Here is a 72,089-nt window from a genome sequence, read left to right as displayed (position 1 = left end):
TTTTGGGTTCGGGGGAGAGGAAAGGAAATTACCATTGCACAAGTGGAAATGGCACACCAGCATTGGATACAACCCTTAGAAAATTGTTTTTAAAATTCATAAAGATTGATAAATAGTAGTGGGGTTTTTTTCCATTTCTTTGAGCTATTGATTTCATTTTATTTTTATGGTGATGACGACTTTCTGAAAGTCCACAGATTCCAAGGGGAAATATTGCAAATCTAATATTATCAGTGCCACTTTGATTAAAAAGTTCAAGAAATATGGAACTCCTAAAACTGGGGAGAAATTGGTGAGCATGTCTAGATGGGAGGAGTATAAAACCACCCAGTGAAGCTCCAGGACCTTTTTTTTTTTACAGTTAATATATTCTGAACTCAGGTATGACCTTTCCAATTACTATAAACGAATTTGAAACATACTTAGAAGGAAAATAATGAAGGCAGCTTTGAGTTAGTACTTGACCTCTGATCCAAGTTCAGTAGTTCATTTAACTGCGTTGAGAACAAAAATCTACATCATGTCTGGATCAGGAAAATATTCAAGGAGATAGTCAAAGCCCAGCATTAGAATAAATATAGTGGTTATGAAATGTCATATTTCTTATACTTATGATATTCTGTTATGGACAGGCAGAAATATTACATCAGAAGGAATAAGTTGTTCTAAAGGTAGATTAAAAAAAACCAAACCAACAGGTGATTGCAGTTGATAGGAACTGATAAGTTACATTTCTCCCTTTTAGATCCAAATGTACAATCTGGCTTGACACAGAAAATATGCTAGGAACAGGCAACAGCTGTGCCCAAATATCAGCAATTTGCTGTACCACTGAAGTGGAGGCTGGGCATTAAAATCTGCTCAGAAAACGTTCTCCATGATCTGAAGTCATTGTGTATCCCTACTGAGAACTAAGACCAACAGGGTTCACTTGGAGGCCAAGTACATAGGACTGTAGCTTCACACAACAATATAAAGCAGGTTTATTTGGAAATTAGTTCCACCAAGCCAAACTGGATATGATGTTAAATGTGTTTGGTGTGTGTGTTTGTAAATGCAAATAGCACCCACTGAAAGACCCCTGATAATTATTCAGATCTTAGCAGGTTGGTGTGGAAAACTTAACCTGTTCTGCCCAGGCTAAAGTCTTTGCATTGAGAAAATATTTAATTATTGAATGAATTTAAATGCCTCTGTATTTTCTTTCTGCAGTGACTTACAACAAATTAAACAACATACAAAATTTACAACCATATAAAATATACAATGCAGTCTGTTCTCCAAAAAGCGCTAGATTAGCTTCAAAGGATGGGAGTGAAATGATGTTAATGAAAATGAATATTAGGATATTGGCTACTACAATACCAGTCCAACACATTGGTCACAAGTTGATCTGGAGAGAGTGTGTAACCTATTAGAGGTGGAATAAACATTACTCATTAAAGATTTACCAGTGCTTTGGGTAAACCCTAAGCATATTTATTTGGAGGATGGATAGCGGATAACAGAACGAGGTTGAATTCTGACAAGACAGAAGTACTGTTTTGGGGGGACAGGGGGCAGGCAGGTGTGGGGAACTCCCTGGTCCTGAATGGGGTAACTGTGCCCCTGATGGACCAGATACGCAGCCTGGGAGTCATTTTGGACTCACAACTGTCCACGGAGGTGCAGGTCAATTGTGTGGATCTGGTTACTCCCAGTACTTTCCCAAGCACAATTCAAAGTGTTGCTGCTGACCTTTAAAGCCCTAAATGGCCTTGGCCCAGTATACCTGAAGGAGCGTCTCCACCCCCATCGCTCAGCCCAGACACTGAGGTCCAGCTCCGAGGGCCTTCTGGCAGTTCCCTCACTGCGAGAAGCAAAGTTACAGGGAACCAGGCAGAGGGCCTTCTTGGTAGTGGCGCCCGCCCTGTGAAACACCATCAGATGTCAAGGAAATAAACAACTATATGACTTTTAGAAGACATCTGAAGGCAACCCTGTATCGGGAAATTTTAAATGTTTAATGTTTTATATTTTTTATGCATTGTAAGCTGCCCAGAATGGCCGGGGAAACCCAGGCAGATGGGTGGGGTATAAATATTGTTGTTGTTGTTGTTATTATTATTATTATTATTATTATTATTATTATTATTATTATTATTAAAGTAGCCATTGAAATTAATGTGACAACTCTATTAAGTAAATGGGCTGAGGGTGAGGACATAAGTCTGGTTTTCTAGTAGTAAAAGGGCTGTCTTCCATGTACAGAATGCTGGGTTTTTGTCTTCTCTTACCATCTGGTATGAATCTCCTTCAGATGCAAAAGAGGTGGAGCAGATTCTGTGGTCTGAATGAGAGAATAACTTAATAGCTGCCAGCTCATTCCTAAATAAGCTTTTTTTCCTTTTTACCCATTTCTTCAAAGCGGGCGTTTCCCTTAGTGTGCAAGTAATTAACACAGAACCAGAAATACTTTTGTTTCTTGCTATGCCGTGGCATTAGAGTGACACAAAATGTATCAGAACACTTACAGTTAGGCAATAGATATTTCTCCCTGCTGACAGCACTTCAGCCCAAGGGCCTGCACACATGTTATACTTACAGTTGGAGTGACACTGAGAGCGGCCTCTCCATGGTGAATCATCCCTGACCCTTCAGAATGACTGCAAGTACTCACCAGGTGGACCACTGCCATCAAGTTACAAGTCTCTATGGGTGCCATTTCATCTGTCAATTAAAGGGGACAAAGAAAGATATTTCAGTGGGAGGCTGGGGTAGAGCTCTCAAGAAAATGCTATGGCCTACTCTTCGATCTTTGTAAAGCTAACAACAAGCCAGAAGGAGTGTGTATTTTTTAAAAAAAGAAAATGTGTTGTGGCTACTTTTCATAATAATAATAATAATACAGTGGTACCTCCGGTTATGAACTTAATCCATTCCAGAGGTCTGTTTGTAACCTGAAACTACTCATAACATGAGGCGCGCTTTCACTAATGGCTCCCCCCCCACAGCGGCGGAGGAACCCTCTCCGGCACGCAGGGCGAGGCAGCCAATATGGAGTGCGCAGGCAGCATGTGTGGCATCCCCCACGTGCACAATCCATACGGGCTCATGCCCTCAGCCACTCTACAGCTGGAAGAGGCAAGGGCCATCTTGTCACACACACACACACAGAGTGGCACCTGGGACGGCCTCCCCCCTCCGCCCCCCTTCCTACGCCCCTGCTCCCGCTGCTGCTGCTGCACCACCAGCGCACAACTTCCACTCGCATCCTGGGGCAAAGGTCGCAACCAGGAGCATCTACCTCTGGGTTAGCGGAGCTCATAACCCGAAGCATTCGTAAGGGGGACGGTACGTAACACGAGGTACCGCTGTAATAATAATAATAATAATAATAATAATAATAATAATAATAATGCCTCACCCATCTGCCTGGATTTCCCCAGCCACTCTGGGCAGCTCCCAATAGAATATTAAAAACACAATAAAACATCAAACATTAAAAACTTCCCTAAACAGGCTGCCTTCAGATGTCTTCATAACTATGGCAGTGCTATCAATACAAATCTAACATGTGCGCACACACCTTTTTTCTTTTTGAAGGGATTTGTGTCTTTGAATGGGTAAATGGAGCCAAGACTAATGTTTGAAAATACTAGTTATATGCCACAGATTTTTCTCCAATTTGCATTTGAAAATTATGAAATGGGGGTGGGGGGTGGAGAGAGAGAGAGAGGAAATAAAAAAATACAAAATTGCCCTTTAGCACCTTAGAGACCAACTAAGTTTGTTCTAGTATAAGCTTTCATGTGTTTGTGTGCTTTCATGTCTGGTGACTTCTGCTTCAGTATATCTGAAGAGGTGTGCATGCACATGAAAGCTTATCCCAGAACAAACTTAGTTGGTCTCTAAGGTGCTACTGGACAATTTTTTATTTTTTTATTTTTATTTCGACTGTGTCAGACCAACATAGCTACCTACCTGAAAAGAGGAAAAAAATGTCAGTGAAATTCTTACAGATGGGATGTCGGGTTTTTGCTGTACTGACTTTACTTTTGAGGTGGCTGAAGGGTGTTTGTGGGTGTTCTACAAATCGTCTAACCAGCCATTTGCCTTCCTGGGTGCCACTGATTCCATTAAAGCCAGGGGAAGGTGTCATGTGATAACTCCTCCTTTGGGGCTTTTTCAGATCAGGAAGTGTGGGCAGCCAGGGAGGCTGCAAAGTGATGGAGAAATATTTAGTATTTACTGAAAAGAAAAACACACTTCTCACCCTCAGCAACAGTAAGGTGAGCTCAAAACCCTGCAGCAACTGAAATTCTAAATCAATTCTCAAGTGCCCTGAACAGAAAAATGGAAGCATTTATTTATTTTTTACAAAAAAAGAAAACTTTGAGGAAATCTAAAGATGGATTTTGGCACAGAATGAGAAAATACACACTCAGTGTGTCAAACCTGTGAGTTGTTAGGAGCTATTTGTGCTCCTGGAAAATAATCAGATGTGGTCTGCAACATGTAGGAGCATATCTGTATGAAGATCCTGCTCAGAACATGGCATGGAGATGTGGACAGTCACAATATAATGGTGCAGATCTAATATGTAACCAGAAGTTGTAGAGATACTTGTAGATGCACTGCCAGATGGTCAGGATGGAAAGACATTTGGAAGGGGCTAGGTTTGTCGGCAATGGGACGCGGGTGGCACTGTGGGTAAAACCTCAGCGCCTAGAACTTGCCGATCGCATGGTCGGCGGTTCGAATCCCCGCGGCGGGGTGCGCTCCCGTCGTTTGGTCCCAGCGCCTGCCAACCTAGCAGTTCGAAAGCACCTCCAGGTGCAAGTAGATAAATAGGGACCGCTTACTAGCGGGAAGGTAAACGGCATTCCGTGTGCTGCGCTGGCTCGCCAGATGCAGCTTGTCACGCTGGCCACATGACCCGGAAGTGTCTGCGGACAGCGCTGGCTCCCGGCCTATAGAGTGAGATGAGTGCACAACCCTAGAGTCTGGCAAGACTGGCCCGTACGGGCAGGGGTACCTTTACCTTTAGGTAGCATGTGTACTCAGGCTCTAAGACTGTGTGCACACCATATATTTAAAGTACACTCCCCCCCAAAAAAATAATAATTCCTGGGAACTTAGTTTACCTGGTACACAGCTCACAGTCCCCAGTACCCTTAACAAACTAGAGTTTGCAGGATTCCTGCTGGGGGAGGGAAATGTACTTTAAATGTATGGAGTGCATGCAGTCTAAATCTCCCTGCCACATTGAGCTTCTTGTTAGCTAGCTATTCATACTTTCCCTTGGGGCTCAGCTGGCCAGTCTGGCTTAAGTTCCAAATATCTGAGGGGACGTTTTTCTCTCGAAACAATCTCTGGCTCAACAGTAGTGTTCCCATTCCTTAAGAAAGGACAACACAGCTGGACAAGTCCAGGATTCAGTGTCTTGGTGTTTAAAAACAAAGGGATGAGAGGCAAACACAGTCATACGTATCTATTTAGGTGAGGACATATTTTCATATGAATTCTGGAGCAGAATGTAGCTGTCTCACCTCAAACACACACCTCTTTTGTTAGGCTTTATCAAACAGTGTGAAGATTCTGAGTCAACTGTTTGTGGTGAACCATTCTGTAAAGTTAAAGCTGGTCCTTTAAAATGTAAGATACAGCTCTTATTTTCCCTCCTGTGCATTCCCCCCTCCCCGCCAAGCCCCCAAACCTTTTATGCAAATCAATCTCAGATTTATCTGAGACATATTGCAAAAACTACTCTCAGGAAATATTTGTTGATGATTAAAATTCTGTGATTGAATAAATATGTCAGATGGTATCTTTGTTATTCACTGGGCCTTTTCCCAGTATGAAAGCTGTGAGTTTCTGGAATGCCTCCAAAAAAGATTTCCAAAACATAAAAGTGGCCCTGTTTGCTTTCGCAGTGGTTTGAACAGTTTTGTGAAATAGTGATTGCAACTGCTAGATGTGGGGGTTGGGAGGAAATGGCAACACAGCATGTTTACTTACATGTGAAAACAACCTTCTCTACAGTCACTTCCTTTCCTCATCCAGCCTTATCTGGATGAATTCATTCAGACTTGATGACATCAGGAATTGATAGTGTGTATAACCAGCTGTCCACTTGTTTAAAGTTGACCAAGGCTCTGCTGATATTTTTGCTCCATTTTTATTGGACTGTGTGCTGCAGGAAGGGTTGAAAAGGCGTATTTCCACAGATAGGGGCATAGCCGGGCCACCAGCTGAAGAGGGTGGAAGGCACTCCATACCACCAAGACCACCTGGGCCTCAAGGGGCAACAATGGACCTAGGAGCCCCCCCCCCCAGCTATGTACCTGTTCCTTTAAAGAGAATGTAACACTATAAAGAACAGGCCACCTCCCATCTACCTGGTCTAGGGGACGATGCACTAACAGTGTGTCAGTCTTATCTGGACTGAGCTTCAGTTTGTTGGCTCTCCATTCCTGAGGCAAACCTCTGGTCCAACACACCTACTGCCACACCTGCAGATGCAAATGACAAATATAATTGTTTGTCATCAGAATATTTGGCCCACCGGGCCAAAGAGCACTCTCCAAGCATCACCCTCTGGAACCTTCTATCTAAGTAGGACCAGAACCCTCACAAAGCAGTGCTGCCTACCCCCAACTTGGAGAGCTGCTCCAGAACAATGCCATGGCTGATGGTATCGGAAGCCACTGAGAGGTCAAGCATAATTAACAGGGACACATTCTCCCTGTCTCTCTTCTGACAGAGGTCATCTGATGATACAGGGAGACTAAAGCAGTTTCTGTGCCAAAACTGGGCCTAAACCCTGATTGAAATGGATCTAGAAAATCAGTTTTCTTCAAGAGTGCCAGGATCTGGTCCACGACCACTCACTCAAGAACCTTGCCCAAGCAGGGAAGATTGGCAGCTGGCCAGTAATTACTTAGATATTCTGAATCCAGGGAGGGTTTCTTAAGGAATGGTCTTACCACTGGCTCCTTCAAGCAGGCAGGGACCACCCCGTCTCATAAGGAGACATTAATCACCCCCCTGGCCCAGCCAGCTTTCACTTCCCTGCTCGTTTTAATCAGCTAAGAGGGGCAAAGGTCCAGTGCACAAGCCCTGACTGATCCAAGCACTTTGTCCACATCCTCAAGCCTTACCAACTGAAGCCCGTCCAACACAGCAGGACTAGCCAGTGCTCTGGATACCCCTTGAGATTCAACTGCTGTAACAGTGGGGTCAAAGTCCTGAAGGATGCAAGCAATCATATCCTCAAAATGCTTTGCGAACAAATCAAGCCAGGCTACTGTGAGTTCTGCTACCTGTTCCAATCCATCCAGCCTCCAGTTCCGAGCCAAAGGTATGTGTTTGAAATCTTCAGACAAGAAGCTATGAAGCTTCTGGACAAAGTGCAACAGGAAAATAAGTCACTGTGGTCCTGGGGTGCAAATGCAGTGTGACTTTTGCTTCAGTAGGCTTTGCATCAGCAGACTATTTGGAATTGGGTAGCAAATGCCTTTCTCTATGAGAATATTATTCATGGGTTTCCTACGTTTCGTAGAGAGATGTTGTGTGCAAAATACTATCCAGCTGGCATAAAAATGCATCTTTGCACCCAGGGAAATGCAGTTTAAAGAAAGTCTTCTGAAGACAGCATCGAAAGAGCTTAAAATTAAAAAGGCTCGGAATCCAATGGAGGAGATGGATCTTTTTCCTGTAGGCAGTCAGGCTGCTTCAAAAAGAGTAAACAAAGAATATTTCTTACTGACGGGGTCAGTTACAGTTTTCTGTAGGCTGAGAAGGGGATTGCGAAGCCTGTGAAACTGCAGTAGACTTTTGTTCCTCTTCCCCCACCCCCAGCCCAGCAAACACACATGGCTTGACAAAATGCCACCAGAACATGCTTGAAAACAGTGAGCTCATTGTGAAAGCTCAAGCTTCAGCCGAGTTGGTTGATTGAGAAGCACAACATGCTCAACAGATGTAAAAAAGGAGGGGGTGGAGGGGAGGATATAATTCATGATTTTCTCAAGTGCAGAATGAGTTTCTACAGCCAGTTTCTAAGCCACAGCAAGAGGTGTAAAATATCTAGCGATTTCCTATATGAGTGCACCAGCTATTCCAGACATATGCTTGGGTAGTCTGGGCCACCAGGATTCATTTCCCCTGCTCTGCAGCTTACTTATAGTAAGCTATTTTAATGAGTGCATGGAGACTTCATTCACAATTTTAAGGCCCGTTCAAATGAAGACTTTGAATTATGGGCCCGCCACCTGCCTGTAGGTCTTGCACGTCAGCGGGAAGGTCTGGCTGGCCACACCAGCTCACTTTTTGGAGCTCAGTCTCAGACCTCCCTGAGAGAAACTGAAATTTCCACAGGCTGTGGGACCATTAACTCCATTAAGAAATGTGATAGCTAAAAAAGAAACCCTAAAAAGACACACACACACACCCGCAGTGTTATGATCTTCTAAATCTGAGAAAGAGAAACTCTTAAAAATGTTTCTGCTAATTGCAGAACTGAAACAATAATGTACAGTATTGTAGATCCTGTACAATACAGTATTTGGCAGATACTTTTGCAGTATCTGCAAAGGTCAGATATCAACAATATTATTATTATTTCTCTCCTAATGCTGAAACAACACTGTGGTTCCTTGCTCCAAACTTTCCAGCTGCCAGAGGTGAAGCAGGCAATGATGAGGAGCAGGGGCTTCTCAGTGGTGACACCCACCTTGTAGAATACAGTTTCACTTGAGATCCATATTGTCCCTTGACTTTTGCTTAAAACTTGTTTTTTTAAAAAAGAAGGCTTTTGATTAAGCACTGTATTTCCTGCTTCATCATATTTTGTCTGGTATGCAAAACAAATATTATAGAATATTTTCTACCCTCTTGCCTGCTGTTTCCTTTTCTGATCATTGTTTTATTAACAGCTGTTTTTGTTCTTGAATTGGTTTCTTGTTATCTTAGCTGCTCTTTGTTGACCATTTCTATGTGTTGTAAGCTGCCTCGGGTTCTTTTTTTGGAATGTGCAAGGTATGAGTTTTTAGAATTAGTAGTAGCAGTATTGGTAGTAATGGGGGTGGTAGTCATAAAACCGTATTGCAATCATGTCTTAAACATGCCAGTGCATCGGACCCATATATCAGTTGCTTAACTAGCTGTGTCCTGTAGATCACCAACAGTCTAATTTTTTTATTTTTACAAATCTAATAATTTCGGTGCGTTAGGGAACAATTAATTAACCAATGGGGGGAATGCTATTGTAGAAGAGCTAAGAAACAGTGACTTGACATTATTCAACATTCATTGTTCCCAGTATTGAAATGAGGCCACTTAAATGCAGCTGTTTGAATGTCTACGTATTCCCATGCTTCTCATCCAGTAAGTACCATAACAGGAATTGTTACTCATGTGACAGGAAAGATTTAAGAAGTCAAAAGGGCATGGTGAACAACAGGAGACCCAATACCACTGGGACTCTAATTGATCTTTATTAGTGAATCCAGATATCCCTCGTAGTCCTAATCCATTTTTCCCATAGCAAATTAATACTTGCTAACAATTGTGTAATTGTGCCATTCCACAACTAAAGGATGTACTAATGTGTATCTCTCTGTGTGTGTTTAAGTTAATTAGTATACTGTTTGGCACATAATTTTCCCCACTGAAACATTTCACATAATGATTGGGGTTGGGGATTACGGGTGAGGTATCTCTCTCCCAGGGTGCTATTTCTTAAAATGAAAATGCTCTGAAATGTAGGATAACTGCTCCCCTTCATAGTCTTCCTGCTTTCCCATTCATCCCCATCTCAAAATACTAGTGATGCAACAGCTGCAGGTTGCGTACTATTGCATGTTTTGCTGCTTTGTTTTTGAAGGTATTGTTAAATAGGTTTATTAAACAGATACAGAAGATAAATACAGAGATGAATATAGCAATCACATTGTTAGTTATGGCATAGTTTGTGCTCATGGATGTTTGATTTGCATAGCTGACACTGGGACAAGATTCTACTTGTGGTTTTCTGGATCAAAGTCATTCCTGAGTAAAGCCTTTGTACATGCAAACACAATGGTCTTAGGACTTATGGTCATAGTTTAGTGTGGTCTATCCTTCTCTCTCTCTCTCTCTCTCTCTCTCTCTCTCTCTCTCTCTCTCTGTGTGTGTGTGTGTGTGTGTGTGTGTGTGTGTGTGTGTGTGAAATTATGACTGCCAAAAGGGGAGGGCATTTGACTATGGAACACATGTTACCTTTTAGAACATACAATTGTATTCAGTTAAACCATACTCAGGCACTGACAGATTTATAGGCACACACAGTATGTGCAGAATTAGGGCCTTGTGCAGCTTAGGGGCCCCATAGTAAGTAGCATACATTCCTAACTGAGAGGATACTTTTAAAATGTGTCTACAAACAATGAATTGTCATTGCTGCATACTAGCATTTTAGTTGGTCCATACTGTGTCAAACGTCAAGCACGTTTTTAAAAGGTTTCCCCTCAAAATCCTCCACAAACTTCTATAATCTATTTGAATTTACAGAGGCTGAGGAAAATATTTCTGTCAATCTCTAATCAATCAGTTTTCTGCACTACTCAGCTAATCTCAGTCCAAACATTTGCTAGGGACAGGATGTCTCACCCACCTGTCTCCAAAACAGTAGAATAGTAAATTTGTATGTTAATGGAGCTACTAGGTCTAAGTCCTGGTTGTGCAATTTCTCCTTCCCTCCCATTGTATTGATGGCAATCTAGCAAGTCTAGTTTTCTGGTAGAATCAGTAGCCAATACATCTGTTCTAAGCATGCTCAGAGCTGTTTCCTTGAAGGCCACACCTACAAAGTAACAAAGCTAGGTGATTAGCCACCTTGACCATCCTTGTTGTTTGATTCTATAGCCTCTGAGAATTGTATAGCCTCTGGGGGTTTTGCCCACTGGTGAAAGAGATTTGTGATTCCATATGGTAGGGGTAGAATCTTGTGAAAGCAAGAATTTGAGGCCTCAGCATTCTAGTCTCCCCGGTCTAACCAAAAGTTCTTTGATTATCCCAGGGTATACACTCAAATGGGATGCGGGTGGCGCTGTGGGTAAAACCTCAGTGCCTAGGACTTGCCGATTGTATGGTCGGTGGTTCGAATCCCCGCGGCGGGGTGGGCTCCCGTCGTTCGGTCCCAGCTCTTGCCCACCTAGCAGTTCAAAAGCACTCCTAAGTGCAAGTATATAAATAGGTACCGCTTTATAGCGGGAAGGTAAACGGCGTTTCCGTGTGCTGCACTGGTGCTGGCTCATCAGAGCAGCTTCGTCACGCTGGCCACGTGACCCAGAAGTGTCTTCGGACAGCGCTGGCCCCCGGCCTCTTAAGTGAGATGGGCGCACAACCCTAGAGTCGGACATGACTGGCCCATACGGGCAGGGGTACCTTTACCTTTACTATACACTCAAAAGGTTTCTCAACACTTGGTTTAGTTTTATGTTCCAAAAAGGAACATGGCTACAAACCCAAAATTAATGGAGACCCATGGAATGACACTTTCTTCACATGACTGTGTGACCTCTTTTTCTTCTTCTTGAATTCTTCTGTAACAATCAACTAAAAGCTTTGTTATAACTAAAGGGGTGGAGCAACCAAGCTGTCTTGTACTTGATAATAACATTTTAAAAAATAATTATCCCTGGGCATAGTCTAAAAGCACATGAAGCCAAATTTTTGCTGAAGCTAAGCAGGTCTGGGTCTGGACAGTGTCTGGATAAATGACTGCTTGGGTTATCACATGTCTTACCAACTTGACTTCCATGATGGAAGGTAGACAGAATATAAATGTAAGAAAATGAATAAATTGTACCAGGCCATATTGTGTTCAATACCCTCAAACAAAAACTCCTCTTCCTGCCACCTCCCCACAACCCCAAACAAGGTTGAGTAATGCTGTTTTGTGCAAATGAAAAACAAGAAGTACAGGCAAGCCTTATCTGGGAAAATGACAAGGATATGTAACCTGAAATATCTTTCTCATTACTGAATATCACCATGTTCAGTTTTTGCCCTTTGCTTGGCAACACCTTTCTCTATATATTGCTTTTTATGCACTACACTGTTGCACAAAACAATAAAAAGAAAATTAAGCAAATAAACAATTACATATCCTCTGTGCAGAGCAGGTTGTATGCTCACTGAGCACAGAGAAACATAAATCATCTTTATAGCAAAGTATTTATGTCAAAGCTGCAAATAGGGTACTTCTGCATGTCTCATCAGTTTCTGTAAAATTAGCCCTGATCCAAGTATAAATATTTCAGATGTTTGCACAAATACTTTGAAATATCTTTTACATGTCAGTGGCCTAATAAACTCCCATTTATAAATAGGGAGACACATGCACCAAGTGACCAATTTCATTTTAGGAATACGTATCATAGTGTAATACCATTAAGCCTCAGCTTAGGTTGGCTACCATCACCTAATGAGGCTGAAAATATCAGACAATTTACCTTAGAGTAATTGTGACTGCACAAGCATAAGCAAACTATGGATGCTTGCTTCAATCTGACTATAAGGTGCCCTAGGCTTTGCATTTCATTTTGTTGTACAACAAGGATAGGGAGCAGATGACCTGTAGGTTTTAATGAACTACAACTCCCATCTATCAGACCATGGGCCATGCAGGCTGTGGCTGATGGGAGTTTGTCCAGCAACTTCTAGAGCAGGGGTCAGCAAACTGAGGCCCGGGGCTGGATGTGGCCCCCCAGGCTCGTAAATCTGGCCCGCAGACCCTGCCGCCCACTTGGTCAGTCCCTGCGCGCTGCGGATGCCTCGGCTTCTGTGTGGGCGGCAACGCTGGCATGGTTTTGGATTGGCTGCAGGAAGTTCCTGCATCCAATCCGAAGCCACAGACAGCTCTGGGCAGGCGGCGACACTGGCACGGCTTTGGATTGGCTCCAGGAAGTTTCTGCAGCCAATCCGACAGTTCGCTGCCCGCGGCTGAGGTAAACCCGGTGCGGTCATGGATGGAGAAGCCGGCGGGCAGGCAGCGGGTCTGGGCCGTGCTGTGGGCATCATGACAGGCGTGTCACAGGGCTTCAGTCGGAGCTTGGTGCACCTGCTGGCCCCGCACCTGGTACCCAGCTCAGCACTGCTGCTGGTGGCATGCTCAGCGGCTGCGCTGGAGCAGATAGAGGGCAAGCTGCACACCGCTGCCTGGCGCTCTGCGTGTGTGGCCTGCCACTGACCTGGCCATGGACGATGGGCCGAGCGCATGGTGCATGCCATCTGGGAGCTCTGCAGGGACGGGCCAATGGAGCAGCTGCTGCTCGTCAACAACGCCGGTAAAGCGGGCAGTGCCGAGACGCGCTCCTGAGCGTGTGCAGAGTGTGTCCCTCCTCCAGGTCCGGAGGCAGCTGTGGGACTGGCTTGCAGGGTATTTATATTTTTCAAAATATAGTCCAGGCCCCCACAAGGTCTGAGGGACAGTGGACCGGCCCCCTGATGAAAAAGTTTGCTGTTCTAGAGGGCCAGTTTCCCCATCTCTGTTGTATAGCATCCAAAATGTCTCCAGAATTCTTTTTTTCCTCCAGCACACTTCCTACTTGTAGAGTCATCAGGAGAGAGGTCGATATATTGTATTTGATTTCTATGTGGGTGATTTCTAAGCTTCTTCTATCTATGCCTATGTATTGCAAATTTTATGCAAATCAGTGTCCCATTTTCCCTATTTTTGTGATACATTTCTTTTTACTGCAGGTAGATAGTCATCACCAAAACTTTCCTATTCTACACAAGAAGGTTGGAAACAGAGAGAAGAGGGACACTGGGAGCAAGGTGGCATGTGCGCCTCAGGTAATTGTTCTTGCATAGGCATAATAACTGTGGAGTGCTAGAGAAATGTACAGTTCTGGAAATGTCCTTGGAACCAGAGCAACAGCCACCAGATAGGCCAATGCTGTGATTCAGTAAAAGGCAGCTTTTGGTGTTCCTTAAGAGATGTTCGAGGCAAGCACAGTCGTTTCACATTTATACTCCAGGAAATTTGGGAATAGAAGGAGTGGTCAAGGAAAGAAAGGGAAAAGGACGTTAAAATGACATGAGAGAGACAAATAGCTAAAGTGTTTGTTTAATCTTTCTTTTTTTTAATAAAAGAACTTCTAACGGCTTTGGCATCTGAACTGAAGTGTCTAGCATAGCAACACAAGGGGAGAAAATGGAGTATCATTACCATATGTCTTAGTTGTTGTCAAAAGAAAAGCTGGTGAAGCTTAAGGAGTGCTGGGCTTCAAACAGCTGTGGCTGTGTTTGTTGGCCTAATCAGCCATCTAATTATATTGGAATGCAGCTTAAAAAAAATTATTTTTTTTGACAGCTCAGGGTTCATGTTTCCCAACAGGCAACTAATTAGGCTACAGAGGAAAAGAAAGTTACCTTTAAAAAATTAATTATCTGCAGGATAATGGAATATGGACTGATTTCTGTCCTTAATTCCAGCCTTACTGATTGCTACAACCCAGGGAAATTATTATTTTTCTTAGGGCATATGAGTGAACGATCCTTTTGTCAATTGCTACATTCTGCTGCTTTGGGATTTGAAATCTTAAGACCATGCAAACACCATTCATAAATATAACATGTAGCCATTAACTTCCTGTTGATAAGGCCTTAAAGCTAAACCCTGTATAAATCAACTGAATGTTACTGAAATGTGGAACCACACTGGTTGACTTCAGATGAAGTATCACACAGTTTTTGCATATTGATTTTCTGATACCAAAATACAGTAAATACTGAATAATAAGAGTCAAGGTCTCCATGAAATGAAAAGAAAGAAGGAGGCAAGCATGACTGTGGAAGAGTGAAATTATAATGGGGCCATAGCTCAGTAGTAGAATGGAAGCTTTGACTGCATAAGATTCCTGGTTTAAATTGGCTGAGAAAGTATGGCTGAGAAAGACTCCTGTCTGAGACCCTAGAAGGCCTCTGCTACCAGTTTACACAAGTGGTCATGGTGCCCTCCAGAAGATGTTGAAATTGCAACTATTGAATTCTTACTATTGCGCCGCTTGAAGCAATAGGGTGAAGAAAAACTGAATCCTCTTCGAATAAAAATTGTCCAGACCATAAATATGGTTCAAAAGCTTTACTAACAGAACTTATTCCAAAACAGACACAAAAACAATCAATGTTTTTTATAGTTGCATAAAATCATATGCTTGTCCAAGCACAGGTACATCTTCTTAGTAATATTAAATTACTCCAAACAGACCTAAAATCAAAGGTCTTTCTCTTCACACAGAGACTCCATTAGCCTGCATTCCAGCCCGAGGCTGTTTTCTCCAACAGAAACTCATTTGCACACCTTTCTTCTATGGTGTCTGAGAACAAAGACAACTCCCTCAGAATGGAGATTTGCAACTGAAAACCCCTCCCACTTGATCCAAGTTAAACACCACCTAAGAGAGCAGACCAGCGAAACATCCTAAATTAATTATTAACCCATTAGGTACTCAGAAAGTTCTTCTTCTGGAATTTCCCCTATGTTCCCTTTACCAATAGAGTCATTTTCCATTTCAATGTACAATTAAAAACTTATACTTAATGGCAACTCCCATCGGCCCTACCCAGCATTACAAATGATCAGGGAAGATGGGACTTGTAATCCAGTAACACACTGGGCAATTCTGGGCAGGATTAACAAGTGGTCTGATATGGAAGAAGGCCATTTCTTACATTCCTAACTGTATTATTTTGAGGGTATGCTAAGAAATGGAGAGTCCATTGCTCTGCTCCCTATGTTTCTGACCATTTATATTAAGGATTGCAATTACCCAACGAGCTGCTCCTTATGTAACTTAAAAATTGAACTGTTGCATAACTCCTTGAGTAGCAATGCAATATAGCACTTTATTATTCCCAGCTTTCTCCTCCACGGGAAAGCAGATAAGCTAATAGCAAATAATAGCCCCAATTTCATGACTGCTTGTGTCTGCCAGCGCTTTTTGACAGTTAAATTCAAGCACACAGTGCTTGACACACACACAAAATCCAGTCAAAACAGTAAATGAAATTGACCAAATACCCTTGGCAGATTAAAAGCATTCATGGGAGCTTTGGTCTCAATAGCAGTGTTGAAGGCAGGGTCAATTTTCATCAGAATCTCAGTCAGGAAAAAGGGCTAAGCCACCCTCCATGCTAACTACTGTAACGATCTTGGTTATGGGGGCATGAGGCAGCCATTTCATTTAAAAGCATGAATGTTAATTGCAGCAACACATTTATTGTCATGTCTAGTTTGGTGCATAGTGGTGACGTAAGGATTTTGCATAAAAACTTGGCAATGATTTAGCAATGTTGCTAAAGTTTAAAAAGACCCGAACAGAAGGACATACAAATACTGAGAATGTTTCCAGAATTACAGACTTCTGGGGACTCCATTACCTAAGTTATGTTTTCCTCCCACACTTGGTATTATTGCATTTAATGGAACAGACACACATTCTTTTTGCAAACCAAAGATTTGTTTTCTGAACTCTGCAGAATTAATGGGTCTTAATGCAGATTCCATTTATCTTTGGATCTGGATATGAAAGAGTCCTACAAAAACATTTCCCAACAGTTAAATGCCCCGGGTGTCACCACTGAGGGGGTGACAAAATGCCAGGCAGCACTCACCTGGGAAAGATATGGTGGCTTGGGTGCGCACAGACTCCGCGCTGCCCAAATGGTCCACCCCCTGCCTCCTCCCCCCAGCTGTAGGGCGGTTGAGTGGGAGGAGGCAGGCAGCCTCTGGAGGCCCCACCCTCGCCCTGTGATAGGAATTTTATGGTCTTAGATATATGGCAATGTTCATAACTGCACATACATAGATCAACACAGGAAGGCCAACCTGGAACCATTTTGATTCCTAAACTGACCAAATGTTTTCTCTGCAAGGTCAAACTGGAAAAGTCTCCCCATTGTCTCTTTCCTCACAAATCCTGTCTTAAGGACACATTTAAGATATGATTACGGTGTGAGCCTGTGACCTGGCCCAGGAAATAAGTATTTTACCACTACAAAAGAATGGCCAGGCTCCCCAGGAAATCCAATCAAGTAACTTGCCAGACAGCAGATAAACTGGGACAGGAGAAAAACAACATGCAAATGTTCTGTTTCAGACCTCCTTTTCTGGGATGTATCTGAGGGGTGGTCTTAGGTTACACCCCTTCTGTGATGAATGCATAATGTTTCTGGGGGTGGTCTTGATCTAGAGGATGGGAATTTCAAAAGTCTTTATAAGGCCTTGGGCGCCATTTTTCTGGGTTCCTCCTCTCTCCTGCGGGTGAGGGGAGCACCCTGTTGCAACAGATCAATAAAGATCAAGCTTACTAGCTGCTTTGCTTCTCAATATTCTCTGGTTGATCTCTGTTATTTTCTCCTACCAATAGGGAACCTATGTGAGGACTCTATATGGGCTCTTGGATACCCCATAAGGGAAAAGGGCATATTTTTATTTACAACAGCCCCGCACCTATGGGCAGCTCGCTCTGCCCCTGGGCGCACCGGCCCAGGTGCCCGAGTAGCTTCCTCCACCACTGGATGGACCACATTTAATCTGGACAGTGAATTGCCAGTCCCATGGCTAGAGGAATATACAACTGGAATCTGAGAGTCAGATTCAACGGCATGGTTCCATTAGCAGAAACCAGAGCATGGACTCCTGCTAGTGCAACAGGACATCCTCCTCACCTCTCCAGAGTTCCCTCAGAAGAGGGATTGATGGTTAACCTACTCTAAGAATTGTAGCTCTGGGATGGCAAGAGGGGTCTTCTAACCTGTATGGGGGAAAGGCAGGGTATAAATGAATAAACAACAACATCAGCACTCAGTACCCTTAACAAACCCGCATAATTATCTGGGGGAAGCCATGCCTGTTTAAAGTGGTACCATAGCACTTTAAATGTATGGTGTGAATATACCCTAAGAGGAATGTCTCGAGGATTGCAGTGGAGGATAAAGAGAAAGGGAGGTTCCTAGCATATGCACAGCACTTCATACTTAACTGTTGCTTACTCTAGCTGCTGGCTTCACTGCGTGAGCCTGGCTAGAATATGAAGTATAGTAAGACTGTCCCTGGTGGGGAAAACATCCTACTAGAAAGCATTTCAGTGTTGTTCAGCAATATATTTTTTCACCTCATTTAGCCCCATCTTCTCCAAATAATAGCTGGCGACTTGGAGCTCTTCTGCTGCTCTTACACCCAGACGGCACACTGCGTCCAGCCATTGTTTCCAGTCATCAGGACTGTTTCATACACACCCTGACAGCTGCAGAAGTTTTCAGCAAAAACAATAATTTGACTTTTCCTTTCCATCCGCTTGCAAATGGTTTAAGCCTGATCTATCAAAGGAGATAGCCAGCGGTTTTGCAGAAAGGAGATGGGGAACGGAGTGGGGATTCCTGCTGTGGTAAAATTTTAGCACCACTGGTTTCCTATTTTAAAAAATGGGACACTTGTGGCTCTTTCAGGAGGGTTTGTGTCATTGTGGAACATAGTGAAGCCACGTAGCATTTCATTGCCTGCATTTTCTTTTAAGAGTTCTTCATGCTGTCCTTTCAACCAGAGGGAGAATCATCAGAAGTGCCTGAATTTGGCACTGCTGGAATCTTTAGGATTGTGACCGTGAAGCCACTTGCCATATAATTCTCCTTTGCTCACAGTCACTGAAATACAGTGTAGGATGAAAAAAAGGAACTTCAGAGAGGCTTAATGTGAAGGTTGCATTGTATCTGGCTGAACTACTTGACTGAGATATAAAAATCCAATTAAACAGACTGCATTTTGCAACAGTGCCATCTTGCATACATTGCTAAACAAGTTTGACAATGAAACCACAAGGCCATAGATTATGAAAAATTACCATTGTGTTGGACATACCCAGAGGATGACAACCCAATCATGGGGGCATAAGCCATGAGGCAGGTAATTAAATAAACTTGGTGGGGTGTGTAGGATGTTTTGATTTAGATTTTTTAAAAAACAGAATGGTCTTTATATTATTTTTCTTAATGCTGGTTTTAATGTAAGTTTCTGTTCATTTATAATCATTGTTGCCATGAGGTACCATAGTGAAAAAGTGACCCAAAAAATATAATAATAATAATTAAAAAAAACTTAAAGAAGGGTTGGCTCTAAGTTTGAGGGAGCTCCCATCAAGGTGATCTTCAGTTGGTCCACCCCACATCTGCTGTTCCAGTCATGGGCTTAACTGGAAGCATGTATGGGTGTGGGAAGCTACTTGTCATGCTAAATTTCTCACAATTCTCCACAGTACCCAAGTAGCAACATAGGGTACGTGCAAATAAGCTCTTTCTCCTTTTGATTTCCAGCTGCTGGAAACTGCAGGAGTCATATAGAATAGAATCATAGTGTTGGAATAGACCACAAGGGCCATCGAGTCCAACCCCCTGCCAAGCAGGAAACACCATCAGAGCACTCCTGACATATGGCTGTCAAGCCTCTCGTTTCCTACAGGCATCTGGTTGGCCACTGTGAGAACAAGATGCTGGGCCATTGACCTGATCCAGCAGGTTCTTCTTTTCTTCCTGCATAGGCAAGAGGACCAGTCACATCAGCATTGATGGGCAGCTACCCAAAACCGCCAGGTGCATTGCTTACCCAGGTAGATGTTCCACACATATCCTGTTCTATGCAAATGTTCTTATCTTGTGGGTCAGTTGACTTGAATGTGATACATGGAGACAGCCTTCCCCAAATTGGTTGCCTCCATGGGACTACAGCTCCCATGATATCTGACCACGGGCCATGCTGCCTGGGCTGATGGGAGTTGTAGTCTAAAGCATCTGGGGAAGGCTGACATGAGGAATTAGCAAGCCAGTGACTGATGTCCTGGGCAGGTGCACCACCAGAAGACTGTGCATGGGACAGCCTATGTGATAAGTGCATTTATATGCAATGGAACACCACATGAGAGCATTACATGAGCATGTTCCATGTTTCTTGGCTGCTGTCAATGTGTTTTGGCTCCAACTCTGGCTCCTGAGAGAGCACAGCTGTGATGAACCCCTGCATCTGCTCTGTTGCTCTAATTCTTCTCCTAGGAAACCAGGCACGGGCTGATTAGGCTCTGATGTATAGGAGCTAGTAGGACAATTATTATTATTATTATTATTATTATTATTATTATTATTATTATTATTACTATTACTATTATTATTAGTCAACTCAATTTCTCTTCTGTTCAATGATCACAATACATTCAATCAGTGCATTGAGTGCAAGAGATGTGAAAATAGGAATCATTCAATTTTAGAACTATTCATTTTAAAGAATTACAAGACTAAGGAAAGTTGTTGTGTATGCAGGAATTCATGCATGTGACAGAACTATCATGCAGGTAAGAAAGTCAGACTAGGCTGCTGAGAGGCGGCACTTTGGCTTCTGTAGAAGGTCGGCTCTCTTACACTTTACAAGCTTCTCCTGTGCTTCCAAAATGGAGAATTGCTCCAGAAATAAAAAGGTCTCTCTGTTACATCATTTGCATCATTTAACCTGTTTTGAGAAGGCAGGTTCTGTTTTACAAGCATGCTCCGTCCTGCTTCCAGGGCAAAGCTGCTGTGCCATCATCTGTCAAGCTAAGTGTCTGCCTGTTTTGCAGGGAAACCAGTGGAGAATTACGCAAGCCCTTCTCTTGTCGACTGAGAGAACATCCCACAGCTGTTAGCCTTGTTTTGCATGTTTTGCATATTTACATACCCCAAATATTTCCAAACATCCCATCCCAGTGTTTATTTTAAAATCCATCACTAGCATGTCTGGCAATACAGGCCTTTGTGGATTACGTATTCCCAAGGTGAGATTTTCTGGAAACTGATTTCGTTCTTTAAAAAAAAAGTAGTAGATTCAGCCTTGCTTCCAGTAAAGTCCAAGTCAAAACTAATGCTGGCATTATAAGGCAGTTTTGCTCAGAAGAAACATCTTTGTACCAAAGAGGCTTTCCAAACCAGCCTCAGCAAAAGTGAAGATGCAATTATCTGTTCCAGTGATAGGTTCCGTTCAGCTTCTATTCCTCATCGACTTCATTATCCCCTCTGATGTTACAAGTTGTAGCCTGCACCTTCAAAGGGAAGGGAGGCAAACAAACCACCCAAACAAGCCTTTCCTTTTTCTTCACTGTTGCCACCAAGTAGATACCTTTCTCCACTGTCTCCACTAAACAGCCCAACTCAGGCCTTCTGGACTTTCAGTAGCCCACCCTACTCCCAATACGAGCCGAGTGGTATGGCACTTAAACATGGGGTGAGTGCAAGTTTGTGTAATTCATCCCAACACAAATTATACTATTTAGTAAGTACTTAGGCCAAATAATAAGCAGTTTTCCAGTAATTATTATTTGTGTAACTACTTTTTTCTAAGATTCTAACCAAATCTATACTTACCCATTTGCATTCATCACTTCAGCTTCTGGGTCCCTTTGTGGTCCTCTCCTGGTTCCATCAGCTTCAGTTTCTGACTTCTCAACCTTCTGACTTCTCCACCACTACCCTATATAAATCTAGCTTGACTTATATACAAATATTTTCCTGAGCAAAACATTTTATCGTATTTTTAACCTTCCTGTAAATGTTTGACCCTCTTAGGCAAGACAGCCTTTGAAGCAAAAGCAACCAGTTGACAAGCCAAATTTGACAATGGAAGATTCAAACCCCCCAATGTTCAAAGTCATGACTCTTCTGAGGGTTGCTTCTTCTTCTTTTAATGAACAGAGACATAAGAGGCAGAAATCAACAGGCAAAGTTTTTCCTGCCATAGAGGTGCCATGATGAAGAAGTTCATTTCCTGGTTCCTACCTGTTATGTAGTCACTGTTAGGCACAGAAGTGATATCCCTATCCTCATCTCAGCATGAGGAGATAAGAGGGCTGTTCAAAGAGGCTTTGGTGGGTGGGAGTTGCTTAGGCTTGGTGACTAAATTGATACAGCATTTCAAAATCCATATTGGGACAGTACTTTTCTTAGGCCAACCAAAATATCACAAAACAGCGTGCATGATCTCAAGCATGATCTCTGCTAGAAACAAGAAACATGGGATCAACCATCGCTTTGCTTCTTGTTCCCAGCAGCCTTATTTGAAGGTCTGCTAGCTCCTCCTTCATTCCACCAGAAGACTGCAACCAGATGCAGATTTCATGGTTCAAACATTACCCAATGTTTTTTCTCCCCCTGCTTCCATTGCTCTATTTATCATTTAGCGTGATGAAGAATACTGGAGATCTCAAAAGCTGGCATGCTATTTTGTGACATTTTGATTGGCGTAGTGAAATTATTGCCCTAATATTGATTCTAGATTTTTTTCTTATTCGCCAACACGGCTACTTTTACATTTTAGATAAACAATGTGTTTTACGTTGGGCCCAAATCTCCAGCGTCTCAGACATCTTCCTCCTGACTGCAGGGGGGAAGTGAGGAATCAACAAATGTCTTTAACTTTTTAATGGGGGGGCAGACTTGGAAAAAGAAATTACATACCCTCCAACATTTCTCCGATGAAAATAGGGTCATCCTGTTCCATAATGATAATTTTACTATTTATACCCCACACATCTTACTGGGTTGCCCCAGCTACTCTGCCCCAGCTACAACATATATAAAAACATAACAAAACATTAAGCCTTTAAAAAAAAACAACACGTTCCTATACAGGAATGCCTTCAGATGGCTCAGGGGTCAGATAACTCCAACATACCCTCCAACATTTCTCCAAAGAAAATAGGGACATCATAAGGAAAAGTGAGACATTCTGGGATCAAATCAGAAACCAGGATAGCTTCTCTTAATCGGGGATGTCCCTGGAAAATAGGGACACTTAGAGGGTCTGAAATTGCCCATTATAATTTTCAAACACATTAATGAAGAGGTTCTTATACTACATGCCTTTAAAGTTTAAGACTTTTTATCTATGTTTGATGCAAATCCTTGTGGTTTTATGAGACATTTGCATAAATATGATGTATAGCATAGATGTGCTCCTAGATAAATTTCAGAAGAATAGGCTCAGGGGTCAAGGAGCTGTAAATATTTTGTTAAGTACATTAGCTTTTTAAAAGTAATTATTTTATTTTCTGGTCAATCTGCACCTACGTAGCAAGAAGTGCAAAGTTGACTATGTTCTTTCAGTGAATGCCTGAGCTTAACCACAGAGAAGAATCCCAAACACAGTTCAGATGTTGGTGAGATGTGAAGGAGAGCATCTCAAAAATAAACATATTTGAGAAATAGAGCACAAGAAAAGAAAAGAAAAGAAAAGAAAAGAAAAGAAGAGAGAAGCACTTCAAATGAACAAAATGAAAACGGGGACAGACTCCATGACTCAGTGATGCAAAATACAGTGGTACCTCTAGTTACGAACTTAATTCATTCTGGAGGTCTGTTCTTAACCTGAAACTGTTCTTAACTAGAGATGTGCTTTCGCTAATGGGGCCTTTTGCTGCCGCTGCGCCGCCGGCACACAATTTCCATTCTCATCCTGGGGCAAAGTTATCGAGGTAACTCTTCCAGGTTAGCGGAATTTGTAACCTGAAGCATTTGTAACCTGAGGTGTTTGTAACTCGAGGTACCACTGTACTACAGTTGCATCAGTGAGCAACAGAGCCTGTTCTCCATTTTGTTTTGCTTGACTCAGTTTTTCCCTGTTAGCACAAAATAACAAAACCAGTTTCAGATGTACAGATATTGGGTACAATCCAGCATACATTTGAGCATATGCAGGTCCTGTTAAAATCCATGGATTCAAAGTGCACGCCCACTATCAAGGGCAGAAGCTTTCTATCACAGATCCTTAGAGTATGTAAACAACTGATTATTTGAATCTCATGCCGTCCTTGAAAATTCAGAACATACAGGATGGCTATATATTCCAAAGCAACAAATCAAAATATTCCCCAAAGAAAACACAATTGGACTGGGACGAATTCTTACCAGATGTCTTGGTCTCCATTTGGCATACTGTTTTAGCAAGTTAAAGGCAAAATGGTGTTTAAATTATGGACTATAACCCTAAAAAGAATAATTCATATCTTAGGCCATTAAAGAACCTTTTAATGAGGGTGAAAGAGGAGAGCGCAAAATATGGTCTGAAGCTCAACATCAAAAAAACGAAGATCATGACCACTGGTCCCATCACCTCCTGGCAAATAGAAGGGGAAGAAATTGAGGCAGTGAGAGATTTTACTTTCTTGGGCTCCATGATGACTGCAGATGGTGACAGCAGCCATGAAATTAAAAGACGCCTGCTTCTTGGAAGGAAAGCAATGACAAACCTAGAGAGCATCTTAAAAAGCAGAGACATCACCTTGCAAACAAAGGTCCATATTGTTAAAGCCATGGTTTTCCCAGTAGTGATGTATGGAAGTGAGAGCTGGACCATAAAGAAGGCTGATTGCCAAAGAATTGATGCTTTTGAATTATGGTGCTGGAGGAGACTCTTGAGAGTCCCATGGACTGCAAGAAGATCAAACCTATCCATTCTGAAGGAAATCAGCCCTGAGTGCTCACTGGAAGGACAGATCCTGAAGCTGAGGCTCCAATACTTTGGCCACCTCATGAGAAGAGAAGACTCCCTAGAAAAGACCCTGATGTTGGGAAAGATGGAGGGCACAAGGAGAAGGGGATGACAGAGGACGAGATGGTTGGACAGTGTTCTCGAAGCTATCAGCATGAGTTTGACTAAACTGCGGGAGGCAGTGGAAGACAGGAGTGCCTGGCGTGCTCTGGTCCACGGGGTCATGAAGAGTCGGACACGACTAAACGACTAAACAACAACAAACACAAAAGGCCATTGGGATCACAGGGAGAAGAGATGTCTCTGATGTCTCTGAGAGCCTAGCAGCTTCTGAAGCTTCAAGATAAAACTGGGTAATTGTGAAATTTAACCCTTTTTTGGGAAAACATAGTTTCCGAGATGGCATAGCCCAGTCCCCAGTTTGGGAGTAGATCTCAAGAAGGCCTGTGCCACTGGAATTCCCTGCAATCTCATCCACTCATATTATGCATCTCTTTATGTATGAGATGGTGATAGGACATGAATGAGTTGAAATTCAGTTAATTCCACAATGGCATCTCTGGGTAGTAATTGTGTTTTAGTCTGTTCCTAGAAATAAATGATGTGCATTAAGGAGACACCTTCATGTACATGGTGCAGAACATGTCACACATACAAACAGCAGCAGCAGCAACAACAACAACAACAACATAAGGTGGGATTCAGATACAGTGGTACCTCAGGTTAAGTACCTAATTCGTTCCGAAGGTCCGTACTTAACCTGAAACTGTTCTTAACCTGAAGCACCACTTTAGCTAATGGGGCCTCCTGCTGCCGCAGTGCCGCCAGAGCACAATTTCTGTTCTCATCCTGAAGCAAAGTTCTTAACCTGAAGCACTATTTCTGGGTTAGCGGAGTCTGTAACCTGAAGCATATGTAACCTGAAGCGTATGTAACCTGAGGTACCACTGTAATTAGTTCCACTATCAGAAGCCCACATAAGGACTTCTGCTTTCCCCTTTATCCAAGCAGGGAGGCATGTTACTTGTGAGGACATTGGGGGCAAACTGCTATCCACACTTTGGCCAGTTATGTGTTCAAACACCTCGTGTCACTGTAGCAGTATTCTCTGCTAAAGAGACAAGTGGCTTTGAAAACAACAGATATTTGTGTCGTTGGCAGTGGGAACTGTGGCAAAGATCTCCAGCATGATATGTGCATGAGATTCTATGGCATTTGATTGTTGCGGTTGTAGTTTTCAGACAGCCCTATTTCTATTAAGTGGGCTTTGAAACAGATCTACCAATGCTGTCAATGGCATATCAAGCTATGCTAAATTAGAGACCTAATTTTTATGTGGAAATAAAATCAGTTCTTTTTCTCCCTCCACTTGTGAGTCATGGAACAACAAGGATCATTAATGTCTGTAGTGTTTATCACAACTTTGATATACCAAGAGATTAGAACATCAGTCAAAATGGATTACTGGCTCTTTGCATCTTGATTTCTAGGGCTGATCTGAATATGACATGTCAAAACCATGAACATTTGTCAATAATAAATTTGCAGGCTTACTGTTTCCTCTAACCACTCAGTGTTTCCTTTTGCAATATTTTGAAGTTTACATGTATCAAAAACTTCACAAGGCCAACAGAAGAGCATTTGTTAGTGAATTTATTTGCAAATATCCTTATTTCACAAATTAATGTATTTGGAATGAATGTATTCACAATTAATGGCATTGTGTCCACTACAGTGATGATACGGATGATCACAAATGCAAGCCTGCATTGTTAATGTGAACTCTGGATTAATATTTGTATCAGCTCTAGTCATCTTTTTATGCTGGTGCCTTAAATGTTTCAAGAGAACATTCTGCTCTCTAAATAATGAATACCAATCCCACATCTGTGTTTAATTAGTACTTTTGCACCATTCATTTTGAGATACTAACAGAAGTATAAGCACACAACTAATTATTGCCCTTTTGAGTTTTCATGATTTAAATCGGGGATGTTGAGGAACCTGTGGTCTTCAACATGCTATTAGACTACAACTCCTATCATCACTGATCCATTGCCCATGATCTCTGGAGCAGATGAGAGTTAGATTTGAACATCTGGAGGCTCACAGGTTCTCCATCCTTGATTTTAAAAACAGGAGAAAGCTATTAGTGCAGCTTTGATTTCTTTTTCCAGCTCCATTATTAGGAAAAGGATCAGTGCAAGTGCTGTTTAAGAATCTGATCCTATGTATGTTTACTCAAGACTTATGATCCACTGAGCCCTAAAGGTCTTTTGCCTTGGTAAGTGTTCATAGTGTTGTCGCCTAAATCGCATTTAACAGGAAGATATCTCCATTTCACTTTCATTTTGTAGGCCCTTTAATGTTTATAGTCAGCAGTAAGTTTACATTGGGAGTGTGTCATACTGACATAGTAGAATCTGCTGTTTACCTAGCAGAAAAACATGTCAAGTGTGCCACACTTTAAGTGGGACATAGACTAATTGGAATCAGTTCAAAGGATGGCAAAGGAAATGGTCCGGATTGTGAGGTTTATGAGAAAAGGTTGAAGGGACAGGTATGCTTATCTTGGAGAACCTGAGTTGGGGACATGATTGCACATCAAATACTTGAAGGACCGTCACACAGATGAAGACAAGGATTTGTTCTTTGCTGTCCCAGAGAGCAGGGCTAGATATAATGATTTGAAGTTGAAAAAGTGTAGATTTGTGTTGAACATTACTTATTAACACTAAGAGCAGTTCAGTTGCCTAGAAGGATGGTTCTCTGACTGGGATGCTTTGGATTTGAAGCTCCTGCTTCCTGCATCCATCAGAACCATGCCCTGCACCCCTGTAACTATGATTTGGTGAACCCCTGATAAAGGCAGAGGAGGAGATGATTATATATCCTCTGGCTGTGTCTGTTTACTAACAATCCAGAAATGGAGTTCTGTGACTCTGCATGCACACAGTGCCTTCCCTTCATCGCTTGACTAATCCTGCAACCTTTTCTTCACACTTTGGGAAATGGCAGGGTACTTATTTATGCTTGTGTTTATTCATTTTCACAACCCTGAAGCAGGGGTCCCACTTGTACAGACAGCCCCACAGACATGCACTGATGCATGTATGGAGCTGAAGTAAAAATGCGTAAGTTCCTATACGCACACAAAACTCACTACTCCTGTGAGGAATCGTGACAAAAGCAGAAGCAGTGCTTATCGTGTACTGAATCACTGTCTGCCATTCCACTGTCGACTGACTGCAAGTAGTTATCCATACTTGGCTCCAGAATGAGGTTTGTACCTCCATCGAAGCATGTGCAACCCCCATGACTCTGTATATTATGTATGATGTCTAGCAATGCCTTAAATTGCTGATGTCTCATACTGAAGTTTACAAGCCACCTATATCACCTATTACATGTCCTCCATTGGGACAACTATTTCCTCCCCCCCCCCCCAGCCAATGCAAAACATTTTAGTATTTTGAAAGCCAGATGTCAGACAGTTAAAGTGTGCTGGTTTCTGTAGGGGAGGAGATGCTTTTTAGGCTGTTGAAAAATGTATTGTCTAATATTAATCATTCCAAACCTCTTTGTCAGGGTATATCAGTAGAATTTTTGGAATGGGTATTTGGTTTGCTTTCACCACAATGCTACAAATGAATTGTTCCCTTAATGCAAAACAGCCTGCTTGAGAAAGTACTTCAGTACTGTACTGCAAGGGATTCCAGTGCATTGAGATTGATGCAATCCAGATAGGCTTTGGAGGTGATCCTACTCGCTGGTGATTCAGAGCTCCAATCTCCTCAGAGATCTGACGCAGGCTCCTTTGTGACCTTTATGTACCACTGGAAAAACAGTGACTTGGCAGATATTTCCAGATGCATAGCGATAAAAGCTGAAGCGAACAAAGCTCTAAAATAAACTTTTCTAAAATAATAACAATAGATTAGTACTCTGGTAGTCATTTTCCTCGTGATATTTCAGCGATTCTCTTCCTAGGCCCAATCAGATTCTATACTTTTGACATTTGCAGAAAATCAAAACCAGAAACTTCATGTGTTCTCTTGACAGTCTGCAATGTTTCTTGAACACTGCTCAGAGGCGTCTATCAAAAAATGAACCCCTGCCTGTCCTAGCCACAATCCCATACACACCCATGCTGCAGTTGGCACCAATGTCAGCTTTTTCCTTGAGACTAATTGCTGCATGGAGAAATATTTGTTGGGCTCAGTGCTGGGGTGGAAAGGAACAAACCTCTCTTTCCAGGGGCCCCTGAACCTGTAATCAAAGAAAGGGAAAACCAACCAAAGTAGTGCCTAGTTTTGCACTAACTTCAGCAAGTCGGCAGCATCAATTTTGCAATTTTGAGTATCAGCACTGGGGCAGCAGAGATTTTTACTGCTAGCGTAGGCACAAAGGGACACCACCTATCATGTGTCTGAGCTGCAAACCACCATTATGATAACAGCAAGTTTAATCTTGACAGGGATTTTTATCAATGCCTTTAGAGGTTCACTGAAACAGACCTGACCTTCTTTCTTGGTATAGGCACAACTGTGTGATGCAAGTAAAGAGGTTTCCAGGTGTTTGCAGAAGCAAGTGGGATAGATTGTATAACTCCACTGTGCCTGACCAAACAGGGTACTGCTTCATAAGTTATGGTATAAACTTTTGTTAATGATATCCCAGTTCAATGGTGTGATATGTCTGAATTACCTGGCAGAAAATTGCAAAGAAGCAGCAGTTGGTAAGTAGTGGAGATTCACATTTAAGATGTACTAACTAGGAGTTGCCAACATGGTGCCTTTGGGCACAGTACTGTAGTGCCTTTGAAATATTTTCCTGGTGCTAATGAAGCCTTTAAGCTCACTGTCCTTCATTAAGAAATGGCAATGGCTGTTAACCTTTTATCCCTTTAAAAGATGAAGGAGGAAGTTGGAAGTACAATGATCTGTTGGATTTCCTTTCAGCCCTGTGTGTTTTTCAAGGTTCAGGTTGGACCAAACTTTTACCAGCTTCTTGGAAAAGCAAATTGTGTGTGCCTACACTGTCTGTCCCTGTGGTGTGGGGAGACACTGATCTGGAAGAGGAGAAGAAGTGGTCAGGAGGTGCACACCCCATAACACTTACTCAGAAATCCTAATGCACCCATAGGCACAACGCCTGTAACAAAACAAAAAAGGCTGGCAACTCCTGCATCACACATACTTGAAATGAGCAGAATGTAATTTATTTTATTTTTTGTAATAACCATCATCCCAAGGAAATTGAAGAAAAAGACTGCACACAACAAGGAGCTTATGTTTTATTTTTTTCCAATCAGGAGGAACATTCCCTGCATTGGAATTTCCTTCAAGTTGAAGCAGCAGTTTGTAGCACTTAGGGCTCCTCCAGAATTCCTTTTGTGCTGTGCTTTCCAGATACAGTTATGTGCTTTAAAGCTCTGTGTCCAGTGGGTGTTTTTTGTTTTTCCCTGGCTCTTTCTCTGGGAAAACCCACATTTTACAGCCGAATTGGAGCAAATGGTAATCTGTGGAAAACCCAATTGCTGTTGGCTCTGATTCAGCGGTATAATGTGGGTTTTCACGGGGAAAGCACCAGGTCAAAAAACAAACAAGTAAAACCAATGTTCAGACACAGAAATTTAAAGGCTAGAGCTGGGCCTAGAAATGTGGCACAAGCAGAAGTCTAGACGAGCCCTAATAAGTCCTGTTTGCATGCATGCTGCTTCGTGTACCTGCTTTAGACCTCAGACTACTGAAGAATCTCACCACAGGTTTAACTTTAGCACATATTCTAGAAATGTCTTGCTGATTATGGATCTGTGGGCAAATTCGGTTTAGCCAATGACTTCCTAATCTAATTGTATTGAAGAGTAGTGAAGGCAGCACTCAATGGACTGCCAGCTGACACCAGATTGTGGAAAATGAGTAGCTTTATTCCAGGATTTGAAAATACTGAGCTTTTTGGAATATACAAAGTTTTCGCACCAAAAAGGGGCTGATTCAGAATGCAAAAGCCATTGGTGGAAAGGTCCCCCCACGACCTATCAATACTTGCAAAATATGCTTCAGACTCTATAATTCCTGTTAGATTTTTTTCCTCATCACAAGAATGGTTCATTGGAAATATCACCCCACCCTCCCAAAAAAAACCCCAGCCCAATAATATTATGTTTGGTTATAAGCTAGGTAATTAATAGTCTTGATACCTATTTGTGTGCCCCATTGATATTCAATGAATTTTTCAGTGAAGATCCTGTTTCTATGAACAGCACAGCAGCTAACAAGCCAAAAAAATGGCCCTAGCTGTGCTACAAGGTGCTATCCCCAGAACTGTGGCACCATCGAAAGCTTACTGTGCTGTGTTCATGCTTGTACTTAGACAACCGTACTAGTGTCTTTGTGCAAGGCATTTAACATGCTCCATAGACCAGTGCAATTATTGGCTAAGCTCTGGTCTGGATCCAAAGAATGGTATGGCTAGGGAAAGATCTTCTAAATCAGTCTACCCTTCAAGAGGAAAACAGTGAAAAATTAAACGGTGCACACAGTCCCTTGAACACACCTAAACTTGCTCTTGGAATCCCACTCTATGTTCTAGCAGGTTATAGGTGGAGGTTGGCAGGAAAGTAGGGTATGTACCTCAAGCAACAAGGTGCTGCATCTCTCTTCAGCTACTGTCATGTTAACACTGCAGCTGAGATTAATTTAAAGGCTCAAGGCTACCCATCTGTTTAGGATTTCAGTTAAAAGCGTCTGTACTTCATTGTTTCAGCAACATATTCTTATCAGGTACCCAGTTCAAAGTTGTCATCAGAAGCAGCAAAGCAAATAGTCATTTTTCAACGAAAGAGCACTGCCGTAGACACTATTTTACATTTGAACAATTGCTTAAGCGAAAGCCAAAGTACATTCAAGATCTTGTGGGGTTGTTATATGGGGGACTGAACCGTTTGATCATGACAAGATACTTCAGGTCACAACAACAAAATCTCATACAACCACATCAGACATTTAAAAACCTATGCATTTCAAAAGATTTGCCAGTGCGTCTCTGAGAGCAAGTTCTTTAAAACAGAACTTAAAATTTTCAAAACTTTAAATTTTAAAAAATACATTGTTCTAAAATAGCCCACCAGTGCTGATGCAAACTTTCTGTATTTCTACAAAAATAGATGCATAAAGAACTACAAAAACTGCATTCCTGAAGGAGGACTCTAGGTCAAAGCTAGGTCTCTCCTGACAGTCAAGGGTATGCGTTAGTATATAGACCATGGCACACATCTAAGCAAAACACTGTTAAAAGGAGCATAGAGAAGTTAGATTGGAGAAATGCTTTAGCAGGCTCAGATGACAAATGATATACAAAAGAAAGGTTTTCGATTTTTTTCTTCATGTCCTGGGACTTTAAAATGACCTTCTGGAGGTAAAGGCTCCATCCAAAAAACATATGGCTGGTTTGCTCATCATCTGCTTAGTATAATGTTTATTGCCACTGTGAAGAAACAGTAAAAAATAATAATACTGTAGTATCTCCTTCACAAGATGGGAACTCTTTTAACACTGGTTACTGGTAAAATCCATTTTTTGGTACTTCAGAACCATGATGTCTCCTTACTTTTGTCCTGATGTTGGATGCCTATTTTGAAAGGGAAGAGGAAATAAGTTTAAACTTGCATTGTTTGAGTGGCTTAATTTGATCAATCAGTCATTATCTTACATCCCACCTTTCTCTCACCATGAAACCTAAGGCAACATACACGTGGTTCCCAGGTGGTCACCCATCCAGGCATCGCCCATACCTGCTTAGCTTCAGTTGGGTGGTGGCCTCAGGTACCATCAGATCATACTCTGGGACAAAAGTTAATTACACCTGTGATAGACTGTACTGTAGTTGACTCCCCACCCCCCGTCCAATTTCAATAAGTAGTACTAGACTCAAAACATATTGATTTAAATCATCTGACATAAACATTGGTTTGGTTTCATTAAGAAATGACATTTATGTGCCTGAGATGCATCATGAACTTCAGTTTAAAGTAGTCTGAAAGAAGAAGAACTGCATGTACATTCATCCCACTTTTGCTTCTGGTACACACATTTGGCAGATTTTTGCATTATTTCTGAAACCTGCACTGCCTGCTTGACCAGAGGTGAGAGTAGGATAAAATCTGGCCAACCGACTGACCATTAGGCTAAGTGAAGTGGCCACCTCAGATCCTGAGGGACAAGGACTGAATAGAGATGCACTGGCCACACATCCTCCAAAGGACCTGCTTCTCTACATGGAATGAAGAGAGGCTTCAACATGTCTTTCACCTCAAGGAGCAAAATGCATTTGGACAGCCCTAATAAGAGAAGAACTTATGTGCCTTTCAAACCACTTTTGCCTCCCCGCCCCCATTATTTTTAGTTGTTGCAAACATAAAAACATATAGAAGAATAAAACAGTAAATGAATACAAAATGTAATATAAAAGGCTGCCCAATGCAATAAAAAATTGAAAGAGCCAATGAAAAACAAGCAACTTCCTAAATGCATAAAAAAATAGCTCCCCCAAAAACTTTACCAAAAAGATGAATCCACTAACAATCATTGAAAATTTTAAGCAAAGAGACAACTGAAAGAGACAATTATCTGTTCTATCTTAATAAATTAAACATAAATATTTCTGTGATATTATGATGAAAAAATGGGTACCTTTTTGTAATGTTTTGGAACATACAAGTTCCTTGATAATGTCCAACCTTATACTGATCTCAACCTGCTGAAACAATATTTCTTTATGACCTTTATCTTTGGTCTATTTTGCCTTTTAATAAAATAAGTTATTAAAAACATTTACGTAAAATTAAAGATTCTGCTGAAGTTCCTGCACTAAAGGGGGTGGGATGGGAACACTCTTGAAATTACTTACTGTTGAATCATTTCCTTATACTTTTGTGGAACTGGCCCAGATTAATTTATGTGTAGTTTTGTAATCTTTTAACATCAACAAGGCTATGTAAGGGTATTCATATCTGGTCTGCTGCATCCTCAGTTAATGAATATGTCCTTCGCAGGAGCTAGGAGTAATCTAGGCAGTGATTCTTGAGAGCAAATTCGTAGTCTTAAAAGACACAATTTACTTTTTCCCCTCATTAATGCTCAGTGAGATAGATAGATATTGATAGATAGATGATAGATAGATGATAGCTAGAGATATATGCACGGAATCTTGTCCCTGATAATGTTAGTTTTCATTTTCAATCATTATGGATGTAGGTAAATAGAGATTTTGCTGTATTGATGCAGACTCAAAAGAAAACTTTGCCACTTGTGAATATTGGGTGTGGGGAGATGAGTCTGGAGCAGCTGCTTCTGTCAGAAATGTTTGTGTGAATTCTCCCTGAGCCCCAGTGTTTATTCAATGGTTACAGATCTTTTGTGTAGACTGTGGAAATCCCTTCCCCCAGGCAGTGTTCCATAAGTGGACATAACATTTCAAAGCTCTCTATGAGTCATCACAATTGCATATAACATCTACATGCAAGCTCTGTTGGGATTAGGGCAATGAACACCATAAGGAGCATTTAAACATTGTATAGCTATGACCAGCCCCAGTCCAATGGGCAGGGGTCGTAGAACTTTTAGTTCAACGTCTAAAGAGCCACAAGTTCCTCTTCTTCCACCATCTTTCCATCCCTAAAGGATTAATAAAAAGTAAACCCACAGGAACTTGTCACTGTTTTACATATGTGGGAAAAGCCTACCCTGAGTTCAAATAAATGCAAGCTAATTGATTAATATATGGAATGCTATAATATGGTCATTATCATTTATGTTTGTGTTCAGATAAACCTGAAGTCAGCACTGCATGCATAATTAAATGTTACGCATGCATTTATGGACTGGATCTATCATTGACGATGCATCCTCAGTTTTGACCCCTGTACCCAAGCTCTGAAATGGAAAAGCTGGACCGGGCCATTAGCATTCTATTCTTATAACAATAGTTAAAATAGGAGCCATCCCTCACTCACCCCCCATCCCAAAATATTAATTCATTTCCTTCCTACGTTCACTTACCCATGAACAAATTGCAGCCCCTTTCAGGGTTTTTGAGCCTTTCCTTTTTTAAAAAAAAAAAAAAATCTTAAAACAAGATTCCTTATTCAGCCTTGGACAGACAATCCAATTGTCTAGACAGCAAGGAATACTGGAATTGCTATCAGATGCACCTTTATGTTGCCTTCTATGACAAGAGTCATAGACAGCTGAAATTTGCTCATAAATACACCTTGCCAAAAGGCAGACCCCATGAAGGGGCTAACAATTGCTCCTAGTCATAGCAGACGATCACTTTACAACCTGGAGCATGAAATTTAATTACTCTTGTGTCATCTGTACAGCTGCAAACATAATTAATGGCCATAGAATTGCCCAGATCTTTTAAGGATTTGGTTGTGCTGTTTTTTCTTAATGTCCCGAGGCAGCAAAAGCAGCGCTGTTTTACTCTCTCCCCGATAAAGGAGAATGTGAGAATGAAGCTTGCTAGGTTGTAGCAGTTAGTTCAAGAATGTGAGACAGGGCATTTGCACTGCACTGTTCTCTGAAACCCAAATCCAAAGAACCTTCTAAAAGAAACGGACTATCATCTAATACTATGTGAATGGTACAACTTTTATATATATATGATGTATACTTGTGAGAGCCATCTACTGTACTATTTCCCATATAAACTCTTATATTAAACCTGCAAACAGTAATGTCAGACTTGTATGGAAAAAACAAGGTGGGTTTCCTATCCTTGATGGCAAAAACTGCAGTCTGAGAATTGGAACAACAGTTTTATTTTTAAGTACAGGAAAATCAATTTAAGATGTAGCATTGCTTGCTAAAGTCTGTAGTCTGCTACGCTATATTAACAGGCAAAGGCAAACAAGAGTTGCACGTTATATGTGAGCCTCGATCTTTTGCCCAATCTGCCTTGGCTTGAGCATCACTTGAACTAGGTCCTAACCCAGTAAGTTTAGCCTCTGCCACTTCTCCACACCAGATCTGGGAGAAGTAGAGTAAGCAACTTTTCTCAGATCAATGGCTGGCAGGGCTCACTGTAGTTGAATGAGCTATGCAGTTGTATGGGCCAGTTCTATAGTTATTTCATGGGACATCTGCCCCTTTTTCCCAATTCACTTTTCAGGTCAGCAATGACTGCTTTGCCCTTTGATACAGTTGCGTTATACTAGTGTTTTCCACTAGATGTGTAAAAAGACAGGCACAAGTGCTCAAACACTCTGGGAGATGTACAAGGTTCTTTGGATGCCACCCTCTGGACCTCCCATGGAGGGGGCACATGGAGATGATGATCACATGATCTGAGGTGGCTTGTGTGAGAGAGGTGATCCTTGAGCTTATTGGGCTCCTGAGATGCATAAAGTTTGCAAGTGCTTGGCAGGGGGTTGGACTCGATGGCCCTTGTGGTCTATTCCAACTCTATGATTCTATGATTCTAAACCAGCTGCAAACTCACCTGTCACATATCATAACTTAGTGATAACTAAGTAAATGAAATATCTCAACTCAAAGGCAGTATGATGCTGAATACCAGCTGCTGGGAGACAAACAGCAGGGCGGGCCTTTACGCCTTCTATCAGTTAGGAGTGATTTACAGATTACTGCCTACGCCAAGTAAGGCCTTTGATTTAACCTGACTGCTTGGGATCTTCAGGTTTTTTGTGGTGATGACATCTGCCTTCAAGACAAAGATATCTGAATGAAAGTTGGTACACATTCAAGACACGGCTCCAGCGTGACTCTAAATCCATTTTCGGATGGCTGTGTATCATACTTTATAGAGGATGGCTCTGTTTGAAGGACTGTCAGAGGACAGTCCTCATGAAGGAGTCCTCTATTTAATGTGTGAGAAACCTCTGGCCCTCCAGAGGTTGCTGAACTACAACTGGGGTTGATGGGAGTTGTAGTTCAGCAACACCAGGAGGGCCAAAGGTTCCCCATTCCTGCTCTAGTTGAAGGGCTGTCTGTCTACTCATGTCACATTTAAAGGTAAAGAACCAATAGATTGGTAACTTATTTCTCATCAACAGTTAGCATCCAGACAGGAGACTGAGCAGGCAAAATGATCACCTGGCCACAGTCTTTCCCAGATGTATTATATTTCTGTTATTTGTATTTATACATAAAACCAGTATAGGTAAAGGTAAATGTGGTGGCGCTGTGGTCTAAACCACTGAGCCTCTTGGGCTTGCTGATCAGAAGGTCAGCAGTTCAAATCCACACAATGGGGTGAGCGCCGATTGCTCTGTTCCAACTTCTGCCAACCTAGCAGTTCAAAAGCATACCAGTGCATGTAGATAAATAGGTACTGCTACAGTGGGAAGGTAAACAGCATTTCCATGCGCTCTGGTTTCCGACATGGTGTTCCACTGTGCCAGAAGTGGTTTAGTCATGTTGGCCCCATGACCTGGAAAGCTGTCTGTGAACAAATGCTGGCTCCCTTGGCCTGAAGCAAGATGAGCCCCATTGTCACCTTTGACTGGACATAACTGTCTAGGGATCCTTTACCTTTTTACCCAAATCCAGTAAATGCAAATCTGTGTCCTCTTTTTTGGTGATGCATAGCTTCTTTTTTTAGCAATACACAAGTGGCCACTTTAATCTATTTTCAAGGGACCATGAAACATAATGCATGAGAGAGAGAATGAATATTGAATTACCACAAGGTAACGTGATATGTATACTTAATATGCAATTCTTTGTGGTTCAAATGCTAGCTAGACCTGCTGGGATGTCTGCAGCAGGGTAATGGATGAGACCAGATGTCATTCCAATGGTACAAAGTTTCTGGGTCCTGAGTATGGAGCTCACAGGGAAAAACTTTTGTCTTCCAATTCAGAGAGCATCTCAAAGCAATGAAATTAGATTGTATAGGTGCGGCAGAGCCGCATCTATAAAGATAATTTGAGGGAAAGTGTTTTGTGCTTGGAATAAATTTATTTGGAAGACTGCCCTGTAGAATGACAGCTTTCTTTTATGCTGGGTTGTTTTGGGGAAGTTTTATACATAACATTTGGGTTGGATTTTGAAAAACACTTTATGATCTCTTGGGTCCACATTGAGTGAATTCAGAACATCTCATTCTCAAACAGGATTGAGTAAGAAATCAGATTCATTGCAGGCTTACAGAAAGAAGAATCCTAAGTTTGCCTAATTTGAAAAAAGGAACAAGGAAGGGTATTTAGAACTGCAAAACAAGAAAGCAAGTATCTGGTTCCTACTGACTTTATATAAGAACAGGATGTTTGTGGTTAAATTTTTGCTACACACAATAGAGCTCTGAACCTTGGGATTGTTTGCCTTTATTAAGTGTGTTATATGTTTTGTCTGCTTTATGATTTCAGTGGGAGTAAAGAACTAATTCTTCAAGATCATCATTGCAAATCTTAGCATTCTTGCAACTTCAACCCTTTCTAACTACATCAGGGATTCATATCTAACAGATCAGGTGAAAGAATCAGGGTGGGGAGCTTGTGACCCCCTCAGTTGGTCTTGGACTATAACTCACCATGGTGGCTGATGGGAGATGGGGGCCCAGCAACATCTGCAGTGCCATAGTCCCCCCCCCTGAATTAGTGGAGGTCTTGAGGATTTGCTTGGTTACGACATATGTTTCCTAAAATACGAACCACGTAAAAGAGAAAGCTGCAGCTTACCTGTGTCAAACCCAAAAGTTGGCACAATGTCAACTGTTCCATGAAAGGCTCCTGCCCATGCTGAGGTAGCACTGGTGACAGCAGTAGGATCTGTCTTTGTTGCATCACACTGTGGTGGAGGAATCTTGCCTGCGCAAACTGAAGGCATCAGCAAAGATCTGTACCGTGGGTCAAGGTGCGAAGTCGGGTGGTGATGATGATGCATGTGTGCATGAGGATGGTGGCGGTGCATGTATACATCATGCATGTGTCCATATGAAGGGCTCACCTGAGATGCTAATGGATAGTGCCAAGATTCTGGCATACTCGGCGGAGGAGGTGGAGCAGTCTGATGCAGAGTATGTCCTGGCCAGCTGCTGGGATCTGCTGCTGAGAAGGTGCCTGGTGCAGTAACAGGAAAGTCATGATGAACTCCACTTAAGCATGGTGGAGGTGGAGTTTGATAAGAACTGGTCCAAAACGAAGCTGGGAAACCACTCCTCTGGCTTGCGATTGTTGCATTCTCTTTTAAAAGAAACATCAAAATGATGATAAATTCTTCCATGGATCTTGAATAAAAAACAGCTTTGCTAACATGAATAAAGAAACGAACGTAAGTTCCATAAACAACTATTTAAAAATGTTGATGAAAGCACAAGTAACTGGACCCTGCCAGAAACCCTTCTTCATGTGCCTCCTCAATCTAAAGCTTGGAGGACAACTATGAGAAAGAAAGCCTTTTTGGTGGTGGCCCCCTGACTATGGAATGCTCTCCCTAGGGAAGCTCACATGGTTAAAACTTTTATGTTCTTCCAGGCCTTTTTAAGATATATGTTTAATTCACAGTGGCAGTCTTGACATATGCATTTAAGGGCTATTTAAAGTTCTTTGCTATACAGCAGTTTGTTGTTTTGGTTTCATTGCGCTGCTTTTGTATTTGGGTTTCTGTGTTGTTCGTCTCTTAAGTTTATTGTGGATTTATTGTGTATGTTTTTTTTCTATTTTATTAAAATTCTTTTTAGACCCCAGGGATCACCAAAAAGGGCGTAAGTAACTGGCCACTTTAGTGTCTAATCAGCAATTTTTTTAATGTGTTTGGAAATATAACAACACAGCTGATTTTAGAACTAAGCAGATTGTAATTCAAGCACAGCTCAAGTCCAATGCCATTACATTATGAAATCACATACTTTAAATCCCATCTTTCTAAGGAGTGGTAAATGATTCTACTATGTAATGATAGTGCTGGCAGAGACACTACTCGTATTCTTGCCCAAACCTTGGTTTGAAGTAAAGTAGAAAGGAAGATGCTTTGGGGCAAATAAGGGAAGCTAGAGATGTTGCCATGGAAGAAGATGCCTATAGCTGATGGTGAGGAAATAAAGTCACAGAAATATCACAAAAATAAGAACATTTCAGTGGGGTGTTTATCAGACCCACCCATATATATCTATCTGTCTGTCTATCTATCTGGCAATTGTAAAGGTTTATTTGTTTTATTAAGCTAAAGAGCTTTCATATCTAATAAATTACAATTTTCAACGGATTTCCTCATTGACCTTTTATTTTTATTTTTTTAAAAATAAGACTTCAATTTTAACAAAAGTTAACCAACTGTACATAAAAAAAATATACATGTGCCCCACTGAGGCCCTTGCTGTATGTATCCCAGTAGAGAGCTGTGCAGGGACCAACTTAAGCATTCTACTCAGAACCTATCACACCTGAGTTCAATAGAACTCCAAGATGCCCTGAAGAAAAACCTTATCTAGCCCAGTATACTTTCTGATGAGGATGGCTCAGCAGAAGACGAAGGCTTTGGAAGGAGAACCACAGAAAGGGAAGCAACACAGTCAAATCCATTTCTCCCATCCTTCAGGAACTCTGGAGACCTTAAGTTTGCCTTCGCATATAACTGATGGTAAATGGTGTTCAGTGTCCAAGAGATAAAAGTGCACTCCTCTGTTCTGTGCTAAATGTGCATGGAGAATGTTAGGTCTGTAGAGCTTTAAAATAACATTCTTGAATATTTGTGAAATGTCATCATGCTTCCACACCCAATTCATAAACATTTCACCTCTTGCACAACCAAATTCTTGGAGACAACTTCTTAATCTCTTTTGGTTGTTGTTTTTAAACAAAAAACCTCAGAAAAAACAATTTTGACGCTTCCTATCTGGTGAGGTGGTCTCTTGGCATTTTTACATATATATTTTTTTAATTTCTCAGAAATCATCTCCTCTCTTGTGAGAGTCACCTGAGAATTGCATTAGGATGGCTAGTTAAGATGCTAAAGCAGAGGTGGCTGTAGGTAAATCTGCATCTACCAGTAGATCTCTATGTAACTGCAGTAAATCAGAAAGGATTTATCACTCCTAATTGTTAAGCAGTAGCAGCAACAAAATGGCACACTCATTGTACTGCCAATATGAAAAATATGGGATAGCTAGGAGCAGAGTTTTGTATGGAAGGATGGTGAGTTCTGTTCAGTTCCTTTACTCAGTAGCAGACAACATGGCCACGCTGCATGGCTTATCTGACGTCCCTTCTGGACAGCGGCTGCGGAAGATGGCGGAAAAACTGAGGTTTTTACACAGAGGCTGGATGACCATCTGTCAGGAATTCTTTATTGCATGGGTTTGGACTAGATGACCCTTGGCGTCCCCTTTCAGCTCAACAATTCTGTGCTGTGTACTGAGATGAGAAGGGGTGAGGCAGCAGAGGGACTGGCACAGTGCAAACACACCAGCAGGAACAGCAGATTAGCTCCTCTGGCACATTTGCACCCTGCTAACCTCACTCCTGCTCTCCAGCCCAGGATGCAGCAGTGTCTTGGCTGGGTGGGGCGAGGTCAGGTATGCAGTGTAGCCCCATCATGCCATCCGCTGTTGCCCATCCTCATATTATCTGTCACCAAGGTCAGAATTCTTCCATTCTAAGCATAAAGAACTTAAGGGTGTGTCATGGGGTTTTAGTAAACAAAAAACAAACAAACCCCTAAATGGATTCAATATGCCTGCAATCTGCCCACACTTGCGCTAAAGATAGCCAAAGGAGTGCAATTCCTTCTCAAAGCTATTCGGCAATGCAATAGTTCAGCTGTAAATGCGGGACACAATCATTTCAGGCATTAAGTGTTCATACGTTCTTTGATTTAGGTTTTGAGATTTCAATAAAGTACTTAACTGACTTGATAATATTGATACTGTTTATACCCATTTTGGTAGCATTCAGTTGCTTGGAGAAAACCAAATACATCCCAACTATCACGCCCATTTCATTTTCCAGTTTTCATTAATTCTGTAAAACTAAGCAATCCCATCTGTCTGGAACGGCCAGCTCTTTCCGAAGTCATGATGCTTATCCACCCACCAAACTATCTAGCATGATGATAAGATAGCAATTCCTGCATCGTCACACTATAATATTTTGCAGGAAAGTATAACATTTTAAAGGTGTGAATCTTAAAGAATTTTTCACATGGCAACCTCCCATTCTCTGAGACTAATTCTGTAACGTGAGAGTCACACTCAACGCAACACATAAAATCCACAAGCATAGGATCTCCCTGTAGGTTTCATTATTACCAATTGGGAGCCCCATATTTCTGCTCTGAAGATTTGAAAAGTGGAGCTGCACAAAATGGGGCAGTTAACATGTCTGGTACCTGCATGGTTTCCCCATTGCTTTAGTTACAGATGGGAGGGGCAATTCAGAAGGGTAAAATAACATCGGAGAAGCAGGTTTTGCACTCTCTCCAAGTACTATTTCTCTAGTTATCAAAGCCACTGCACGAGGCTGCTAGTTAAGAAAAAGAACAGAAGAAAATTCTAGTTACAGATTTCCTGCATCATATCTCTTTTCATAGTAAAAGGTAGGAGCTGGTTTCAAGCAGACAGTTCCACTAGTGGGAGCCAATGCAAGACATCAGAATAGCATTCAGGAGGAGAGTGCAAAGGGTCCCCCCCCATTGGCTCTAGAAGGGTTAGGACAGGCATGTCCAAAGTCTGTTAATTTGGCCCCCTGGCCAGTTTTATCTGGCCCCTGTCGCAGTTCATTTATTGGGGTCAAATACTAAAAAAAGCTCAACAAGTTCAATTCTTTAAAAAGCTCAATAACTTTGGTCGGCCCTCACACATGTTCACTTCATCAAATCTGGCCCTCTTTGAAAAAAGTTTGGACACCCCTGGGTTAGGAGAATCGCAATAACAGCATGCAGGAGGAGAGGGGAGATTGTTCCACTAGTGAGAGCCAGTGTGGTGTAGTGGTTAAGAGCAGTAGTCTTGCAATCTGGGGAACCGGGTTCGCGTCTCCGCTCCTCCACATGCAGCTGCTGGGTGACTTTGGGCCAGTCACACTTCTTTGAAGTCTCTCAGCCCCACTCACCTCACAGAGTGTTTGTTGTGAGGGAGGAAGGGAAAGGAGAATGTTAGCCGCTTTGAGACTCCTTAAAGGGAGTGAAAGGCGGGATATCAAATCCAAACTCCTCTTCTTCTTCTAGTGCAAGGAAAAACGCTTACACTAGTGGAACAATCATAATAGTGTGATGTTGAATTCCTCTCCTAATTTTCCCCAGGAATTTCCAAATTTTGCATGTGGCTAATCAGACTGCATGGGTAACACTGGTTTTGCAGGTCAGATTTTTGTGTATCTGTGTCCTGCCATCCAGGTGTTGTATGGCAACCTAATCTTTAAAAAGAATGTATACCGGAAGGCGTATATAAAACCCAACTTGTGTGCTCACAAAACCAAAGGAATAAAGTAAAGTAAATGTAACCAAGTTTTGCTTATAAACCTTACCTCTCCATAGCCCTGTCTTGCTTTTTGAAATGTTAGTCTCTGGACTGAAGCGACTAGCTTGGTTTAAAGCTCTTGAGAAGTGTTCATCCACTACTGACCCAATATCACCCTGAAAGTAAGTGAAAAGGACGCAGCGAGAGTTAAGGTACTCCATATCAGTAGGCTGGTCTTTCTCATCTTCCTCTTGTTTATTAGGAAGGGTCACTTCCAGAGATTCCTGCATCTTGCTGTATACAGCTAGCTTACTCTGGTATAAGGGAGGAAAAACAGAAAGAAAGAGAGTAAGATAACTTCAAGTACAGAGCACAGAAACAAACATGCATTTAACGTATGGCAATGGAGATACATTTTATATTATTATACATTTACTTGTAGCCAGCCCTATCTATTCTGTAAGTGCCTCACACAGAGAATAGCCATTCATACTGTGTCATATAGGGATGAAGATAAGTAGAAATGCAGATCAAATGAAATTAACTGACTTAACAAACACCACCAAGATTAATGCACAAATCAAAACATAACCCCTTCCATTATTCAGTGGCCAGTGAGGCGTCCTCCAGATATCCATAGAATCATAAACTGTCAGGTTAGAAGGCATCCTTGGGGTCATCTAGTCCAAACCCCTGCAATGCAGGAATCTCAATATGTTTTTGAGCACAACTCCCGTAATGCCTCAGCATTGGCTGTTCTGGCCAAACTAATAGGAGTTGTAGTCTAACTAAAACTTGATGGTTCAACATTGACGATGGTGGATTTTACAAACAGTTGTGCTGGTTCTTGTTTTAAATGACTCAAGTCAAAATGCTGTTATGGTGCAGGCCTATGCACACCTATCTGGCACCTTTGCATTGAACTCAGCAGGAATTCCTCGTGATAACCATGCTTTTAATGGTATTGCACTGATCCTCAATCAGCCATCTGATGAATTATTACTCTTGTTCAAGTGATGGATTTTCTCAACCCTAACCGTATGAGCGGAAAGCCTCTGCGTATCTCTCCACAATTTTCCAGCTTCATAATTCAGTTTTATTCGTAAAATATTCCAGCTTCATAATTCAGTTTTAGGCATTCTTCACTATCCTCCACTTGTCATAGCTTTCCTGGGCTTAGTTATCATTTGTGGAGGAGGAGGATGCTACACATAGATGTGGGTAGCAGAATCGAGCCATTTGTGAGCGGGGAGAGGGGGAGTCTAAGCATTGCCAAAGATACAAAACAAATCTGTGCTCTTCCCTCATTCAAGCAAATGCTGCATTTTTTTACATAACACCAACTTATAAAAACATTGCATATAAAAGATGATTAAATGTGATGAGATTGCTGTGAGATAAACAAACCCTTTTAAAGTTCATAAGGGGGGGGGGGAGAAACATAATTAAAACCAATGTTGGATGATGAAAGCCTCTGCGTATCTCTCCACAATTTTTCTGTCAAATCAAACGAAAATGTCAAAATAAATTAAGTGTGAAGATCAATTTTACATGGAACATATTTTTCAGATGTTCCATGTTACGAATGTTTTCCAAGAAGCCCAGATCCACACCCCTCTGGCAGTGAGCATCCCTTTGTGCCCAGCATGGGGGAGAGAAGGGAACGGGTGTGATTGTTGGCTGCATAGCCAGTGGCTGTTCATCTTAGGGTACAATTGCCAGCCATGCCACCTGCTATGGAGGCCTCAGCATTTGGCTGACTTGCTCATGCAGAGCTAGTTGGCTGGGGGACCAGGATACATGCACCAAAGTGGAGGCTCCTCTGCTTTGGTCTCCACCTGAGGAATAAACTCGAGGATTCTTGTCTTACCTCCTCTCCCACTCTGCTATCATATGTCAGTTATCCAGGGCTATTAGTTCCCCTTTCTCATATGAACTTGTTGTGCATATATTTTGGTTCATGGCAGTCTGTGCTTTTGTTTCTTAACTGCTACAACTGGCACTTAAGCATTAGACACAGACCATAGTTTGGGAAGTAAGGGGCTTCCAGGAACTGGCAGACAGATGAACCCCCCTCCTTGGTGGTGGCAGGCAGCTCACATGGTATGTATGTTCTAAGTCACTCCATCCCCCCCCCCTACCCCAGTAATTTCCACGTTATTTGCAGAAGGAGTTGTTATTAGCATCAGATTGTCCCTGCTTGTGTTACACCATCCTCAAGCACGCTGCAATCAAAAAGGTTGCAGGTTTTTAACTCAGCTCTCTGTGGGCTTATTATCCACACTTACCTTTCATCCACTGGTACAGCCTGTGCTTTAAAGCTCGGGGTCCGAGCACTCTTTTCCCCTCTGAAGCTTCCCCCTTGAAAATCTACTCTTTAATGCTCAATCGGAGCAAATGTTAGTCTGTGGAAATACCAAACTGACATTCGCTCCAATTGAGCAGGTTTTCACAGGGAAAGCTCTGGAGCAAAATAAGGGGGTGGGCAGTGGGACACAGAGCTTTAAGGTGCCGACCTGTGCCTGGAAAGAGTGGGGCAAAAGGTATGTATGGATAAGCCCTTAGTGTTTCCCATTCTTCCCCTTCACCCTCTGTGCAGCACAATGTTTGCTACCATTCTTAGGCTCTCAAAGAAGTAGTCTGTTAAATAGCATTTTAGCCTGACCCAGGCTTTTCCAACCTAGCGCTGCCCAGATGTTTTGGGCTGCAAACTGCCATAGGAAGAGTCCAGCGTTTTATAACTTTCACTTGTTTCATTTCCTTCAGCTCAGCAGCATCACAATGACCCATATTCAAAAGTTAGTATTTTCACTTTCTTAGAAATACCACATTGTTACTCACATCACAATAGAACAGGGTGAGCAACCACAGCGCTGGGGGCAAAATGTAACTCTTCCTCCAGGTCCCTTGGTACTCACTTCCCACCCCCCACCCCAGTTTACACACCCTCTTACATGGCAAACTGTGTCATATATTAGCAATAATCAGTAGCTTAAAAAAAATAACGGGAAGAAAATTGCATTGCAGTGTTCACTGTCATGCATTTTCATCTCCATTTTTCATCATGGGCCAGTTTAGGCGTCGTCACACTCCCTGCAAATGTAGCAGTTGACTCTGCCCTTTGCAGATTTCATTTTATTGTTATTGTATTCCGTTTGAGTTTTTGGCTTATTGAGATCATTTTCAAATGGCGAACCAGGAAAATTTACATGTGAAGGGTAGGCCAAGGGGGCAATGTGGAAACTTGTTCCTGGGATCCAGATGCTACTGCCTGGAAGTCTGCTAGCGTTTGTATATAGTAGGTGGAATTCAGGAAATTAAAACTCATATCCAGAGCTGCTGCCCTGTGCAGGAATGCTCTTCGTTTCATGGTCAAGGCTCTCTCACTGCATTTGCATTTCAATCTTTCCTGTTTCTCATCCCAAGAGTTATTGCTGAAAGTTATTTTGGTTAATTTTAGAAAATGAAGCTGAATCTTTGATATTCCTATTTTATCCTGAGATGCTAACACTTTACCAGCCTAGTGGCAAACTTGCTCTACATACATAGAATGTATATGAAGGGTAATACTTGATATACATTTTCAAGCAACAGAAACCAAATGAATTCCACCCCCCCCAAAAAAGTTTTCATAATAGGACAATTCCTAAGACATCTCTTTGAGCTTCAGCGTTGTTCATGTTATGAAGTTAGATTTTCATTGGCAGCCTTCAAGAGATGGGAGAATCCTAGCCATAAAATAAACTTTACTAACACTTTTAAAGCAAATTATTCCTTATGGTCCTCTTCCAAAGCACCTTGATGTGAGTACATACTAAGGCTTCTCCATTCATTTCAATGAATAAATCGACTAAAATGAATGGAGAAGCCTTTGCACACGTGAGAGTTCTGAGAGTGCATTTCAGAGGATGGCTGCTATTGCAACCCATGCCATTTGACCAGTACTAACAGATGACCCTTTGTCAGCAAAGTGGCAACAATACTGCAGAGTCAACATTGCTGTAAGCATAACCATGCATCATCTGTGGCACGAACCATAATAGCAGCAGGGCACGCCATGTTGCATAGCAGAAATAAGCAAAGCCATCTTGCAAAGATGCCACAGAGCAAAACCAGGAATTATTCCCCCATAGGTCTCTCTGCCATCACTAAACACACCCTCACTGGTACAATACCTTACAAAAACAGACCAAAGATCTATCTAGCCTGCCAGGCAATAGTCATCTCCTGTTCTGGTTCCTCACTGACTCCAAACCTCGAGGTATATAGGCATCATGACTGGTAGCAAGTGACAGCCCAATTCTCCATGAATTTGTCTAATTCCCTTTCAAAACCATCAAAGTTGGTGACCATCACAATGCTCGTGGTAACAAATTCCGTAATTTAACTGTGTGGATTTGACTACTCAGCTTCATTGGAAGACCCCATGTTTTGATATTGTGGGAGGGCCCATTTTCTCTACACCATATATACCTCTTAACATGGTCTCTATTGCTCATCTTTTTTCTAAACTATAAAGGACCAAGCTATGTTATTTCCTCTTGCAGAAGAGTAGCTCATAGAATTGCACAGTTGGAAAGGATCCCGGGGGTCATCTAGTCCAACCGCCTTCAATGCAGCTATTTCCTGGCACCTGCTACATTATTCTTTTAAACTGGAGACTGAAACTGGCACCTTCTACATGCAAAACATGCCCTCTTGCACTGAGATACAGTCTATCCCCATATTATAAAGATATCCTGGAGCTTTTGAAAACAGATCCCCATAAGCTTTAAGGCCTTTCCAGCGATGAAAAATAGGACAAGATCAATTCGCAGCCCCAATAAAATGAACTGAATAATAAAAGGACAAAAACAAGTGTGTGTGTGTGTGTGTGTGTGTGTGTGTGTGTGTGTGTGTAAAGAGAAAGACATTTACAAATAGTGATGTACAAATTGCATGTCAAATGCAATCACCCTGAAAATTCCTAAGTCAAAGCATTCACATAACTTACAGAACTGAGAATTTTAAACTACAACCTTTTTATAAACTGTGTGACATATTTCAGTGCTTTCCCCCTTTATTTTTTAATGGCATCGTATTTGGAAACAAAAAATACAGGTTTTAGCCTATTGTGGTTCTCAGCTCTTGGAAGGCTCTTAAACCTAGCAGAAGTTTCCAAGAACTGAGGGGGGAGCAGTATTTGATGATTTGCTTTCCCTTTTGCAGCCCACTGTGCCCACCAGAAATCTGCTCCAGAATGTTGGAAGGTCCTCTGGAGCACTGCAGGAGGTGACTGGGGGCGGGACACTTATAAAAGAAAGGTGTGATTTGCAAAAACTCTCTTCCTCCCACCTCTCATTTACGGAAGCCTCCACTAAGGGAAATAGCCTTCCAAGAGCAGACATACATAACTGGATATAACCAACTGATGTTTTTGTTTAAGTTTCAGATTAGTCTCTTGGATCAATGCTTATAAAACTTCTTAGTGATGAGGTGAAGTGTCAGAAATTGTTGTAGGCATAACTGGATATCGGCAGCAAAGTTTAAAGCACACTTCCTGTGAGTGTTGATATGAATAAATTCGCATTGGTATGAAAAGGATGGTCAGGCCACAGGCCAAATGTGTCTGGTTCAGTGCTGATGTCCATCTGCTGGCAATTGCAAATGTTTGGCTCTCCTCTATCGTCTTTTCTCCTTCCTTTCTCCACCTTCAGCAGCATGCCCCAATCCCCCATCCCCTTCCCACCAATTAAATGCAGCCTGTGTTTTTAAAATATCACCTGGTTAGCAGGCATGACAGGTAAGTAAATACGGGGATATGGAACAAGAGATTCTAACTACAGTACAGCATATGAAATAATCTAGTGCAGTTTAGTCACTGCCTATTTTCCAAAGACAGCAATGGCCAACCAGTAGCAGGTAAGCAGTTGGGTGGGCCATTGCTGCCTATGGGAAATGAATGCCAGTTTCTTTCCAATCTATCATAAGAACCATCCTAATAAGCATGCAAAAGGAATTACCATCAACCCCACCCAGTATAGCTAATAGTCAAGGGTGATGGGTGTTATAGTCAAACAGCATTAGGAGGGCCACAGGTTGTCCATCTAGGGCATGCTGCAGTCTAAAGGTGTACTCGTCTTCACCATACCAGTGGTTCAGTGGAAAAATATCTAAACATGTGCTGAAGCATCCCAATTGAAATCAGCAGGATCTGAAAGTTCACTTTGGCGTGATCAAGGCTAAAGTAGTGAGTAATCTATTGTACAATTTTAGTTCAGAAAACATCAGCTTGTTGCAATATTCATGATTAAATTATAATTAACAGAAAATGAATTTGGAATTCTTTTCCCATTGTATTTTGTCAACACCAAAAGCAGAACAGGCTAGACAGAGCCAAGGGAAAAGGGAAAAAATGAAACTGTCTAAATCTGTTGTTTATGTTAGGATTTATGTAAGCCATGGTTGGGATTATTAACATTTTATTTTATTTTTTATTTATAATTTTCATTTATATAAATTATAACAATTATTTAACCATAGTTTTAATATTTTCAAGTTTTGACTCCCTTTTCCCTCTTTCTGCGGTTCCTTGCATTTATTTTCATCCTTTCCTGCATACTTCAAATTGCTTTTAATCATCTGTTCTCATATATATATATATCTCATAGGTAAAGGTAAAGGGACCCCTGCCCATTAGATCCAGTCGTGGCCAACTCTGGGGTTGTGGCACTCATCTCACTTTATTGGCCGAGGGAGCCGGCGTACAGCTTCCAGGTCATGTGGCCAGCATGACTAAGCCGCTTCTGGCAAACCAGAGCAGCGCATGGAGACGCTGTTTACCTTCCCGCCAGAGCGGTACCTATATATCTACTTGCACTTTGACATGCTTTCGAACTGCTAGGTTGGCAGGAGCAGGGACCGAGCAACGGGAGCTCACCCCATTGCGAGGATTCAAACCACCGACCTTCTGATCGGCAAGTCCTAGGCTCTGTGGTTTAACCCACAGAGCCACCTGCGTCCCATATATATCTCATATATATATTTAAAACTGCAGGTTTTCACAATACTGCCAATGTCTTGATCTGTTTACAGCTTGCTTGTAAATACTCAATAAACCACTTCCATTCCTTTCTAAAACGTTTGTTGTCTTGATTTCTCATTCTTCCAGTATGTTTTGCTATTTCTGCATACTCCGCTAGTTTCTGTATCCAATCTTCTTTTGTTGGGACTTCTATATCCTTCCACTTTGGGGCAAATAACATTTTTGCCGCTATAGTCGCATACATAAATAAATTTCTATATTGTTTGGGTAGTTCTAATCCTATAATTCCCAAGAGAAAAGCTTCTGGCTTTTTTTACTAATGTTATCTTAAACATCTTTTTCAATTCATTATATATCATCATTTCCCAGTAAGCTTTAACAAGACCACCACATGTGATAAAGGTGCCTTCTTTCTATTTACATTTCCAACACTTATTTGACTTTGATTTATACATTTTTGCCAATCTACTAGGTTTTAGGTACCATTTATATAGCATTTTCATATGATTTTGACTTAAACCATAACATGCTGTAAATTTTATATCTGTATTCTATAATCGTTCCCATGCTTCCATTTCTATATTATGCCTAATATCTATTGCCCAGTCTATCACTGAAGATTTCACTTGTTCATCCTTTGTCTCCCAGCCCAAGAGCATCTTGTACATTTTAGACATCACTTTAACATTACAATTTAACATCTCTCTCTCTAATTGTGATAGTTTTCCCCAAACCCCCGCTTCATATCCTTTCTAAATATTTCATTCAAATGATATTGTTACTATTTTGTTACCATTCCTGGTAAATCCTTAAACTCTTTTAATTTAAATTATCCACCCTCTTCTCTTAGCAAATTTCTATAAGTCGCCCAACTTTCCGGCATATTTTTCTTTTTCACTGCTATGGCTTCAAAAGGTGAAAGCCAAAGTGGTGTTTTAGTTTCCAATAAAAATTTGTATTTGTCCCATATTCTATACAATTTTTTCCTAATTATATTGTTTGTAAAACCTTTATGTACTTTCACCTTTTCATACCACAAATAAGCGTGCCAACCAAAAATATTATCGTGACCTTCTAAATCTGGGGTTGTTATTGTTTTAGGGTTTGTTTGTTTTTTGCCTGCTACGGGCTTATAAAGTATTACATAGGCAAACAAATATTCCAAATCCCCTAAAATATCACTGGCAGTGTCTTCTGAATTTTATTGGCTCCAAATGTTGCCATTCTATAACCATCAAGTGTGCAAAGGTAAAGGAAGTGTGATTGTTTCTACAATTTTTAGTCTTAGACCAAAGATTCCCCAGACACATTTCCCTGCATGTCCACTTCCATTAAAATCTATGCACATGCACCTGTGAAACAGATGACCAGCACAGTTGGTGAAGCTCTGAGAGTGCCTGTCACCTGTTTGAAGGATAGGCTAGATTTGGTCCTCTTCTCCCTAGAAGGAACCAGTGCTTTCAACCTCGCCGTGCTGATGCCATCAGGGATGTATATTGGACTGGGTCAGAACATACCAGCATACAGCCATAGGTGCCATACACAGAAGATTTTTACGGTGTGCAGCAAAAGCTGCAAGGAATGTGACCCAGCAAAGAAAACAGTATGTGGAAGCTGCTCCAGGCACATTGCCTCTGCTAGATAGCAGTGAGAGTCGGGGTTCTTATCAATGTTACGCAATATCATAGTTTTTACCCTCAGGTTTTATTAAATCAGAAATCCATAAATACATGAAAAGAGCAGACTCATCACCTCTTTACAAACTTGCCAGCTTGGAAATATAAAAAAGCAGGGGGGGGGGAGAGAGAGAGAGAACATGCCAAACAGAAGTAAAGTGTTTCCTAAACTAAACTGTGTTCAGGCAATGAAGCATACCTGTGTTCAGGTTGTCAACAATTAAAGTTAATCACCGTTTTCTTATTGCTGTTAAGATTCATATAGGGGGGAAATGAAACAAAAACCCAACGGGAAAAGATTGAGGCAGGAAAACATAGGGACAGTGGCATATAGAAGAAGTTAGATCTAACAATTCTCCAACAAAGAAATTTACTTGCTTAAATATATGCTACGCTCTAGGACTCAGTAGTCTCCTAAAAAGAAAGCAACTTCTTAATTTTAAAAATACATAGATGAAAAAAGATGCTCAAAACCTGGAACTGTAAAATGAAAAAGTAGAGATGAAAAAAAACCTATATTTCCACTGTCCTTCTGGACTTCCAAATATGATAGCAAACTGGAACATCTGTTCGTATTTGATCTCTTAGCAAATAATACTTGAAATTGTGGAATGCTTAAACAGTAAAACTACAAATCAGTAAAATGGTTTCAGTTGCAACTGTAATAACCCAGATTGCAAAATAAACTTCAGTATATTTCAATGATGATGGTGATGGGAAGACATCCCAAATTCTACACGCTCTTACTGTCCATGTATAATGGACCTGAAAAAGTTAGCCAAGCATTGCTCAAACTGCTTTGGCAATGAATAAAGAGGAAATAATAAACTTGAAAAAGGGATTTTGTATTTTAGCCCATATTTGTGTCTCCCAGGCAAGCTGGTATTAAGGGTCACTTCCCATGTACGGAGAAAACAATTTTTGTGGATAATAATGATAAAACCTTATGGAATGCAGCAACAACCAAAAAATGTATTCTCAGATGACTGCATTGGGGCCAAGTCAATATTAGTCCCACTTCACCCACGCACAAGCATAGTCTAAAAATGCTGTCAGCCTGATAAGAATTTCCTGATTTACTTTGTTACATCAGATTCTTAAGTTAAAGGGTAAAAACAGCCCTTGCCGCTTTACTAGAAGAACAAGATGTTTGACTGTCTTTAAACAACAACAACCCTCTTCTCCTTTAGATCTGCAAAAGAACTTAGTACTTTAAAACAGCACTGTAACAAAAAACAGAGTATTGGGGCTTGTTTTATCAAGTGAGGTGTCCTGCACACCAATTAGACATCCTGTGCAACTTTGTGAATGTTTACTCGGAAGCAAGTTATACTGTGTTCAGTAGGACATAGTACATGTGTTCAGGGTTGCAGCCATAGTAATAATATGCAGAACATACAACTAGGCCATTGTTATAGTTAATTACAATGAATTATGCTTGGTATAGAAATAACACTGTTTACACCCACAAAGCAATGCTCTCAATTAAAAACCCAAATGAAGCAATTAAAACAGTAAAGGCAGTAAAGGTTGCAATCCTATACAGGCTTAACTCCCATTGAAGTTAATAGGGCTTACTTTTGAGTTGACCTGTGTAGGATTACTGAAAGACTTGTGGCACCTCAATGTAACAGATTTGTTGCAGAATAAGTTTTTGTGTAGTAGAGCCCACTTTATCAGATACATCTGATGAAGAGGACTTTCTTCAGTTCACAAAAGTGTAAACCCAAATTAATCTGGTAGTCGTAAAGTACCACAAAACTCTTCTGTTGTACGTTTTGCTCCAACATACAGACCCATTTAACTCTGCAGTTACAAAAATGACTTTCTGGCTATGGTCTTGAACGGGGCAACACCTACAACTGACCAGGATAGCAAGTTTAAGGAGCGCACATTTACTTGGAAGTAAACCCTTACATACCACAATCCCAAATTACATTGTATGGACAGGAAGATCTCCCTCCAAAGCAGCTGTGTTCCGAGTATGTCTGTTAGAATCAACGAGACTAACTCGCAAACAAACAGATCTCGCAATCCATCCCATTGTAATTAGAAATAAGTTCCACTGAAAGCAATGGAGCTTGCTTTCGAAAGCATACCTTCAGAAGTCAGAGCACAAATGCAATCTTCCTTAAGGGCACCATCCCAGCATTAATTCAGAATTCGGGGGGCGGGGACCAGATGAGCAAAACCAAGGTGCGATAATCTAGCGCCCCAAACGTGTCTGCGCCCAGCGACCTCGTCAGGCGCCATCCCTAAGTAACGCGGACGAGCTCTCCTCCGCTTTCCCGTGGGCAACTTTGGCCAGGACTCAGCCCTGCGCGATCTTTTCTAGGAGCGGGGCCGAGCGCCGGGGCTGCCCTGGCCCTCAGGTGCCGGAGGACGGGCGCAGACGGCCAAGAAGAAGCGCTTCCCGCTTACCTCGCGAGGCTCTCGCAACCCGAGTGGCTGTCGAGAAAGCGAGTCCCGCAAGGGTCCGGCCACAGAGTCGGGGCAACCCGAGTCACTCGGCTGGATCCAGAAAAGTACATACACTCCAGACCCTGGGGTCCAAAGCCGTCTCAAGTATATTCACACGCCCGCCCAACTTTCCCCGCTCTCGCGCGCGCTTTTAAGACGCACAGACACGCGTCGTCGAGGTCCAGACGTTCACCTCTCTCATTGCCGCCTTTCCACTTCCGCACAGTCACGAGCAAGTGAGGTAACTCGCCAGAGGGGGCAATCCTGCGGGCACCACTAAAGGACACCGTCCCGTCGAAGAAGTCTGTTTCTGCTATTTGAGCTTCTAGAAAGCGCCAAGAAACTTCCGCATCAGAGCCTAAGGTGACTTGGAGAGCCTCTGCTGCTGCTTTCAGGGAGCTGGAGGTCGTGAAAACCCGCTCCGTCTAGGTCCCAGTCGCAGCGTGACACTCTCACGCCCCACACCCCTGACCTCCAGGTGTGCTCTCTGTTCACAGGCCGGCGCGCCTGACATTCCCCCCTCGGCTGGGGCTCGGTCCCCCTCTCCGCCACCCCGCCCAGGTACACACACGCACACGTGGTGGCAAACAGCCCCGATGCCTTGTCTGTCACAAGTAGTGACAGGCAGTGTGTGCCGCACCCAAGGGAATGTATGTGCCGGCGACGTGGGAGAGACAAAGCGGGCGTCTGTGCGAGAAAGAGCGGGTGACCGTGAAGAAGGACATAAACATTCCTAAGATACGAGGAGTGACGCACATCGACGTTTGTGTCAACACTCGCTTAGAGGCACAAATACTCAAGGCACAGGTCGTCGCACGCGCTTAGGACATCGCGCACGCTGGAGCCTCGTTCACACGTGCATCACCCCCTGCCCGCTGCATCCGTCACTCGCACATACCGGGATTAGGGCCATGAGCTGGCGACCTGGGTCAGGTTCATCACAAACACGTCGGGAGAGTCGCTCGGAGAAGCGGCTCGCTTCATCCCAGCTGAGCCGCCCCGTCTGGTCTTCTCCCACCCCGCTCCTAGAATGGAGCCTGTCCCGCCTCCTGCGCCCCCGGCGAGGGTCTCACCTGCTGGCTGTGCGCGAAGGGCGGCGCAGGAAAGGCGGCGGGGGCGGCGGGACCCGCAGCTACGGCGCCGGGCAGCTTGAGCTGGGGCGGGCAGCACGTCGCCTGCGGCTGGTGCCTGACCACGTCGGAGCAGCTCATGGCAGCCGCCGCGGGACCGGCTAATGCCAGCGTCCGGAGAAGCGGGAGCCGAGCCTTCCAGCCGCCGGTGCCGGTCGCCGCGCTGCCTTCTCCCATCCGGGCTCGGGCGCGGAGCCTGGGGCTGCGGAGGCCAGTGGCGGAGGCGCCGTCATCTTCGGGAGTCTCGGGGAGCCGCCGCCGCGCTTAAATAGAAGCCGGGTTGCCTTGGGCGGAGGAGGCAGCGCAGCCCGGGGAGGCAGAGCAGGGGCAGCACGCCTCCGCCGCCCTGATTATCATAGACACAATGAGGGGCTGTCGCGCTCTGCCAATAGCTGCCCGGGCGCGGGGGAGCCGCGGCCCAACTTGGCAAACTCCGCCCCGCAGCCCTCGGATTGGCTCAAAGTTGGTGTCCGGACAGAGCGGGCTGGGAAGGGGATTGGCCGAGAAAGAAGGCGCGGAGAGAAAAAAGAAGGCGCGGACTCCGCCCCTTTTGCCGCGTGAGTTTCCCACGTCGCCCGCGAAGGCAGCGGCGCCTGGAGAGAACGCGGGAGGCGTTTGGGAAAGCGAGGCAACCGATGCGCGGGAGGAGAAGGGGAGGCGAGCTTGGCAACTGGGATCGTGCTGTCAGAGCGGCTTGGTCAGGGGCCTGGTCGGTAAGGGTGCAACTGCAGGTGAGGTGAAAGAAAGTGTTGGGGAAAAGGGGTAGGCAGGTCGCCAAAGACCCTTCACCTGAGTCCCTGTAATTAAGGCTTTTAATTAGACAATATGAGCCCTGCCAATGCTTTTTTTCTTAAAATATATTTAGGGGTATTCTCATTTTGACTCAAGAAAATCACCATTTTTTAGTTCAAATCGGGGAAAATAAATACAGTAAATGGACAAAAGTACAAAGATTCACAAAATGTTTAGGGGTGTGCATACCCCTGTGTGATGTATGGAAGTGAGAGCTGGACCATAAAGAAGGCTGATCGCCGAAGAATTGATGCTTTTGAATTATGGTGCTGGAGGAGACTCTTGAGAGTCCCATGGACTGCAAGAAGATCAAACGCATCCATTCTTAAGGAAATCAGACCTGAGTGCTCACTGGAAGGACAGATCGTGAAGTTGAGGCTCCAATACTTTGGCCACCTCATGAGAAGAGAAGACTCCCTGGAAAAGACCCTGATGTTGGGAAAGATGGAGGGCACAAGGAGAAGGGGACGACAGAGGATGAGATGGTTGGATAGTGTTATCGAAGCTACAAACATGAGCCTGACCAAACTGCGGGAGGCGGTGGAAGACAGGAGTGCCTGGCGTGCTTTGGTCCGTGGGGTCATGAAGAGTCGGACACGACTAAACGACTAAACAACAACAACAACATACCCCTGTGTCCCCCCCAAGGGAAAAAAAACACTGGGTCCTGGTATCTCATGAAGCAGGACAGGCTGAAGACATTTTGGCACCTGAGGTGAAGATCTGCCTCAGGAACAAGGGTGGAAAGAGACCAGCAGCCCCTCCTATTGGCTAAGCGCCTCCTATTGGCCAGCAGGGCAGCAGCAGCAACAGGTGATGCATTCCTTTGAGCACAGATCTGTTGCCACAGTGGATCTTGCCACCTGAGGGGATTGCCTCATGGGTGTACTGGCCCTGTCATGAAGAATTCCAGAAAAGCTCTTCTTCTTCCTCACTTCTGCATAATAAGGAGATGTTTTGCATGGCATTTTTAGTATTCATTTACCCAAAGAACATCTTTCTTTCCTGTTCAGGATTCCTGTTCCTCAGCTTGCAAACTTGCCATTAAAAGAGGTAAGAGATGATACAGTATCTTCCCTTAAATGTTTCACAGTAATTTCAAAAAGCAACATTGTTCTTCACTGAATGCAAGCAGAATATAAACTCGGAAGCAGCACTCAGAAGGAGCCTTATTTTGTATCCAAATGCAAGAACAAGTTTGCACATGCTAACCCAAAGCAGCATTTAGCGTGAACAAGCAAAGGTGGGGGAAGCGGCTTTCTCCCTCCCTGCCAGTCTTGTTGTGATTGCACTACCAAGGGCTAAGCAACAGTTTGCCTTAGCATTATGTCCAAACACAGACTGTAGCTAAGGTTGGTTACTGGTTTACACTAATCGTTCCTCTGTGAGCCCAGGTTCAGATGTAATACTTAGCCAAGTGTAACGACTGGGAGAGGGATGTTGGAGCCACCATCTTCACTCTGGGAGCCATCATGTTTACATGCTCACGCCAAGTCATGATCACGTGCAAACTGGGTCTCACTGAGACAGTAGCATTGTCCTCAATATAAAAAACTGAAATCCTGCATCATCTGTGCAGTGCGATGAACCAATCTCGTAGCTTCCAAATTCAAGCTTTTTCACTGCTGCACACTTGTCAGAACTTCAGACTGAAGATTATGCTGATCTATAAGGACATAACATGAATAATTTAAACAAACCCTTTCCAGACAAAATTAAGATAATGTATGCTTCCTCTTTTCCAGATATGTCCCTTGTATGGCCATCTGAGCATTTTTGCTAAAGTTATGTAACATTCCTCAAAACTGAAAGCAAATGGGAGTTCAGTAAGACTTAACTGAACATTTCTGTCAGGTGATGTTCTAAACTGTGCAGGGCAGCTGCAATCTTACAGGTCTTTTTATGTTGGTCCTTTTATTTATTATAATTATAGGGTTAGAAATAAAGCATTTTTAAAAAATAAAAAAGCATATAAGCTAATATTTTTCATTCTAGAACATCAGAAATAAAATCAGTTTTCTCACAAAATTATTGTTTGCCTCATTTGCTGCTTCTCTCACTTTTATGCAGTTTTATTACTGACATTTTTGCCCTGTTCAACTATGAAGCATGAATAGGATAGGGTGGCCTTTACTCACATGAAAGTTTCGTATTTAAAAGTCCCCGATCTTCCTGCACTGTATGGGGGAAAGTCCTTTGAGGACTCTTGAACATCAGGAGAAATCTCCACATGGCTGGGGACCCTGCTTTATTGGGGTCCCCAATTGCAAAGAGGCTTACTTTATTACTTATTTAGACTACACACACAAAAAACAAACAAACAAACAAACATATGCAATGTACTGAAAACAAAAACAGCTACAGATAACTTAATAACAAATGTTACAAAAATACAGACAGTTCCTGTGAAAATGCTGCAGTCATACAAATTACTGATAAATATAGAAGAATATCAATTCCTTCTGCTTCTAACACACACCCTGCATAATGCAGTGCTAGGGATAATATCTGGTACACTGCAGGGTTAAAGAAGGAAAGGACAGAAAAGTTAGATAAGGAAAATGGGAGAAAGAAGGGTTTCTGCCCATCCAACCTTCTTAAAATGAAAAAGGTCCTTCTCACATGACCACCCTCCTCTAACAATGGACCAATCTGTCTTTGATCCTTTTCCCCAAAACTCCCAAAGTGTGTAACTTATGCCCACTGATTTCATTTTCCTTCTCTGGGGCCTGGCTTTGGGACTCTATGCCCAGACATTTTGCTGGCGCTGCATGTTGTCTTTGGGCACCAGGTAAACCCCTTTCCATTTCCCCATAAATGATTTATTTATATCACAGTATTTATATAGCTGCTGCATAACAGAAATTCTTGGGGTGGATCACAATGCAAAATAGGAAATAAAAAACAATGTAATATTACAACATAGCACAAAACTGTAGCCAAAAAAAAAAATACCGAGAGACTCAGACTGTGAAATATTTGCTGTTTTAAAGAGGTGCTGCCAAAAAGAAGGCGCTTCAAAACTGGGGTGCCTCTGCCAAGAAGGTCTCATGCTGCTGGTTATCAGTCTTATTTATCAGACAGAAGCACCTGGAGAAGGGTCCTCTCAAGAGGGTCTTGATGTTCAGGTTGAAAGAAGATGATCTTTCAGATAAGTTGGTTCCAAGCAGTTCAGGGCTTCAAATTGAGACTCAAAATTGCCTGGGAGCCACTGTAGCTGACAAAGCAGTAGCACTGGTGTAATATGGTCAAACCATGCAGCTCCAGTTAATAATCTTGTGACCCTATTCTAGACCAAATGCAGTTTTCAAATCATTTTCCAAGGCAGCTGTTCTGCTCTACTTTAATATAATTGATTTTTATGTCTTTTTTCAAAAAGGAATGTGCTGTTAAAAGAGCAGAGTATTAAAGTTACTAGTCTTAATAGAGTTAGTAATTTTCAAAGTAGACCCACAGAAATAAAGAAGCCCAAGTTAGTCATACTTGTTAATTTCAATGGTCCTACTCTTGAGGATGTCTAACATTAGCTACAACCCAATAGAAAGATGCTTGCTGTTGCTTTCAGAATGAAAGATAATATAGACTTTTATATTGTATTTTATATCAATTTTACAACAATGCCAATCAGAGCACGTTTGGGCAAGGTGAGAAAATGTCTGGGACTGGGTGCTCTTTCTGCGCATGCACTGCTTATCTTTATTTTCTTATTTCCATTAGGCTGCAGCATAGATAGGGAGTGCATTAATGGAGAGATGAGAGAAGCCCTTGAGTTATTTGTAAATGGAATTGATGCAGGGAAACAGCAGCAAAAGAGCTTTCATATATCTTGGTATCTACTACAGTATTAAGAGTCTAGTTCTGGCTGCTAAAAGGGGGGGGGGGGGGATTTAGCATTCGGACTGGTTCTATCCCCTGTCACTAAGCACTAGCTTTTATCAAACATCTAGAGTTTATTTGAAGCCTGACATGTGAGGACTTGAACCTGCTTTTTAATAGAAGAATAAAGGCCAACATTCTAAACACACTTACTAGGGAATAAGCCCCATTGGGTGCAGCAGGTCTTGATTCTGAGCAGAAATGACTGGGCTGCCAAACAGAAAGTGCTTTTGAAGTTTTTCATGTACTTTTTTCTCACTGCAAAGCATCCAGGGACTTCTTCAGCCCAGTGGTCCTATTTAAGGGTTCGAACTAGATGAGATCCAGGAGACCGATGGTGTAGTTTCCTGATCTTTCCTTTGTTTGCTTATTAAGATTTATTAACTCATCTTGCCGGGACGCAGGTGGCGTTGTGGTCTAAATTACTGAGCCTAGGGCTTGCTGATCAGAAGGTCGGTGGTCCGAATCCCTGTGACAGGGTAAGCTCCCATTGTTTGGTCCCAGCTCCTGCCCACCTAGCAGTTCGAAAGCATGTCAAGTATAAGTAGATAAATAGGTACCGCTCCGGCAGGAAGGTAAACAGCATTTCCGTGTGCTGCTCTGGTTTCACCAGAAGCGGCTTAGTCAAGCTGGCCACATGACCCAGAAGCTGTCTGCGCACAAATGCCGTCTCCCTCAGCCAATAAAGCGAGATGAGTGCCACAACCCCAGAGTCGTCCACCACTGGACCTAATGGTCAGGGGTACCTTAACCTTTAACCCACCTTCCAGGGCATAGCACTTCCAAGGCATTGTACAGAAAGATGAATAAAATCATACAAAATCAGCTTTGACACTTACTAAAACTGTCTCATGAATTAATGAGCCACAACAGTACACTCAGGAAGCAACACACCCACCAAATACAGAGTGAAAAGTGTGGGGGGGTGGCGGGGAGTCCTCAGGATCTTCTTAAAAGCAAATACTGGTGGGACCATGCATAGTTTCCTGGGAAAGGAATTCCAAAGCTGTGGGACCAACACCAAAAAGGACCTGTGTCTAGTATCCACAAAGCTAACAAACTAATGATGATCCAGAGAGCAGGGCAAATGAGGGTGATTTTAAAAGTTGCACAGGCACATACAGATGCAGCTGGTCCTTCAGATAGTTTGGTCTCCAAACATTCAGCAGGTTATTTGTACTTATTCTACTTATTAGGGCTGTGCATTTTCCCCAGTTCAATTTGGGGTCCAATCTGAAATGGCCCCGATCTGACTTAAGATGAGTGTTTACCGTAATTATGGTCATGAGAATGGGGGAGAAGGCAAAACCTGATGTAAAGCCCAGGTCAAACTAGAGCTCCGTATCTGAAGCTATGTGTTCTGGGCGCAAAGTCCTCTCTCACTTGAAAAAGCCTTTTTTTCACTAGCATCTTCTAAGAAATGTGGTGTTCATGACACCTACCATGCTATGTTTGTGAGGTGTACTTCACTCCCAGAAAGTGTAGAAATCTGACCTTTACTTTCTATTAAGAGCCTAGCTGTGAACAAAGTTTAATAAAATATTTGTATCCCCCCTCCCCGCCCTTCGGGCATTTCTCGCCCATTCAGTACTTGCTCTGAATTCTTCTGTCACCCCCTGAAGTTTTTGTGAACACTCCTAGTCCTATACATGCTGACATATAAGTTCTGAAACGGGAAGCCCTTTCTTGTCATGAGAGGCCTGCTGTGATTTAGAACCCCGGAAGATCTGTGTGTCCTTTGCCAACCTCTCCACCCCCCTACATTTACTCATGAGGAATTACTTGTAGCACCTGGGTTGGGATAGGCTCAGGAAGAGCAGCAGTGTGTGTGTGTGTGTGTGTGTGTGTGTGTGTGTGTGTGTGTGGTTCAGGAGGGATGAACAGAGGTGGGCTTAAAAGGTATGGAAGGCTGATTGCTTCAATCCTCCTCACCCACAAGCATCTTCCACTTGGGTGGGGGTACCTCAATTTGCTTAATGTGCCTGCATAATATAAAGCTGGTACAGAGATGTTAATGGCCGGTCTTGAATAATGCGATAACTGGTGAGCTAAACTATTATTTATATGAACTAAATGGTGGCAGTGAGATTTTTTTTTTTTTAAGGCAAAGCAGGTACTTTCAATTAAAGGTGTGATCTAACACACATACATGAAAAGCAAAAGGACTACTTGGTGATCCAAGAACGAGAGGCCGTACCTCATGCTGATCCATTTGCTCCTGCAAGTAGTGGTTGGATGAATAAATCAGAGTGTTCCACCCCACACCCCTCAACATGACCCACATAAAAATATGGCATGGTCCTTCACCCAGTGGGAAAGGTACAATAAATTGGTGTATTAATGGGAGAAAAAATGTACAAATCTCTCAGCTTGGCTTTGACTGCTGGGGCAGTTCAAGAGCTTTTGCTGCTGGAGGCAAACAAGATGGTGTCTATTTCCCTATTCCATGTGCAAAAGCCAACCATGCTTGCAGTTGAATCTTACACAGTGATGACAGGACAACCCATCTTAGTGCAGCAGACTAGCTTTAGGGGCACAGAGCAGCCTACACGAACACCACTGTGCCCCCCCAGCACCGTGCTGCTGCTGCCCATTCCACCCTGCATCATTGCCATTTGAGACTGCTGCCTTACTCTGCCCAATGGTAGGACTGGCCCTGTTGGGTGCTGTAAAATCAGGGACCTCTTTTGTTTCTTATGCAGGCATTGCCTCAATTAGCAAACCACTGACACCACAGACTACTACTACTTCCCCTTCTGTCCCTATGGCATCTAAAACGGCATGTGCCACTGGGCTTGAACTGTCCCATCACTTCCAGAAACAAAGACAAACATAACCAGAACAAAAGTTCCCAGATCCTGGTTGGAAAATGAACAAACAGAAGTTTATGTATGCATGCATTAGTCTGCCACACAATGACCTACATACAAAGTTAACACAAGAAGATGCATTAGGAATATGGAGAACTATTAGATCCAGCTCTCCAGTTAAGAGCATATAGTGGGTGAGCACTCTTAAGAGAAGATGGCACTTTATGGCACAAGTGGGCATTTCAGGCTTTTACTGGATCTTCTTTCTTACATAGCAAAAAAGGAGAAAGTAAAACAAGCCAAGCTAAGCAGCGGAAGGCTGCAGAAGAGGGCTCTGTCTAAGTGGAACTGCTCTGTGCACTCATAGGATGTTTCAGCTGAGTGAAACATACATGCCTAAGAACAGGAGGACAAATGGAAGCAGGTGCAGGAAAACCAGGGGCAGACTTTGGTAATATGGTGCCTTGAGCAAAGGCAAAATTTGGTGCTCATTCCTAAATCTCTCTCTCCCCCCCCCCCACACACACCTTCTGTTCTGTGCATGCTCTCAAGTGCACTACATCATCCTTGCTGCAACTCAATTGCCTATCCTACCAGGGCCTAACTTTGAGTATGTGCCCATATAAATATAGGTACAGTCATACCTCATGTTACGTTTACTTCAGGTTGAGCGTTTTCAGGTTGCATCCCATGGCGACCCGGAAGTGCTGGAAAGGGTTACTTCCAGGTATCACCGCTCGCGCATGTGCAGACGCGCAAAATGACATCATGTGCAGAAGCGGCGAATCGCGATCAGCAGACGCGGGTTGCGTTCTGCTCATGTTGCGAACGGACCTCTGGAACGGATCCCATTCACAACCAGAGGTACCACTGTACAGTCAAACCTCGGCTCCTGAACGCCTCCATTTTGGAACGTTTCAGCTCCCGAACACCAAAAACCAGAAGTAATCGTTCCGGTTTTCAGACGTTTTTGGGAAGCCGAGCGTTCGACGTGGCGTCCGCTTGAGTGCAGGAAGCTCCTGCAACCAATCAGAAGCTGTGTCGAACATTTTGGAAGCCAAATGGGCTTCCGGAACGAATTATGTTCGACAACTGAGGTTTGACTGTAACAACAACAACAATAATAAATTGCACCATGTCAGCTCAGCACCCTGTGCGGGGGAACTGCCCACACCTCCCTAAATCTGGCAGTGAGGAGAACCATCTTGTGTCGATGGACAACAGCTGATCCGCCCATTCTCATGTGGGACTCAAATGCTGTTAATGTGCCAGCTACGCCAGCTCTTTCTGAGGCAATAGAGAGACCCCAGGGGGTTCAGATGTCCCTCTGAGCTGTGGAGAATTTATATTTTTCAGTGCCAAGGCACAGCACCATGAAAAGGTTAGTGAGTCACCACAGTAAAAAAAACAAAAACACCTTCCCATGTGCTCCCCAAAGTTATTAATATACCTAGAATCCTCCAGCAGATGTGTACATATTTGTGTGTGTGACTATTCAACAAAATATCCAAGGTCTTCTGCAACGGGCTCTTAGTTTAGGAATTAGAAACTCTGGTTGCAACGCTGATGAAAACATTTTTTTTTATGCTGACAACCACTGCAACTCAAAACCAGTTCCACTGACATGAATGCATTTTTACCCACAAATAATACCATAAAGGTCAGACCTAGGCACTTACCATCACCATGGTGCCTGGGCACTGACGCATCATGTTATGAAACAAGACCAGCTTCCAAAGTGGTTTGCAGGATGTTATTAAGTATAATGATATTCTATTCTAGGGGTCCTTATACTAAAAGCCTGAAAGATGCTGAAGTTTCCATTCTTACTAGTATGAGGAGAGGAGAAAGGAGGCAATTAATGCGGAGTACCGCCAGTACGTATTTCTGGAGCATATAGTGAACATTTTATGGTGCTCAGCAGCAGGTAAATCTGCATTCAGGGCTATTGATTCGTTTCACAACTTGTACTGATTCCAAGTCGAGAGGAGACAAGAGACAAGACGTAAGAATACTTATTTGTATTGGAAGAAAAACAATCCTGATGATGATGCTGATGATGATTTTGGGAGGTGGTAAATTAATGGTAAGGAAGCTGCACAAATATTCTCAACTCTTCCAAGTCATAAAGTGCACAAATGAACTGCCCCCCTCCATGGTGTGAAATAAACAGCCTTATATAACCAGCATGCTTAAGTCTAATTACTGCATGAAGGGGTTAATGCCATAGAGTAAACTGTTCTGCCAGGCTTAGCTAGGTCACTCCCCCTCACCTTGGGAGGGAATCTATTGTTTCCCCAGTTTACCATGTGAACTCCAACATGTAAAGTGGTCTGGGCTGGTTACTCCAAACTCAGACCATATAGCTTTTCTACAAAGCCAGCTTTGTGTTTCTATACAAATAATTTAGAAACATTAATCACTTTGCAACCTAAGCTTTACTGCCTGTGTTTTCTGAAAGCTGTGTGGAAAAGCACATGAATCTGACCTTTGAAGAGTTTGTAAGCAAACCATTTTTAACTTACCAAATGTGTGGTCTCTTTCCATGCTAAAGGAAGAGGGGAACTTTGGAAGCAACTTAGAAGGGGATATTTTAAAGGTTCAATGGCCTATATTTCAAGGCTTTACTTTACTGTATATTTTGTGATTTTAAAACTCTGCTGGGGTTTTCTTACCAAGAGTACTTGCCCCAAACCTGGATCTTGTCATCCAGAGAACTCTCTTTTTTAAAATACCTACTATTTTAGTTTAAACCAAAACTTAATACCAACACATGAAATGCAGCCTCAAGATCATCTGTGGAACTGCAGACACTCTGAGACCATACAAGGAAATGTTTGATGAGCTCAAGAGACAATAGCAGCAGCTGGCAATCATCATATTCTTCACAAAGATACCACCAGCAGCAGCAGATGTGCCCAGGCAACCTACCTCTGGATCTGAACCACATCCAAACATTTCTTCTGGCTACAGGTCAAAACCCCTGGGCCTCATATAATCTGTACAGTGGTACCTCAGGTTAAGTACTTAATTCATTCCGGAGGTCCGTTCTTAACCTGAAACTGTTCTTAACCTGAAGCACCACTTTAGCTAATGGGGCCTCCTGCTGCGCTGCTGCCACGTGATTTCTGTTCTCATCCTGAAGCAAAGTTCTTAACCTGAGGTACTATTTCTGGGTTAGCGGAGTCTGTAACCTGAAGCGTATGTAACCCGAGGTACCACTGCAGTAGCATCCAGCAAGGAGAAGGGGGAGGAAGTCCCATTCCTCCTTCACTGGTAAGTGCACAATTTTTTAAAATGGTTTGTTAAGGTTTTCTAGGATTTTTATGGTATAATAGTAGTAGTAGTAGTAGTAGTAGTAGTAGTAGTAGTAATGATAATAATATATTATTTATACCACTCCCATCATCTGGCTGGGTTGCCCCAGCCACTGTGGGGAGCTTCCAACACATATAAAAACATAATAGGGGGTGTTCTGGCTTTTATGAGATTTTGCATATATGCACGATGACCAGGAATGCAACGCCTGTGTAAGATCTGAGTTACCTGTACATCATTGTGACATCAGGTGACTACAGATGAGCAGTCTCATCCACCTGTCAAATTTGGCCTTTGAGGCTAGATTCTGATAAGGAATCTGAATCACACCCTTCCCCCAGGTTACATTCTCTGCGAAGTTTTTATTTGTCTCATTGGAGAAAACATACTGTTATCAATATATAGAACCTGTATGCTTTCCTCTGCAGATGTGATAGCAACTTTGGGGAGGGTTGGACAATTTGAACTGAGGAAATGGTGTTGGTATGCTTAACCCTCCTTCCAAATATTGCAGCCCTGATTTAATTCAGGGGGCACTGGGTTTTTTTTACCTTTTCAAAATCTTCAGGGAGATCTGCTCATACGCCATCTTCCAACATCACATTTGGTTTTATCCCCAGAGCATATTTCATTCAAAGTGAGTGTTCCTTTTCTACTCTCAAGCATACAACACAGCTCCTAGTCCTCCGAGATCACTGGATCTAGCAGGTTGTTTGTTGCTAATTGGATTGACTGCTTAAAATACTTTAATTGTATTCAGTTGCCAAAGGCTTTCTGGCACCTTGATGATGTTTCTATCAGAAATTATGCTCAGGGTGCTTAGATATGATGATGACATCCTTGAGTTATTGCATAGCTTAAAGAGCTGATCTCTGAGCATATGTTTGAAAGCTTCAAATTCCCATTTGATAACCTCAGAATTTATGGAGATAATTCCAAAGCTATAGAGGAAGACAAATGAATATGATGCTTGTGTTGACTGAGGCTGAATAATTACAACAAGGTTCTGGATCTAACATTCCAGTAGGCAACAAATTTGCCAGCTTAATGGAACTGGGGTAGATCTGGGGTAGCCAATGTGCTGTCGGCTAGGTGTTTTGGACACCAGCTCCCATAAGCCCTAGCCAGCATAGCCAGTGGTCAGGGATGATGGGAGTTGTAGTACAGCAAATATATGGATGACATCACTGAGCTAGATGTTACCATATGGCAGAATAAAGCTACTAAAACGTCAAGGGTGCCATTGTGGTACAAGCATATTTTAACTCCAAGCTAGAGTGTGAGAGAGAAATAGAGAGATTGCTTTTGAGTCGGTTATCTTCCTGGACCGGATTTCTAACTCGAAACTGTAGCAAATGATTATATATGACATTTAGAGACAAATGATCTAATTCTATAAAGTTATACGCACATAGGAGGGAAAGCATGCACATACAAACAAGCCAGTTTTGAATTATGAAAAGCAGCTTTCCTTATAAGCTTTTCTCTTGGCAAAAGTCACATCTGCACATAGCTCTGCTGTTAAAGATAGAAGAGATTCGTCCTTCAATCCATCTGGTCACCTTTGTTCTCACAGAGAAGAGAGATGAAGATGTATGAGAAGCATGAGGGACTGGGGCCAGGGCGATGACACACACTTTTCAGACAGGCTCACTGTTTCTAGGGCTACTGATTCTGCTGGACATTGTCAGCACAACCTTGAATGTGGTGGGTCCAAACGTCAGCAAAAGATAGTGCACAACAGTTGACTGGATGACATTTTCTTTATCATAGAATATGTGATTCATTGCTAATAAAATGGTGTGGCTAATGTCATGTAAACTAATGTTATTTATTTATTTATTGCCTGAACTTTACAGTTCCTGTATTCTGAATCACTGACCTAATTGTTCTGTTCAGATGCATACTAAACTGCATTTATTTATACCAGCTCTTTTTCTCACATGTTGCCCACTTTGTGAAAGGTGAACACAAATGGGTTCATTCAGATCTGGCTACTCCCAGTACATTTCCTAGCACAATTCAAAGTGTTGGTGCTGACCTTTAAAGGCCTAAACTGCCTCGGTCCTGTATACCTGAAGGAGTGTCTCCACTCCCATCGTTCTGCCCAGACACTGAGGTCCAGCGCCAATGACCTTCTGGTGGTTCCCTCACTGTAAGAAGCGAGGTTACAGGGAACCAGGCAGAAGGCCTTCTCTGTTGTGGTGCCCACCCTGTGGAACGCCCTCCCTTCAGATGTCAGGGAAATAAACAACTACAGTCATACCTCAGGTTACAGATGCTTCAGGTTGCATGTTTTCGGGATAAGGACGTGCCAATACCCAGAAGTACAGGAACGGGTTACTTCTGGGTTTCGGCACTCGTGCATGCGCAAAAGCACTAAATTGTGCTTTGCACATGCGCAGAAGCACTAAATCGCATTTTGCACATGTGCAGATGCAGACGCTGTGGGTTGTGAACGTGCCTCCTGCACGGATCACATCCGCAACCTGAGTGTCCACTGTATCTGACTTTTAGAAGACATCTGAAGGCACCCCTGTTTAGGGAAGTTTTTAATGTCTGATCTTTTCTTGTGTTTTTAATATCCTGCTGTAAGTCGCCCATATTGGCTGGGGAGGCCCAGCCAGATAGGTGGGGTATAAGTTGTTGTTGTTGTTGTTGTTGTTATCACTCATATGGAATGTCACAGTGTTAGAGAATGCTAACGCACACTGCTGCCTCTGTCCCCCTCAGTAAAGAGTCACCTACCACCACTAGATATCTCTTCCTCATCTGGGGAGTGGCAGGAATAGTTCTGTACACCATACCTTCCATAGTCACCTTGGTGTATTTTGAGGTCTGCAACTGCTGTCCTTGCTCCTCTGCTCCAGGATCAGTGCCCAAGGTGAAGGCAGGGGATCGATTCTGCAACTCCAGTGACACAGCAGGGCTCCTGACAGTCCTGCCTCTGTGTGTCACGTTCCTCCAGGGGTTCATCTCCGGTAATGGGAGATCTTCCTCCTCCCTAGGGGCACCTACCTGTGTGGCTGTTCCAGGACAGTCCACTAGGCTTTATCAAGAAATTCTTCATCTTTCCCAGTAGCATAAAGCATGGATAGTCTGGCCTCAAGTTGCTGCACCGTCTCTTGCAGCAAGGCAGCCGTCTTGCAATTGCTGCAGGTCTAGTTTTGCACTATCTCAGGCAGGAAGACAAACATGGCATAGGTTTTAGAGGTCACTGCAGCAGCTCCCTCACTGTCCATGTATCTTGGTCCAACATACACTGTGAGACAGCACTCCTGGCCTCTTCCTCAAAACGCCCTCGTGAATGCCTCTGATTACAAATCCTGGTCATGAGCTCCTAGAGGCTGCAATGAATTTAAAAACTGTTCTTCAGTTTCAGGGCTACTGTAGTTTCCTTCCTTCCATCCTTCCATCATGCTGCTGCTGCTGACCATCCAATACTACCACCAGTATGGGCAATCTACTTGGAAGATAAATTGTATTTCGAGGAATTAGTGATCTGACATGATTATTCTTCCTGCCTCTGTTCCTTCCCCCTCCCTGAGCACATTTAAGTTCTATGATGGCATGAGAACACCTTTAATGTCCTAATCAATTGGGAGGAACACCTTCTTTGATGTTGGACATTATTTTGAGAATGTGAGGCATTGGGAAGGGGTGGCCAATGAATGATCTGCACGTAGCCAGTTGGGCAAGCCACACAAGCTGGCTAACTATAAATCAGATGGTTGTGGGCAGAATTTCTGAGAAGCTCGTGCACGGACTGATGGCCTTGCAAACTGAGGCTACCTGGGGGTGTCACTTCACCACTTCTTGAGGGCTTCCAAGTGGCAGATTGAAGTGCTTGCTTGGTATATATATTGCTTGCTGTTTAGAACAAAACCTTTAATCTTCTCACTCACTTGTGTTTTGTATTACATCTGAATCTCATTTTAAAAGAAGCACCTTGCATTTGGCAAGACACCACCCAAGTCCCCTCTCTGCCTTCAGGATGAAGATGTAGACTTGCCAAAATCAGCTCACCAGAACTGTGATAGGAATTCAGGAGTCATCATTCCTACTCACAGCAAAATATGCACTATTCTTGGTTCACCTCCGTACCAGGATGGTCCAGTTGTCACAGTGACCAACACTACCTGCATCTGCTGTTTTGGATTCTCTACCTCCAGTTTGGCAGATCTGAAATGTTGCTGGATATTGATGCTGGCAAGTTTATTCATCTTTAAAAAATAAAATAAAATAAAATAAACAGGTTGGGTGTGCTAATGATGAAAAGCTCAACCTCCTACCTTAACTGTGCATCACCAATACAACCCCCGGAGACCAGAAGAAAACAAGCAAAGGCATGAGTCACAAACTAACGTCATACTCCAGGCTGTGTATTACCCAGAATCATAAAAAACCCAACAGCAATAACAGGGAAATCATAAAGATTATAGAAATGTGTGTGTGTATATACATATATCATGCTCAGTTTTCAGAATCTTTCACATGGCAAATTCGAGCAGCTGAGATACCATAGCGAAAGTTGGAATTAAAATAGAAATCATGGTCTGATCATACTGATATTGTAAAACATTTCCTATACAATAATGAATCATACTGGAGTTGCAAAATGTGTGGACATTTGGTTGTAGGTGGGCCTCCATTCATTTGGAATTCTGGACAGCCAAGATGGCTGAGTAGCACCCAGATGGTGGACAGCTTGAGAAACCCTGTCAAAAGGCGAATGCATTGGCAGAATAAAGTGAGAGGCCTATGCCAATCATTAACCATTTCATCTCATTTCAGAGCATAGGTGTGCCTAAATCCCCAGAGGATGTGTTTATGTATATACAGTTCTTTATTAAAATCACTTAGATCTTACCTTTATAATTTAAACAGGCAAGTTGCAAAATCCCTGAATTTTCTGATTGAAATACAGTAACATTGCAGCAGCAGTAAAAACATCTTCAGCAAAACTGCTGAAGAAATCTGAACAAGAGAGAACCTGCATAGCAAAAAATGAAATGAAACAAGCTTCTTATGTTCTCTCACCTGCAAATTTGCAGATGACAAATGTTAGTATGGAACCAGCCCACAGTTATCTTTGATTTACAGAACCAAGCAGAGAAGCATTATATCAGAACTAAGCTCCAAATTCTCAGACGAGTGAGAGGGCAACAATACCACCCCCCACACAGACACACACATCAAAAGTTATTTCACCAAAAAATCTTATATGGTGAGGGTTTTTTTTTTTGGGGGGGGGGTCACAACTAGCAGGAGCTATGTGGCTTTTCTTCCTCATTTGACAAAGAGGAACAGCATCATTTTGTATCCTCTCACATAACCTTAGACTATGCAACTTCATCTGTCTCCTTGTGCACCCCCATTGCCCACCCAAATCTGCTCCAGATAGTTGGAGGGAAATCCAGAACAGATTTTAGGGGACACACAGGAGAGGAGAGGAAGAATACATGCCACTGCGTAGGCAGAAGTCTTTGTGTTAATTGTACAACTTCATTGGATACAACTCTTAATGCCATTCAGCAGCATTGTGGGGGAAACTGGCAACCACCACAGAATTACAATTATTTCCCATGATGCCCTGGGAAAATGCTACCTCTGTAGCATTGTATGGGGTACAAAATGGCACCGGTCCACCAACCTTTGTCATTGCTATCACTTGAGGTTGTGACAAAGACCACCCCCCCCCAAAAAAAAAATCCCACTGGAGAATTCCCCCAGAGAATACAGTGGTACTTCTGGTTACGTACTTAATTCGTTCTGGAGATCCATTCTTAACCTGAAATTGTTCTTAAGCTGAGGTACCACTTTAGCTAATACGGCCTCCCGCTGCTGCGTGATTTCTGTTCTCATCCTGAAGCAAAGTTCTTAACCCGAGGTACTATTTCTGGGTTAGCTGAGTCTGTAACCTGAAGAGTCTGTAACCTGAAGCGTATGTAACCCGAGGTACCACTGTATTCAATTTAATCCCCCATTCCAGTTTTTTTACCAAATGGGGTGGTGAGAAGAGGACCATTTTTTGCTCTGCCCTTTGCCCTT

At 42.6% G+C, this 72,089-nt stretch overlaps 1 protein-coding gene across 1 annotated transcript; it reads right to left on the bottom strand.

Moving 5' to 3' along the window:
- Window positions 1-29,817: 29,817 nt before the first annotated feature.
- On the bottom strand, window positions 29,818-55,818 carry VGLL3 (vestigial like family member 3). Its single transcript, XM_028726900.2, has 4 exons — window positions 55,186-55,818; window positions 43,020-43,266; window positions 38,241-38,744; window positions 29,818-32,167 (listed from the first exon to the last, which is right to left on the bottom strand). The coding sequence occupies exons 1-4, from the start codon at window positions 55,417-55,419 to the stop codon at window positions 32,124-32,126; spliced, it is 1,029 nt and encodes a 342-aa protein (XP_028582733.2). The 5' UTR covers window positions 55,420-55,818; the 3' UTR covers window positions 29,818-32,123.
- Window positions 55,819-72,089: the final 16,271 nt, after the last annotated feature.

Source organism: Podarcis muralis, chromosome 4, assembly GCF_964188315.1.
Source record: "Podarcis muralis chromosome 4, rPodMur119.hap1.1, whole genome shotgun sequence".
In the NCBI taxonomy this organism is placed as follows: Eukaryota; Metazoa; Chordata; class Lepidosauria; order Squamata; family Lacertidae; genus Podarcis; species Podarcis muralis.
Note: the sequence above shows the minus strand (reverse complement) of the source record. Positions and strands in the feature narration are given on the sequence as shown.

Coding starts and splice junctions, on each gene's coding strand:
- VGLL3 (XM_028726900.2), bottom strand. CDS start 55,419: ATGGGAGAAGGCAGCGCGGCGACCGGCACCGGCGGCTGGAAGGCTCGG. Junction 43,267..55,185: donor CCTTCGCGCACAGCCAGCAG/GTGAGACCCTCG, acceptor CCCTTATACCAG/AGTAAGCTAGCTGTATACAG. Junction 38,745..43,019: donor CAAGACAGGGCTATGGAGAG/GTAAGGTTTATA, acceptor TTCTTTTAAAAG/AGAATGCAACAATCGCAAGC.